General features: G+C 39.7%; 3 protein-coding genes across 10 annotated transcripts in view; all 3 read left to right on the forward strand.

Moving 5' to 3' along the window:
- Positions 1-8,472: 8,472 nt before the first annotated feature.
- Positions 8,473-21,766, forward strand: IL12B (interleukin 12B). Of its 2 annotated transcripts, XM_005446650.4 has the most exons (8): positions 8,473-9,132; positions 11,547-11,628; positions 13,562-13,843; positions 14,998-15,115; positions 16,144-16,337; positions 17,165-17,310; positions 18,640-18,761; positions 20,145-21,766. In XM_005446650.4, the coding sequence occupies exons 2-8, from the start codon at positions 11,547-11,549 to the stop codon at positions 20,146-20,148; spliced, it is 948 nt and encodes a 315-aa protein (XP_005446707.1). In that variant the 5' UTR covers positions 8,473-9,132; the 3' UTR covers positions 20,149-21,766. The 2 variants fall into 2 exon arrangements, with proteins under 2 accessions (XP_005446707.1, XP_055574179.1); XM_055718204.1 differs by lacking the exon at positions 20,145-21,766 and having other exon boundaries at positions 18,640-18,765.
- A 6,974-nt stretch (positions 21,767-28,740) lies between these two features.
- LOC102046791 (ovomucoid-like) lies at positions 28,741-33,567 on the forward strand. The gene is made up of 4 exons (XM_005446649.3): positions 28,741-28,795; positions 30,932-30,951; positions 32,796-32,923; positions 33,377-33,567. Exons 1-4 carry the CDS (start codon positions 28,741-28,743, stop codon positions 33,420-33,422), a joined length of 249 nt encoding a protein of 82 aa, XP_005446706.1. The 3' UTR covers positions 33,423-33,567.
- Positions 33,568-47,732: 14,165 nt separating this feature from the next.
- Positions 47,733-71,223, forward strand: part of FBXO38 (F-box protein 38) — a 25,647-nt gene continuing 2,156 nt past the window's right edge. The window contains exons 1-20 of one of the 7 annotated variants that reach the window (XM_055718193.1): positions 47,733-47,828; positions 50,504-50,689; positions 51,562-51,695; positions 52,829-52,992; positions 53,389-53,554; positions 53,905-54,042; positions 54,345-54,482; positions 54,903-54,996; positions 55,417-55,547; positions 55,868-56,038; positions 56,290-56,432; positions 57,314-57,536; positions 58,217-58,336; positions 59,420-59,599; positions 61,942-62,661; positions 65,737-65,837; positions 67,544-67,646; positions 68,700-68,866; positions 69,981-70,126; positions 70,962-71,065. In XM_055718193.1, the coding sequence (XP_055574168.1) occupies positions 50,562-50,689; positions 51,562-51,695; positions 52,829-52,992; positions 53,389-53,554; positions 53,905-54,042; positions 54,345-54,482; positions 54,903-54,996; positions 55,417-55,547; positions 55,868-56,038; positions 56,290-56,432; positions 57,314-57,536; positions 58,217-58,336; positions 59,420-59,599; positions 61,942-62,661; positions 65,737-65,837; positions 67,544-67,646; positions 68,700-68,866; positions 69,981-70,126; positions 70,962-71,065 (3,271 nt within the window). In that variant the 5' untranslated portion in view covers positions 47,733-47,828; positions 50,504-50,561. Of the gene's footprint in view, positions 47,829-48,990; positions 49,102-50,503; positions 50,690-51,561; positions 51,696-51,953; positions 52,163-52,828; positions 52,993-53,388; positions 53,555-53,904; positions 54,043-54,344; positions 54,483-54,902; positions 54,997-55,416; positions 55,548-55,867; positions 56,039-56,289; positions 56,433-57,313; positions 57,537-58,216; positions 58,337-59,419; positions 59,600-61,941; positions 62,662-65,736; positions 65,838-67,543; positions 67,647-68,699; positions 68,867-69,980; positions 70,127-70,961; positions 71,066-71,223 lie in introns of those variants that run through there. The other 6 variants (XM_005446646.4, XR_008733508.1, XM_027815939.2 and 3 more) reach the window with 6 other exon arrangements.

Genomic DNA, 71,223 nt, shown 5'->3' on the forward strand with positions numbered 1-71,223 from the left:
TGGTTTCCCTAGTGGTTTCCTGCATGATTAACAATATGAAACTAACTGCACATTAGTTTGCATATTAGTTTGCATATTAGTTTGCTATCCTAGAAGTTCCATGATAGATGACTCAAGTGGATATTGAAAACCTGGGTTTCATATTTCTTCAAATTTTCCAGTGGAATTTCAAATGTCTCTTAAGAATTTTAGACTACTGTGGTGAACTCATTCTTTTTGAAAGCTTGTTTGTAAGTATCTTGGAACAGTTTGCAAACCTCTGTTGCACAGAATATCTTTAAAAAAAACCCCTAACACATGCATTTATTCCCTAAATAAGCCAGAGGATAAACGTAGCCCTCCTGATCCACTCTTTGAGAAGGCAGGCAGCACACTTCAGGCCTGATCAGGATCCATTTAAAAACTGGAAGTTTTTCCTATGCCCAAGTCCAGTTGTTCACCCTGGTCAGATTCAGAGAAGACTGAAATAAGTTTTCCTGTCTAAGCATTGTAGCTTTTGTACCCAAGAGTTTTTTTCCTGAACACTGGTGCAAAAGCTGTTTGCACACGTCTACACTGAAACACCCATTATTATTAGAGGGAGAAGGATTAAGTTGGTACAGTTTTCTCCTGAAACATGGAACATTCCTTTTTCCACTGTCTAAACTCTGTATAAATTTGCATTAATACAAATTTGCCTTCTATCAGGAATAGAAAATAAAAGCCAAAAAAGGCTTTTCCTTCAGCTTTCTTTTTAGAGCGTGCTGCAAAGTTCCAGAAACTGCTCAGGTTACCTGAATTTTTGCAGTTAATTAACATTAAAGTTATGTGAAGTTTTGAAGTATACATTTTTAATTAGACCTAGACTAGTACCAAGCAACCTTGTTATTTCTCTAATTATAGTGTTAATAACTCTCAGAATTTTACAGGAACTCATCTTTTCTTAACATGACAGTTAATTTTAAGGCTTAGATTTACATGATAATGCACGAGACTGAATTCTCGGGTTATATTTTTTACTAAAATCAGCTTCTAGCTACTGTGGTTGCAAAGAACAGCTGATGAACTTATTTTGGCTCTACCCTGAATCCTAAATACAATACCAGCACAAGATAGAAAATGTTTAAAAAATAATTCCCTGGAGTAGGTAGTATCTGGTGACTGTGGAAGGCCAACAGGGCTGTAGCCCTTCCTGGGCACACTTGTTCTAAACGTTATCTGGTACACAGCAGCAGGGAGGATTCACCAGTCCAGAGTCCCTCACTTTTCCCCATTCTGCTGTGATTGCTAGAAGCCATCACATGTCAAATCTCCTGAATTTTTAGCACTTAGGGTTGGTAATACTGTAGTCCCACTTATTACAACATGGCTTCAGCAAAGCTAACATTCACAAAAGTTACAGAAGCAAATGTCATATCACGAAGCAACCACTGGAGTCATTTCAGAAATTTCCTTTGACTTTCAGAAGTTGAGGGATGCTTTGGTAGTTCATTTGTGAAACATCTTTGCTTTCCAAATAGGCCTTGTATGACCTCATTCATTAACAGTCATAGGAGGTGCTAAAGCTCTTATTACATAATGTAAAATATATTTTCACCACCTTCAGGAACCTGGAATTTTCTGACAGGTAAAACATGATGCAACAGATTGCCCAGATTGTGATTAGGCACTGAATCTTACTACCAACTCCTTGTATCCCTTATAAGATGGGGTCCCATTCTCAGTGTGAGTCTCTAGGTTTTAGCATAAAATAAAGATATACACATTAATAATTACATAGCAAAACAGTAAGTTGTCACAACTTCCCTTTTCTTCCAGGTATATCCCTGAGTACTTTAACTTATATCCATCTTCCCTTTCAAAAGAGCAATAAAAGCAGATAACAGACGTATTTTTCATAATTATTACACTGTGTACCGCCATACATGCACTAAGAGTATAGTTGAAATTCTGTCGATACACTGGGACGTGAGCTTGCTCTGCCGGCATCCTGAGCTTGATCAGAAGTTGCATGGCACTAGTTAGCACAGTGCCAAGCCTGAACTACGTGCCCTCTTAGGAAAGGTGCAAATCCCCTTGTGAAATACCATGTAAATGTAGACTTAATCAATGGAACTACTAGCAGGAGTAATTTCTCTGCTCTACTTTGCCCTCCTCTCATTAATGCCGTGGTAACAGGCAGGTACCTGAGCAATGTGCACATATATAGCACAGATTGTTTTCACCGGAGGAGGAAGTGTGTGCACATCAGACAGGCAAGAAGGAGGGTTTGTTTGTTCTTTATAGGCACATTACCAGCAGGGTAAAAAAAAAAAAATAAATAAAAAAAAATTGCATTTGGAGCAGAAGGCAGTGATGTTTTCTGACTTCCTGGAACATTTAATTCAGAAGCATTGGGCCATTTCTGGAGAAAGAAAGACCTGTTTTCTTCCCTTCTTCTCCGCTGAAGAAGTTTACCTAGCATTTCATACTATTAAAAAGGGTGAGAATTTTTAACCGCTATCATCCTCCTAACACTCCAGGTGTTGTTTTGGATTTCCTCAGCCCAGCTCTGGTCAACTTTAAAAGAATGGCCACCAAAGTCCCGGATAAAGCTGGAAACTTATGCGAGCTTTTGCAATATGCTACCAAAAGGCTGGAGTGGTTCAAAATGTCTTTAAGTGCTTTTGACAATTTTCCCTTTCCCCCCCAGAATGGGAGGAAATGAATAGCACCTTTTTCCCCCAGCTCTTCCCTTCACCAAAGCTGCAGATCTCTTAGCACGGCCTACGTTAGATGCTGCAAAAGCAGCAGTCCTTCGTCCAGCGTGTTCTCCATAAGGCCCTTGGGTACTGCATGCGGCCATAGGGATGCATGTATCAAGTTCATACTGCATTAAAGGAGGACAGTGCCTCATGTTGCCAACATCTCGTTTGTTTCACCTCTGAGACATTAAAGGCACGTCGAGACTGCAAATCCAAATGCCGAAGTGAATTCTTATCGTTGCTGAAACAGAAAGATTAAAAAAAGGTAAACTGTCCTTCAAATACTGTGCTATTAAGTGATAGGTGAGTGGTTAAAAATAGAATATTCCATATAATTCCACAAAAAATGCAACATAATGACTCCTGAAACATAAAAGATCTGCAAATGGTGTTTTTATAACACCTCTCTCTCTGAGGCATGCTTAACCTTTGCAATTCTTTTCTGCTCTGCTTCTATTTTACTTAGTCACTCACTGAACACTTCAAGCGCACGTGTTAAAAACATGACACTAGCTGTACAAGACTGACGTGTGTCACAAAGTTGATTCTCACCTATCAATAAATACCTTTTGTAATGATATCTAATCAAACAGCTGTATTTCATATGAGAAAGTCTATTAATGTCTGAGAAAAGTATTTTAAGAATTTTAGATGATTAATACAATTCCAAAACCTGAGAGTAATTTCTCAATAACTTCTCTAACTGAATGTTAGCACAGACGTTATTTCTTCTCTTCAGTGTCATGCTATAGTTTTCCACTTTATCTTTCTCCTGCATTGGTCTTTCTTCAGCTGTGGCCAAGGAATAACTATAAGAGCAGTATGAGTGCATCAAAGCATTTTCCAGACCATACAATAGATGCTTTCTACTAATTGTCCACACTGAAATGATTTTCCTACAATTACCTGATCCTAACACCGACCAAGAAGTCTTATGTATTAACTGGCTTTTAGCAAAGAAAATACAGACTTCTCCAGGGCTATTCCTACAGCTTAGAGCACTGTGATGGACTACATTTGTTGTTGTCTCCTTTGTCACCTTCAAGTTTATGTAGGAAGACTACTGTTGTTTTTGCTGGATTTGTTGATCCCAGTCCAACAGTGTGATTCTGGTTTTTAAAAGACTGCCTGATCCCATCACACAAACATTGCTAACAGTCGCTGGCTCTAAACACTGTGACCAAACTACCCACCTACCTACCTACCGACCTTTCCCTGTCATGTCTTCAGTCTGCTGAAATTCCCATCAGTGTAATATGAATCACAAGTATGTCGTCAGGTTGTCTGCACAGATACTCAGCTACTGAATTTGTTGCCCAAGCATTTTATCCTTGCCTATTACTAACTTATTGTCAATACCTGAAAAAATGCTATATGCAATTTTAGAATTGCAAAAAAATCAAGTATCCAGCTTCTTTTCTATAGAAGTTGCCTGCCAAACAAAATAATGCTGCTTGAATTTAAGTCAGTAAGTTACTACTGGCTTTTTCCCTTTACTTTCAGTTTGATATGTTATTTCCCCCACCCCCAGCACTATATCCTGGACTAAGTAATGGTGACAGTGGATTTCAAATAGTTGCAACATCGCCCTCAAGAAGTTGGTGAACTTCGCGTAAAGTGAGTGACCTGCATCTAGATCCTCCAGCTGAGCGTAGTAGGGTTGTATCAGATTTATCAAATGTAAACCACCAATTTATGATGGAAACAGCAGGCTGATGTAATAGGAAGCATTGCACTGCACTGCATCGCATTGCACTGAGAAAAAGGCAATGAGCCATCTTCACATGCATGCTCTGGGAGAGGAACTTTTGTGCTTCCCAAGTTAAGTATCTCTGGTATCTCTGTAGTTCCACATTGAATGTTACAGAGGTACCAGTTTCTTTTGTATCTCTGCCCCATATTTTCTGAGTGATTGTGAAGATTTCCCAAAGCATATCATAGACTTGGGTACCCAAATCCCAGTGACTCTCTGACATAGTTTACTGTAGTAAATGTGATTTGGTTCTTAAAACATTTTTGAAATGTCATGCCTCTTTTTGCTTTTTATATCCTTATGCAGGATAGTACTCTCTCCTTCCTTGCATTCTTTCTTTTACTTCTAATATTGTCTCTAAATACAGGCTGTATGTATAACAGGGTCTATGTAGAGACACCCAATGCGCTATGAGGTACGCTGACTGGGCAGATGTGGATTTACTGGGGGAGAAGGGAGTAGGACTAAAAGACGAAACCCCCTTCTTTGCACTTCTCTAATTTAGCACCAGCTAGTGCTCTGCGTCTACATGCATTTTATATCCACATTCAGCTCTATGCTGAACAACAGTTAGCTGGAATCTGAAAGCTGAGGAGCTACATTAGCACAATACTGGCCGATTAATTAGGCCAGGTCACAGTAATAGTACTGCACAATTCTGGAGGTAGTCGATGCCCTACCAGCACAGAGCGCAAATGAGGTAAATCTTTTACTGTCCCCTCCATCTAAGGAGAGATACCCAAAGTCCCTCTCTTGGGTGGCTGCTATAGTTGTATCATAACGCAAATGAATCACTGTTGTATAAAGCTTAGATTTTTTAAATTTTTTGATAGAAGTGGGATGTATTTTTTCCCGCCTCTACTGTTTTGCGTTTCTCTCAAGGTTTGGTCTTGGTTCAGTGATTCCACATAGTAGCTTGTGATGGTAATTTTTTAGGAAAGTTAATTGATATGCTAATATTACACAGTATTTCCTGATGAAATAATATAAATCACTGTTTAGTTAATTATATATAAAGAACGGTGCTCCCTTCTCACTGCTACTACATTAATAATAACATTAATAAAACTTGATCTTTGGAATTAATCTCCAAAACAATTTCCATGCATAAGTAGCCAGATGTTGAAGGAAATTCCATATAAAGGAATCATACTGATTATACACTTTATATAAATCTTCCTTTTACTAAGGTTACACAGTTTTTTTTCCTGGATTATGGTGAAATAACTGTGTCATTCCACAAAGCAAAAATTATCTGTCCTTCAAAAGAGGGGAAAACTGTTTTCAAATGGGCAATTCTGCCAAAAAAAATGTTTCCATTGCATTAGGAGAAAGCAAAACATGGACATAGAGTTTCCACCATTCTCTTTCAGTGTCATAGGGGAAGTAGGATAAAATGATGGGAGAGAAGCTGCTCTCCAAATTTCCCCTTAAGAATATATGAGCTCATAATGGAAAACCAGAGTGTCATCAAAAGATGTTTTCACAATCTTTATGTTTTAATATTTAAAAATTCCTCTGATGGATCATAGCGAACTATCCCATCATGGAAGTTCCACACAGATGTGTCTGTGCTCCATAGCTGGCATGTAGCATTCTTGACTTGGTACTGTATTGCTCCATTTATCCTGTAACAAGAACTAAGCTGAGGCAATTATGTAGGCTTTATGCACATGTGTGCAAGCATACACTTTGAAAATGTGTGTTTACTTATATTAATCATTAACTATTCATGTTTCAGAACTAAGCAGGTATTCAAAGACTACATCAAGTTGGACAGATGCTTAAGCTATGCATTAGCGACCTTACAGTCAAAAAAGAAAAGCCACATTATGTGGTTGACATCAGCAAACAGGCAAGCTAAAATGGGTTGAGGAAGATGTAGGCAACACGTATGTAAAGTTACTTGTGCCCATATTTATCTGCTCAGCGACTGGATGCAGCTCTCAAGTTTTCTTGGTCATTGCTGGCTTGCTGTTAAACTGGTGTGTTATCTCAGAAGCGAATTTCAGAAATCTGAAATTGTCTTCAATGGGAACAAATTGTTGCCTAACCTTGATTCAGCCCAGGCTCTTTCTCATTTGTGAAAGGAGAGCTGCCCCCAGTGCTTCCCGAGGGCTGCAGCTGGAACAGGGTGGGCTGCAGGAGGGAAGGGCTGTCACTGTGCCCCGAGGCTTCCTCCCTGCCCTTGCTACGAGGTTTCTCCTGGGAGGAGAAGCAGCTGCATGGGAATGTGGTACACAGCCCAGCCTCCTCCTGACATACGTTTCAAAGGTAGTGAGGGGCTGGGATCAGAAGGAGACAATTTTGTCACCTGGAAGAATTTGGATACCTTTCACTTGCCTGTGCCCCAGCTGCTCCTGCCACACCTTTCCCAAAGGGCTTTCTCAGGCTGCCGTCCTCCTTCTGAACAGTGGAACAATGGCACAAGTGTCAGTGTCCTCATGCCCCCCCCCTTGGCAAAGTGGCCTGGGTAGGAGCTGTTAAGACAGGAGCGTGAATATACACAGTGTATGTCAGTGGGGGACCCAAAACTGCCTGAGAAGACATTTGTCCCAAATGATCATGTAAGAGAGGAAGACGAGCATCAGCCATATGCAAAGATGGCACATGTGCTTGTAACCCACACGTCCTCCCAACGTGTCTGTGTAAGACCGTCTGTATGTGTAGAAGGGGGAGATTAGAGCTCTTTGGGATAAATGCAGGGTAGAGATGTACAGGTGTTAATTACCATTTTGGAAGTGTCTAGTACTCTGGCTTATCTGTTTTATTATTGATACGGAATTCTCAGATGAATAGTTCACTGGTTGCTCATCAATTCTGTGTCAGAAATAAATCAATAAACCACTCTGATACAGATTCAGTACACAGTATGCGAAGGGGGCAGTTTTTCTCTGTGACAGAGGCGCCGTTTCAAACCAGCTTCGGAAAGCTGCGCTCACAGCCTGCAGCCCTCTCGCTCTGCTCTTACCCAGCTCTGGCCACCAGCTCCAGCAACGGGCAGCCTGGGCTGGTGTGTGACATACAGGCTGGGCACGCTGGCCTCAGCAGGGAGGTCGTTAGGCCCATTGGAGAATGCAATACTCTAATTTTGTGTTTTGCCACACGGGAAGGAGTTAAAGCTCAGCTGCCAAAGGTGTCTGTGATCCTACTCAAGCCGTGTTTCTTTAAAGAGGATGGCTAAGGAGAGAAAAGGATTCCATGGCAATCCTGTACATCTGTGTGAAGCTTTCAGCACCGTTTATCCAGAATCCTGAAACTACCCCCTTTCAAATTAGAGCATGACACCCTGTCTGCTGTTTGCCCCCCAGATGGGTGACAATAAACAGGAACCCCATGCACTGGGAACTGCTGGGGGTCATAATAAGTTTATCTCTGCTAATTTGGGTTGTTCCTCCTTTTTTTTTTCCCAGGTTCTTGCTGTATTTGGGGGCACCAAATACGCAACATATTGCAGATGTTTGTGTTTCATCTGTGTGAAGGACTTCTGACAGACCATTGACTGTAAACATATTGCAGATGTTTGTGTTTCATCTGTGTGAAGGACTTCTGACAGACCATTGACTGTAGCAGGAGGGACAGACACCGTCTTTTCATTGCTGGATTACTACATTATCGCTTTGATCCCTGGGCTATGGGAATACTCCTGTCACTAGAGAGCACACAGGATACAATTGTGTCTCTTTATGAATTCCTAAAGTATGTCTAGGTTGAATTTCAAACCATATATATATTTTTTTTTTTGCTTTTATAAGTAATGTATTTTTTCTTGCTTAAAACTTTTCAGTCGTCTTATTCAGGTTTGGAACAGGGCTAGAAGAACAATTCAGTTTTGGTTTGCCTGACAAATAAAGTGAATTGTTTTCTATCATTTCACAAATAATAAAAAAATCAACAGAAACATTCTCCTCATTTTCAAAGCATATGTTATATATGGGGCTTTGCTTATGCTTGAGTACAGGTCTAAAAGGAACATCAGTTTATAAAGAAAAAACAATAGCTTGTATTTAAAAGCTGCAACATAAAATAATGCGACAATCTCAGGTTTTTATCTCTTAAGACAGAACTAATTGTTCATTTTTTGTTTGTCCTAAGTCTCCATTTTTAGAATAAATATAATTCTAAAACAGCAGCTAAAAATTAATTTCCCCTTTGCTTTACTTCTGATTGATGTGGTAGCTGGGATTTTATTTCATGTAATTATTGCTTTCGTGCTTACCAGGTAGAAGTAGATTTAGTTTATTTAACTTTCTCTTTCTGTCTTCATAATGTATTTCCCATCAGACAGTTTTGGTAGTTTATTTAGTCTGTATTTACTCTTCCCCAGATGATGAAGAGGCAGTATGAGAGAGACAGAAAATCAGGCAGGAAAGGAAATGCCTCTGGCATAGCATAAAGGTCATAGTACAATCTCATAATCTCATTTCCTCTTTAAAGTTTACCTGGGAGTCCCAAACTTTTTTTTTTTTGCTTTAGCTCTGCCACTATGTAAAAAAGGAACTCAAGCCACGTGTTGCAATTCTGTGGTATTGCGGTAAAACGGAGCATCCCTTTCCTTTAGCAGTTTAGATTTATAAGCGAGCCAGCACTTTGCTTCCTTCAGATCACAAAACCAACCTGCCTGGCAACTTCAGCCAACAGGCACCGCAGCAAAAGGTGAGAATTCCTTTCTTCTCTAATACTGGGGCAACACATCTGGTACTAGCTTCTTCAGATGAAACCAGTGAAAGCTTAAAACTATTTATTTAAAAGGGTATTTAAATAGTTGTTGTGACATTTTTCTCAGGACAGTATTTATATCCTTACGTGCCTGAAGTTAGGCACATAATGTATATATGTTTATAGCTCAGAATTGTTATCTAACTAACAGAACAGCTAATGTTATAAAGTAATAATCTTTTGTATCTTACCAATATTCATGTTGCTGGGGTGTGTGCATCAACAAATAGATGTTGGTGGTCAGTCTGTTCTGTTTTAAAAAACACACACCACCATTGGCTTGGCCCTGCCTTGAGCTGGGACTGGTCCAGGTGACATCCAGAGGTCCTTTCTGGCATAAACTGTAACTATTCTGTGAGTCTTCATGAAGGAATCTGTGCTGATTTACAGAAGCTTGTGCTCCAGATCACAGGGGACATATGATATTGCCATACCCTCCTCCCCTATGAAGTGCTTAGGCAAGTGCACTAACTAGTGATGTTCAGAAACTGAGTTTATTTCGGATTAATTTTTCACTAAAATTTTGAGATGGGGAGAGGGGGTGTTCCCCACCACCACCTCAAAAATTGAATAGTTTTCCATGAAAATTGTTAACTTTTTTCACCAAAAACCTGAACCGTGAAGCTTTTCCCTAAAACCAGAAGGAACTTTTTGGTTTCCAAGGTTTCAATTTTGATGAAAGGTTAGTACAAAAAAGAAGGCATGTTTTACACCCTTCTCCAAGTTTCAGTTGATATTTCAGATGCTGGTTTTATGAAGCTTAGTGATGAATGGCCACGTTACAATGAAAGAAATCAGCATCTTGATTTCTGCAAAATGTGTTTTTCTTTCACAAATTACAGATAATCCTGCTTGCAGTAGAAAATCATTAGGAGCTAAGAGTATTTGCCTTTTAATGAAGCAATATACTGCTGATAGGCTGCCTGATAGTATCTGGCATTTCACAGGCCTGTGCCTGCCTCTAAGTACAGATGCAGACACTCTCTGGATACTACACTAGTAGCTTTGGCTCCCATCAATAGCTGCTGTGCGGTGTACAAAATCAGAGGGCACGTTTTCTTGGCCTCAGTCCAGAGAGAGCTGACTTCTGATCAAGGTTTGCTAATAACAGCAGGAGCTACCAGTGAGTAACAGATTTGATGCACATACTCTCCCTCCATAAAACCAAATAAAAATGTTTCATAGCACATGAGGAGAAATCAGGAGCACTACTCGACTTTCCTTGGAAAAAAAGAAACTGTTTGGGAGGAAAAAAAAAAAACGCAAACCACTCAATTTTGTGTTTTTCATGTGCATTCAGATTCCCACTGTAGTCAGAACAGACTTTGAAAGATACATTCACCAATCTCTTTTTCTAAGTCATGTTCCTATTAATTTGGCTTAATCTCCAGTTGAAAAAGGTCTGAAAATGTATCTAAATAACTGTCGTTAATGTTTTTTATGCAGCTGGTAGTTACTACAGCATTTGGCAACTATGTTTTGTGTTTCGTGGGAGCTCTAGCTGTATTTTGAATTCAGGACAAATATACATTTATATATTGTATATACAGCTATATACTTATATATTCTCAAGGGAGATATATGTGTATGTATCAAATGAACACAGCAACAATGGTACACATATCCAGCCATGTCTGCAAATATAGCTGTGGCACTGATTCCAATAGGATTTTTGCCTGAAATCGCCTACACAATTAATTAGACTATGCAGCCTCGGGTAGATACTAGAACTAGTACCAGTTAGACATGTGTCAATACTGATGCCAGCTTTACACTGTGTTATTGACACTGCTGTCGCTTGTTCTCACAGAGATGGTGAAGACTGCAGTCCAGCAAAACACTTCAGCAGGTCCTTAACTTTATTCACAATGCTTTGTTTTAATAGGACTACTGACATGCTTAAACCAAGGAACATACTTTTAAGCTTTGTATGAATATGAATGGAATTTAAATTCCATTGATCCTTTAGTCCAATGCCTTGTTCATGCAGCTAGCCTCACTGGCACCAGCAAGACTCTTCTTGTGTGAGGAATATTTAACTGAGGGTCCTGGGAATGCTTCTGAGCTCCTGATCATAAGACCTATGCACGTAACAATTTCCTCTAAGTTCCATGATTTCTTCTCTAAACTGGTTTGCAGTGTGAATAACAAGCGGATCAAAATCTTGGCTTGAGCAATAGTACAAACCTGATATTCAACTTTTGTGTACTCTAAGAGTTCTTAGAATGGGACAATATTTCTTAGTTCACTGGAACTGACTCTATCTTATTATCCTGTCCAACCCTGAGCTCAATTTCAGTACACACTCAACAATCCTCAATGAAGTTTAGTAATTTATTTTTTCTCTACAGATGTCTCATCTACCATTTGCCTTACTTTCATTATTCTCCTTCGCTGCCCTTCTGGAAGCACAGTGGAAACTGAGGGAAAACGGTAAGCAGTCTTCATGTACTGAGACCCGCAGCTGACTGTAGGACACAAGGGTATTTCAGAATTATACTTGTTTCCACAAGCACAGAATTTGTTAACTATAGTATCCTAGGCCAAGGTTCTTCCCATTTGCTTGTGAATAACTAGCCGACTAATTGGTATTAATGGAAGAAATATTTTAAAGTCCTAAAATGTCAAACAACAGCCATTCTGAATATTTACATTAGAAACTGTCTTATTTCCTATTCCCTGTTCTCTTGTTTCAAAAGTTTTAGTCATGCAATCTAGAAGCAGAGATATTACCTTGTGACTTAGGCAACAGCCCACAAACAAGTGAGGAATTGTCAAAAACGGTATTTCACAGTAAAGCCTAAAACCTAGAAATAGTTTATCTCTGTTTTCTGGTTAATAACATAAATGTAAATACATTTGTGAAAATATAGTGTCAGTAATAAACGAACAAATCTTTTGAATAACTTACCAGAAAACAGGACTAAATTCAGATAATCAAATTTGCTGTTCTTATTCACCCAGTGTAGCTCCATAACCCAGGCTGTCTTCAGTGTGATTATCCAAAAAGAAGGACCCTAATCAACATGAGAAAAGCATTGTCAATCTGATTGTGTTTTCCTTGTAACAAGTAATTCAATTACTTTTCCCCGTAACTTTACATTAAAAAATTATTGATCTTGTAGGTTTCCTAGGCAATGTTATGGTGCTGAAAACTGCAAATATGTTTTTCAGGATTGGGAATAATCTTTGTGTTTGAAGTCTGTAAGATTTACCTTGCTTGTGCTTCAAATACCCAGAGGCAGTTTGGGAAGCTTGTTGCTTGTTTTCTGCCATTTTAGATTCAGCATTTGACATGTACTTCTTAGAGTTTCTTCTTTGCGGTAAAGTCCTAAAGCTTTCATTCTGGTAGTGAAGTGCTCTGGTGGAAAGGTCTTAGATCTCACTGGAACTCTGATTTCCTGAGCTGGGTGCTTGCTGTGGTGCTGACTGAGAAACAAATTTTTTGCCATGTAGAAGCCTCTGGGGGCACTGAACATGGCTGGGGAGCCTGTGACAACAGCAGTGTATCTAAGCCACGACAAATATGAGAACTGTTGCCACACAGGAGCGTAAGTGAAGTTCTTCAGCCAACCACTGCAAAGAGACAAAAGACAGTTTACTTAACAGAATCGTTCCAAGTTACTTTGTTATGTGGCGTTACTTCAAATTTGGAAAAACCGGCAGGGCACTTCAGAGTTACAAGCTGGCATTTAGGAGACCACATCTCCCTGTTGCAGCCCGCTTAGCTCTGCTGTAGCTCAGCGATCCCCAGTCCCTTTGTAGTTGCTCCATGGGGACCAGGGTGATGGGAGTACAGACTGTTCCCTCTAGAAAATGGAAAGCAGCACCAGCTACAGGCAAATACAAACCACATACTCAGAGCTGCCCTCCTCCCCATCACTCACCTTTAATGATCTCAGGATTCACCATCATAGACCTTTGCTGCTGAAGAGGGCAAAGCATCATAGCTTTGCACCATAGCAAAGCACCATAGTACGGAGTGGTTTTACATGCCATTTTGTGAGCAAAGGCCACCAGCCACGTACAGGAGGAATACCTGGGCTTAGGGTGCACTTGAATCCTCACCTTTAAAGCAAAGGTATCTGCCTTCTTTCCATGGTTGTGAACCACTGTAAGATTCTCTGAGAACATGGGAAAAAAGCCACGTCGTCCCTATTGATCAGCAGGTTCTAGATGCACTGTAAATTTCTAAGTCAAACATCTTCTTGTAGTAAAGATTTCCAGGTGATGATGAGGCACTGGCAAGAAAGCCAGAGATTTGTTAGCAGTTTTCCCAGAGAGTAAAGCTGGAAAAAAGGGCTCAGTTCAAGCCTCACACTTAAGTATGAGGAGCTGCTAACACGTCTTTCTCTGCAATGTCCAGTGTATGTCATTGAATCAGAGTGGAATGATGAGACACCAGCTAAAAGAGTGAAGCTCACCTGCAATACCTCTGATGAAGCACTGCCAGTTTACTGGAAAAAGGACACCGAACTGAGGGGAACTGGAAAGACTCTGATTGCTGAAGTGAAAGAGTTCCCAGATGCTGGCAACTACACCTGTCTGACAGCTGATACCCATGAAATCATCAGCTATGATTTCTTCCTCATAACTAAAGTAGACTCCAATGGGCAAATGATAAGGTCGATTCTGAAAAGCTTTAAAGGTAGGGTCATAAGATGATGTGATGTATCTTGCTCAGCTTTCTGCACCAGAGCTTTGTGAGGGCCAGAGGGCTCTGGAGAAATGCATGAGAAATACCCACGTTAAAATAGGTCCCCCTCAAACGCTTTACTGACAGTGAAGGGCAAATGATTCCTTCTGTGGGTTTGCATAGGGTGCAGCTGATGAGCAGCGTAGGAACTGGTTGCTGTGGGCTGAATGTGGGACTCCCTAGACCTATAGGATGGAGTGGTGGTAGGAACAATTAGATCCAGGATAACATCAAGATCACACCACTGCTTTTCTGGTGGGGGAGCAATAGAGTGGCTTTGCCTCCATCTCACAGATCCAGCACTCAGGAGAGGGTTTGCAAAGCCAGGGCTACGTGATTTGACAGAACCAGGAACCAACCTAGATTTTGAGTGCTGTCATTTGGGCTTCTCCATTTCTGATTAACCCACTGGGACAAGCCTGTGTTGTTTAGCATTTTCTGCATGAACCTCGCTCATGCAGTCCCTCACTGTAGTGCCAAGAACTTAGGCATCTCCAAGGCTTTTTCCCTGGCTCCTGAATGCACATATCAGGTCCAGTAGGCTGGTCTGCCAGTTGGCTACATCCAGGGTACAACACAGAGTTGCAGATCTGCAGTGCTGGGCAGCAGAAACAAACCACACACCTACAATGAGGCCTCATTCATTTCTCACGCTGGAAACATTCCCCATCAAGGGCCCCGGTGTGTGAAGCCATGGGATTATCCACTGCGTGCGCCCTTGCGGGCTGGGGAACAAACAGCGAGTTTGCCAACTGAATAGCTGCAACCTTTCCTTGTGAAAGGAACAATGGGTTTATCTATAAACATCTCTTTACTGACAGCTATCCAGCAGCTTGGGTATGCTCTAGCTCCTGCCGATAGCCATGTAGATGTGGTTGATGTGGCGCCACGTAAACCAGCCTTCAGCCACTAACTGTGGTTATATGGCTTTTTAGCTGCAGGTTGGCCGCCCCAGGGGCAGCATGCGACTGCATCTGCCTACGTGCCCACCCCCTGTCAAAGCAGATGGGAGTCTGTAGAATTACTGTTTCATCTCTGCTTTGACCATTTTGGCAAAAAGAGTAAATAAATCATGTTTTCTTTCTTTTTTTTTTTTTTCCATCTAGAGCCAAACAGGACATTTTTAAAATGTGAAGCAAAGAACTACTCTGGAATTTTCATATGTTCATGGATGACAGAAAATGAGAGTCCAAATGTGAAGTTCACAATCAGAAATCTAAAAGGGTAAAAGCTTGTACTTTCCTTAACAACCTCATAGTAAGGCTGGAAGAGCCCTCGTGTTACTGTGTGTAGGAGATTCTGGATTTTAGGCTATTGAGGGCACGTAGAAGGCAAGGAATCCTATTTCCAAAGCCTGAACTTCTGCAAAATGTTTAGAGACATCACTGGGACTAACTTAACTAATAAGCGTATGGAAGTTGCTCAGAAATTAATAAATACTTGAAAATGGAGCAACCCCCAGTGGATGTTACAGCTGCTACAGTACAGCCACAGAATAACTTAAGCAATAACAAAAACAGTTCGTGCAGGGGAGACAGAGGAAGTTGAGCCAAAAGCAGAAACAATCATAGCACTGAGTCCCTTCATAGCAGATCCAGTGGAATTAAGGGAGTGGGAGGCTGCACCCACTGCAGAAGCCACATGTCCACTCACAAGTCTCTGTTGAGGAACACTGCAGAAACCTGCGAGGGAAATATGTGAGGGGAACCTTGTGGGGATTTCCTACCTCCCACTACTCTGGGGGGTTTCTCCAAAACATGGAGTGCTGCAGCAAAGGTCACTTCAGTTTGTTAAAGAAGAAACAACTGCAAAGCGTTTTATTTTGCTGAATGCAAAAATAGAACCAGATTCAGGTAGTACTTTACAGATAGCTTTTATTATTTATTTCCCATTGGATACATTTTAGCCTTTCCTTGTTTCTTCCAGCAAGGTTTTGGAAAGGGCTAAGGAACAAAGTAAGATACTAGAGCTTGTCATGGGGCAGTGGTAATAGAAATGAGACATCCCGTTTTAGGTTTAAACACTAATTCCTTCTGCAAAGGCAGGGGAGCTTGTGTGATTTTACATTAATATGTAATACAGCACCGAAAACGTAAGAACTACCACTGAACTGTTCCTGCAGCTGATGAAGCGCAGCTGTAAAATAATACAGGCAACATCAAAATATTACCTTACCAACTACGTTTTCATTGTGGCAACAAATTCTCAGAACAAACCAGCATTTCCAGTACTTTTCTCTGTTCTGTATTCAGCTCTCAAGGAGACATAACCTGCAGCAGCCCTGTAGCTCACAGTGATAATTCCGTGACTGAATACACAGCCCAGTGCCAGAAAGAAAACTACTGTCCATTTGCTGAAGAGCACCAGCCAATTGAGATGTTCCTGGAGGTTATTGATGAGGTGGAATATGAGAACTACACTAGCAGCTTCTTCATCAGAGATATCAGTGAGTAGACCAGGAACCATGATTAATTCTTAGCGTTATTCTCACTGCTGATAGTGGAACTAACAACAGTATCTGATCAAACCAAGCTTGGGAATCCCTGCCCTATTCTACTGTAAATCTGTATCAAGCCCCAGTTACAGGAACAGGGGAAAACAAATCATAGCAGCAGTCCGGAAAAGGATGAGGAAGTGAAGAATCAACATCTCCCTAGCTTGTGACCTCCAACCCTCTCACCCCCACACCTCCCAGAAGTTTCTGTAGCATTCTCTATTAGATGGACATGGTTTGGAAGGGGTATGTGAGAGAAATCAGAGAATAACTAATAACCCATCAGGCTCTTCTCTGAGAACAGCAGATTTACTCAGATAATGATTAACACCATGTATGCTTCCCTCCTGATGCATTCTTACAGATGGGCATTGAGGGCAGATGAATAGAAAATGACAGGAAATAAGAGGACCAGTTGTGACCATGATGCCACAGGGCACAGAAAAATGAAGCAGCATCCTAAAGAAACAGATGTTTTGCTAAATACCCTAACAGTCAGCTGGGATATCCCTCTGTGTCCAACAGAGCCCTCTGCAACCTTCCAGGAAAAAAAAATAAATAAATAAATAAAAAAAAAAGGATCTTACCCAGAGAGACTCTGGGAGTGTTCTTGATTTTCAGTAAGAAGCAATCAAGGCAGTTCTTACACATCATGTCTACTCTCTTAATGTCAGGGAGGCTCCCAAAGCTGATTTCTATAAAATGATCAACAGTAATACACCAACACCTGCTATTATGCTGCTAATGTGAATTAATTACTTCTACATTTTCTCTTGCAGTAAAACCTGACCCACCCCAATGTCAGTATGTGGCCACAAATGGAACAGTGACCTGGACATATCCCAGAACATGGAGCACACCGAAGTCCTACTTCCCTTTGACTTTCAGGGTCCAAGTTGAAAGTACAGAGAAACACAAAACCCAGGTGGAGATACAACATTTGAAACACAATTTTCTTGCTTGAAAAGACAGTACAAATAATATAAGCTAACTATGCAAGAATCATGAACTAAAATAAAATTTTAAAAAAGGGTGCTGAGACCCAAATGTGGCAAGGTTCTGTCTTGGCAGAAAAAGATCTCCTTCCCAGTTCTATGAGCAGTAAGATCCAAGCAACACACTCTGGGGTGGATGCAACACTGATCTAACTGGGGAGATAAAATCGTGCCCAGCATTGTACAGCTGCGCTAGTGTGAAAGAAGTGTTTACTAACTCATTAGTAGGCTGTGTGGGTCCTAATGTGGGAAAATCCCAATTTCCAAATCAAGAAATCTAGGATCTGTTGCACTGTTTCCCTTGTATGTTGTTTGTACCTGCGTAGCTCAGGCCTTCTTTATAGGTGAATTGGCAAATAAGGAATCGGTGACTCATTTGGTAGCATTTCTGTGGAAAATGGTGAAGACTACAGTCTTCGCCACTCACTTCTCAGTTATTAGTTAATTGCTAACTAAACATTTCTACTCTGTATTAGCTTTAAATCACAAAATGGTTTTGCTTCTTTTGGTAATGCTAATGGATACACTAAAGGGTACACGACAGCAGTGTGGTGATTTGCCTAGGCTGGCAAAGAAATCAACAGCAGACATGGAAAGAAATACACAAACCAGCTGACCGCAGTGCAGGTCCTTAACTACAGTGCTGCTCCTCCCTGGTTCAGCAATTAGAAAAGTAAAAAAATGTAATGATCATTCCAGTTTGTCGACTGATTAAACCGAAGACACTAGAGGATGTCTTTTTCTACGCGAAAAAAAAATTAGCAAGCCTGTACCAGCAGATGGGGCCATGCCCCTGGTGCTGATTCCTTGATTTTGGTAGAGTTGTCTCGTACAATCCCTTAGGTAGAGAAACTGGTGAGTCTATGGAGTGCTTCTTGTATCAGCCGCAACTCCTCGGTGGGAATTTCAACGATACTGAAAAGCAGCAACTTCTGTCTTTTAGGGTTCCTGCTCTGGGGGAAGAAGAAAGCAGAGAAAAACCCAGATAAACAAATAAACCCTTTGCTTTAATGACGGTTTCAGTTTGGGGTTTGGAACACATTACAACACTAATTTCAGTGGGAACTGGGCTTTTTAGTTCTCACAAGTCCTGATGACTTTGGTATCTGTGGGTGAAGATACTGCTTTTGAAACAACAGACTACTAGTGGGCTTTGGACTACATGTGCTTATTGCAGTCTGTCTGGCCCTTCATGGTATGTTCTGCTTGACTTTTACAATCTGCTGATGGAGCTGTGCCCCGTTCTTCGTTCTTCGTAGGTGTATGATACTGATGAGCAGTCTATTCAGATTCCAGTGACTGGGCCAAAAGACAAGATCTCCGTCCAGGCCAGGGATCGCTATTACAACTCATCCTGGAGTGAGTGGTCTGCACTTTGCAGGTAAGACTTAAAGAACCTTTTTCTGGAGGAGCAGGGATGATTCCTTACTTAGGAGAGTAAGGAGTCTGTGAAATTTTGCTTCTTAAATATTCATTTATTTCACCTTTCATCATAACAATTTTTTGTCTCCTAAACATTTTTTCATGAAGTCAAGTACTTTTTTTTGAAGGGCTATAGCTGGGCAGGTGCCTGACTCTCATCAATTGAAGCTGAATCCCTAATCCCCATCAGACTTGGGACCATGGGAACTTCTGAGCCTTGCATTATGTGGTCCTGAGTCCTTCAGAGAAACTGAGTGCTGGCATTTCATTAGATGGCTCAGACCAGCAAAGCTTTATTGAGAAGTGAACTAAAAATCTAGGTCTGAGGAAAAAACACATAAATGTATTGGGCTGTCTAAACAATGATTCTCTTTAAAAATAATACTTGAGGAAACAATTAGAAACCATTTAAATCAGAGATGAAACAATGGATATAGGTCCATGGACATGGGCAGGTTTCTACCTAACTAGGCAATTATAAAATATTCTTTAAGAAATAGATGAGCAGTTGGCCATTGCCAGTGTAACTCATGCTGATTTTTATCCTTTCTGTTCATTAATAGCTTATGAGTCAATGTTAGGCATCTAAATACAGCAGACAATCCATATACAGCCAAGTTTTTCCAGAAAATGAGAAAGGGAGTGAGAGAGAGGATGTATTTGCTATTAGAAAGAAAAGCTATTAGCAGCTTCTGCTAGTCCTAGGAATGGCTGTTTTCCTATTCTATGAATTGATTAGGGTTCTCTGACAGCTCTAGATTACTCTCAGCCTAGCTATCCAGGTCAGAACGTATTTTTAAATATGGAAATAGCCTCCTTCAGATCAACACCAAAAAGAATTACGCAGATTATTTTTTTATCTTCTTCCTCTCTTCTGTTTTGTAATTTTGAGGTGGGTGGTTTTTTTCAATTAGATGTGGATGCAAATCTCTCTGACCTCCAAGCTTCCAGAGCCACACTGTTGAAAAGGTGTAAACTTTTATTTGAAACACTTGAAACACCTGAAACGAGATCACAACTGCTCTGTGAATCCAGTCCTCATTGGTACAGGGGCATCTATAGATACCACTGGGAACTGAAGGAATTTTTTTGAAGGGCTATAGCTGGGCAGGTGCCTGACCCTCATCAGTTGAAGCTGAATCCCTAATCCCCATCAGACTTGGGACCATGGGAACTTCTGAGCCTTGCATTATGTGGTCCTGAGTCCTTCAGAGAAACTGAGTGCTGGCATTTCATTAGATGGCTCAGACCAGCAAAGCTTTATTGAGAAGTGAACTAAAAATCTAGGTCTGAGGGAAATAAAGATAATTTTTATGTATATTTTCTTTCTCTTATTTTACAGATAGCCAGTAAGAGATTCTAGCAGAATGGCACAAAGCTCCTAAAGAAAGACAAGAATGAATTAGCGCAAGAACATAAGCATAATTAGAAGAAAAATCTGCATTTGAGTTATTAATAAGCCATACCATATCTTTCTTGCAATAGATTAATATTGTCCTGCTGCTGGCAGCTCTTTTAAGCTCCCCAGTTGAGTAACAACTTTAGCATACATCATGTTATATTAACATGTAGAGTATTTTGATATCTTACTGTCAGCTGTTATTGTAGGTTCTGCACGTTAATTATTTATTTATTTATTTATTTATTATTATTTATTTACTCGACATGACTTGCAATGCCAGATGATGGCAGTTGCTATTCAAACGGTTTCATATGTTAATTTATTTGGAAAGTAACTTGCTGAAAGAACTGGTTTAGTATTCCATTATTTAACTATTAAATTATTTAATTATTTATTTTTATTTATTTTGTTGACATGTGTCAGCATATAAAGCCTTGGCTGCATGTATCATGTATCAGGGCCATCCTCATCATCCAATCTGATGGCAGATGTTTTAGTAAAAGAAGGAATTGCAAGTTCAGAGTCCTAGAAATGTTAGCTGCTGCATTTTGTCAGCTTTCTGTGCCTACATCATGTTGATGCCCAGCTGGTGAACACTGCAAATGAGAGACCAGCCACTCTCAAAGCCCCACACTTGCGGCTGAAGCCAGGCTGCAGTGGAAGCAATGGGATAGCTGGCACAGAGGCAGCTTTGAGGTGCTGTGGTTGAAACAGTACTGTTGCCACCTCTCAGAAGGGAAATGGGAGCCGGTAGCTGAATAGAACACCTCCTAAGCAAAGCTCCCTTTCTTTCATACTTGTGATCGTTGGAGGCTTTATTCAGTCACTTTATTCAGTGACCCATGTGTAGCCAGCACATCCCTTGCAGTGGAGATTTCTGACAATAAAATTCATTCAGACCTGTCGTGCCACAGGCAAACCCACAGGGCACAAGTAGTCAGGAATCTGCAACTGAAACCAAGGCAGCTTAAATTACGTAAGTTTAATTGCAGTATATCTGATATTTCAGAAAGCAATTGTTTACTGGGTTTATGTGGATGTTAAGCATCTAATTAAAATTAGAGTTTTAGAACACAGATTTTTATATTTCATTTTGAAAGTATTTCCCTACTACTGCAACATGTGCTAGGTGTCTTCACAGAACCATAGGTAGGAAAAACACCCTCAGGTCCTGGTTCTAAATTGCTTACAGTGTAAGTCCCCAGGTCTGGAAAAAAGCAAAAGCATGTGTTGAAGCCTGTATGTTTTTGTCAAACCACCTAAATCCTGACTTTCAGGAGGGCAAAATAAAACATTAAAATATCTTTGAGGATTTAGGCCTCAAAGGATTTAATCCCCGATACAGAACCACTGAAATTAAAGAAAGACTTCCATTGTGACCATGCTTCCTTTTTTCCAGTCTTAGCAAAGGGTGGTTAATTTAAGATACTTAAACATTGAAATGTGGGAAGTATCAGATATTACAGAAAACTTGATAATCTAGCTACAAGTGCTGTTAGTATTTATTAATATTAAATGTACTCATTTCTGCTATAAATGCAATTCACTGTGCTTGTTTTACAAAGGAGCTTACAATAAATACATCTGAAAACAAGAACATTGGGTTTACTTGTGATGTTTTAAGAAGAATGGTTAATATCACTCTTCGCTTTCCTACCAGAATATTAAACGCTACCTGTGAGGCACTGTTTGTAAGAAGAGGCATTATTACTGATTAATTTTACCAAATTCATGGCCTGTAAAACTGTACAGGACAACGCAGAAAAGTGAAGTCTGTTAGTCAGCATTCTCTTCTAAAGCTTCTTCTGCAGGCGGAGTGATTGTGTCATTCGCAGTCTCGCTGAAGTTCACTGGCCTTTGTGGTCGGGAGGTTTCCAACTGAAACCAGGCTGACATGTAGCTTGAGGTCTTTGAGGTTTCTCTCTAATACCGTTGGTACCGTGTTCAGAATTAGTAGGACCTTCCTGTTCTCCAGATATCTGGGCTGAAACCCTGGCACCGTTGAAACCAAACATTGAAACCTCTCATTAACTTCGTTTCAGCCTAGTTTTCACTCTCAGAAATACTCAGGCTAAATTTACAAGTATCCTGACGGAGATTGTTTTGATCTATTACCTTTAGAGGAACATGCCTTTCTGCCGTGATCCCTTAAGGTGAGTTAAACTTTCCTACATGAAGCTTTTCTGGCATAGATCATGAGGTAATGAGGAGTGGGTAGTAAAGAAAGTCACCAACATTTCAGCCAGTTTTTCACCCAGCGTACAGTGCACCCATCCCAGCCAGGAGCAGCCAGTTTCTCCAGGAGATGCTGTGGGAGATGGTGTCAAAGGCTTTACTAAGGTCCAGGTAGACAACACCCACAGCCTTTCCCTCATCCGTTACATCAACTTAATTGTAAAACAGCTGCTCTGTAAGATATAAAGTTCACTTCAACCCTTGATTATCTATTTCCTGGACCTTATATGGGTCCAAGTGCCTCTGAATATCTGCTCTAGAAATTGTCAGACTCTCCCATCCCCGAGGAACTCTCTAGATAGCATAAAAAGGTGTTAATGTCACAGTGGAAATATTCACTATGGTGGCTCCATACACTGGAGAAAATTTCCCAACATACTCCATCTAGCCAAGAAAATAATAGTTGATGTGTCAGTTAATCCTTGTACTTCTCTTTCTTAATTCCTCATCTCGCTGCACTGCAAATAATTTGGAAACCTTATAAACGTCATAATGTATAGACTAAATCAGGCTGCACAATGTACAAAATTGCCCCCAAAAAACTTTAGATTGCAAAATCAAAGCTTCTGAAATGAAATGATAGAACAGAGTTTATTCCTGAGGCCCCATGGTATAAGTCATTAATCTTATCGACACGCAATAGGTTTTCTGCTGGACCTCTGTCTTGCGCAGTGACCCAGCCTTCTCTGGGAAGGGGCAGCTCCTCCGGCTTTCTATTCATACTCGTCATTCAACACGTGGCTTTAGGTTTTGCCGACTGCACCTCCCTAAATCTGCACTGAACAGAGACCGATTCCAGGGCTTTTTGTGAGTGCTCCTCATCTTAAAGAATGCTTTACACATAGTTGGTGTACTTAATGACACACTGATAGATTGCAGCAGGAGCTTGCTATCCTCTTAAGTGCTTCAGCCATTACAGCTGGGTAAGTACTTGCTAAAGGGGAAAAAAGGCTTGTGACTAGTTCGGGGTTCTGTGAGAGAACACAGATTTCAGGTCCAAATGCTTCACATCCACCCTTCCTTCCATGTTGACCTTCCTCCTGTCTCTCTTGTTCATAAGTTGTAGCTTCTCTTTTATAAAAGTTGTAATATTTTTAATAGAGGCAAAACCAATACATGTCTTCTAACCTTGTTCTGAGACATGAAAATAAACTTAAAAGAAACCTTTCCTCAAATATGTCAGTCTGATTTACTTCAGTGTAACAGAACTTCAGAGTCCTAAACACCTGGAAAGGTGTTTCCACAAAATAGAAGGCAATTTAAAGTAAGTCATATTCAATGCTTGCTGTCCAATTCATTCAGTGATGAGAGTTAAGCTGTTCATGCCTGCTTTGCGTGTATCTGTGAAGAATCAAGTCATTCAGAAACATCAATGGTATGACATTAAGTAACTCAAAGGATTCACAAGCTAGTTGCACAATAGTAGGTATCACAGCCTTGTAATTGATCTTCAAGAGATCAGAAAATACAAATAAAAATAATAAAAATCAGCTCCAGCCTTTGCAGAAAGTCATGGTGTTGGGTTTTTTTAGTTTCTACAATAACGTATGAAACCTTCAGCTGGGATCTGTCCCAGCTTGACACCTGCAATTTTAAAGAAAGGCTCCTTTGATCTTTCTTAAGGTGTGGAAAATAAGAAATTCACCTTCCTTCAGGCAGATACCCAAATGTTTTGACACAGTTTGATGCCTTAAGAAATACATCACTTGGTTCTCAAATCTTCCATTGAGCAAGACTTTAAAAGTCTGATACAGTAATTGCACATGGGTGGACAACCGTAACCACCCACACACAATAAGATTGAAGGAGCCCGTGTACTGTGTTGTGTATAAACATGCACTGGAATCACTAAGAGGTCTGAATTCCCACTCGTGACCATATCAGTATCTGTCTTGGCTTGTACATTTTTCCCAGGTGCACATGGTGTGAGACTGTATTTTTCCTATTCCATGTGCCATTTTTTCAGCACTGTTGATGTCCTCAATGCGAGGCATTCCATCATATGAATGGGAACAAGCTACTGCGCATCAGTGCTTTCTGGAAAGCAGCCAGATAACATCCTCCCCTGCAGAATAAAGCAGGCACTTAACTAATGACGTGCTGCAGCAGAATATTTGGCATCACATTTGTGCTCCATTTGGGACTCCAAAAATAAAAGCAATATATCAATAATTGTGACAAACGTTCCCACTCTCAGAAAAATATGCACTAATATTTTATCAGATGTAACAGGCCCATTAAAGTGAATAAACATTTGTTCACCAAGTAATTGCTTTTTCTTCTTCAAAGTAACAACTTGGAGAGGTAAGAAGTTAGGAAAAGACAAGATATCATGATAAAAGTGGAAAACTACCAGAGACCCACAATTAACGTACCTGTGTTCAGACAGTACCTCCCAGCTCAATGGAAACCAGCATAAGTTTGCTGATGAGGCCAAAATTTCCCTCACAATTTTTCAATCCAAACAGATTATGTACCATAAATTTCAGAATTAGTTTTAGATATGGTGAAGAGGCCTTACACAGCTCTGGAAAGTAGGTATTACTAAACAGATCTGAACACTTGTTTGCCAACAAGCAACATTTTTTGCAAGTAGCTAAAATAAATCCAATGTGCTAGTCTATTGCCTGTGTCTGCTTTGTCATATCTAGAAATGTTAACTTATAAGGACAAATATAATGTGCCTCAAAGTCCCCAAGCAGCTGACTGCCAGCAACAGCTGGCGTTCACCTACGAGAATCACAGAGTCAGTTCAGGTTCGAATGGACCACTGGAGGTCACCTGGTCCCCCACATCCCCACCCCGCTACCAGACCATGGCCAGTTTAGAACAAAACCATTTTTTAATATATCAAATGATCTCTCTGGGCAAGTTGTTCCAATGCCTGACTACTTTCATTGCAAAATTTGTTTTCTTCACATTTAACTGGAATTTCTCTTGCTGCAATTTACGCTATTCTCTCTCACCTCAAAGGAGAGTCTGGCTCTTGTCTTCTCTGTACATCCCTCTAAAGTAACCAAAGACAACAATGAGGCTTTGCCTTCTCTCTTCAGAATTAAAAAAAAAACAAAACAACAACAACAACAAAAAAACTAAATCCCAACTCAAAAAGACCGAACAAACCACTTCTTTCAGTCTTTCCTCACATGACATGTACTTCATCCCTCTAAACATCTTGGTGGTCCTTCACTGGATTTGATCCGGTATTTCAGTGTGCTGGGGGACTCAGAACTGGACACAGAACTCCAGATGCAGCCTCACAAGTGCTGAACAAGTGGAAAACAATGGTTTATTTTTTTTACTTGATAATTACATCCTTACTAATACAGCCCAGTATGCAGAACTGGACTTGTACACTGTAGGGGCAAACCATTGACTCATGTTCAACTTGTCCAGTAACAGAAGAACTGCTCCCAGTCTGCTGCTGAATGTTCTCAAAGACAGCACTCTGACCTAGATGAGCCTTTGGCCTACCTGAAGATGACAAGTCTCAGGTTGTCAGACCAGCTCTGTATGAAGACTACCAGGGCAAACAGCAAGTCTCTGCAAGTTTGGACAGAAAGATGCCTCAGATGAAGCATTTTTTTTAAGTCAAAGTGACTGTTTTCTCCAGGTGGCTAATGTGAATTCTGCCCATTCTTAAAGCAAGACATATAGGTTCAGAGGTACTTCTATATCCTTTTAAACTGGAGTTGCAATAAATGCTTTGTGGCATTCCTTTTTACCAAATTTCATTTTGAGATTTTGCATACGAGTATTACCTCACTGCAGAAAGTAAAACAGACTGTTGCCTTCTGTGTATGGCATTTTTCTTCTCAAAGCTTCACAACAGCTTTGATACTTCGAAATGCAAAAACCTCCAGAATTTCAGCTGACCCCCTGCTGTGCCCTGCTTGTAGTGTAGCTGCTGTTTGCAGACCCTACACTATGTCACAGCTTCTCATCAGAACCACATACCCCCTATCCGAGTGGTCTGGGTAAGCCCTACAAAGCTTAAGGTCCACTGCTCAGAAAATGAATCTTTGATTCAAAAGCCCTAATCGAAACGCGTAAATATTACCACAAAGAAAACATTCACATCATGACTTTCCTGCTGTGTGGCGTAGAATAAGTATCAAGAGTCCTTTCAATAGCAGAGTAATTTTCAAATGCTACGAAAAATCTGATCCAAAATCTGCTTCCCTCACTAGCTTCCCCTCTAAAAAACATAATAATAAAAAAATCTCTGTTCCTTTCTACAATAGTCGCCAGAAAAAATTTCCTACATCAACTCACAAATTGCAAAAAGATGTTTATATTCTTCTGCTAGAGGGCTGGGATGGATACTGAGGTTGCATCAGACAGTACACGCTGCAGCACTGTATTAGGCAAGTGAGCATAAGCAAAGTGGCAAATTTCCTCATACCAGTGTCAAGGAACCTGCGTGTTCTGTCAAGTTCCAGCTTTACAGTTTCAAGAGATCCTCAAGACTCTTGTTTGCTCAAAACTATTCAGACTAGGAGTACCTTCTGGGTTGGTTTGGGTTTTGCTCTTCTTGCCTAGTGTCGGTAATTGTCCATCAACCAACCGACATGTCCTGAATATCGCCCGTGAGTTTATACACACTCTGTGCCAGGCTCTTCAGAAAAGTTTTGGACTTTACAAAACAAAAATTTCACTGACATCCCAAAGCAGCAGAATCCAGACCAACCACAATTTAAACATGGCCTGTCTTTTGTGATCTCCACCTCACAGGAATATGCACAGATGTCCAAGTTAAGAACAAAGCAAAATTTAAAATGAAATCTCTGAAGTAAGGGTATTATTGAAAAGGTAACCTACAGGCCTGCAGCTCAAACCACATCTTTACCTATGCTGGAACAGGAGTTTGATGGCATTTTCCCCCTCCATTAAGTGATGAGAAATTAATCATTTATTCATTACCTATATTCTAAGGACAAGATGATGCATATCCCTCTTGGGATGAGTTAGTGGGGCCCAAGGACTACTTGACCTATTACAGCCTTTTCTGTAAGAACTTTCAGTCCTTCTTCTCTTAGTGAAATCATCATATATGACCCTAACTCCTGCACAGGGAGAAAGCCACCGGCTATCTTGCAAAGTAGGGAAGGTGATCACTGAAATACTGTGAATTGTAATGGTGTGCAGGGATCTTTCATATTGAGACAGTTTGCATATCTACATTGCAAATCACTAAAGAGAAGGGAATTTTGGAAGGATGGGCTAAAAGAAAACTATAGGCTCAACACACCACATTACCTTGAACTTTATGAAAAATTAAGACCCGTTTCCCATTGTAACCGTGCTCCTGGTCTCTATTATAAAAGCCAGGAAATGGTGCTTATTGATTGTCACTAACACACTTGTGTGCTGGATTTGTTTAAAGAATCCCCCATGCTACGACACCTATTGTCTGGAAATAGCAACAAAGGAGAAGATGGGCAAGCAGAGGAACCTTCTCCATATCTCCATGACAGCAAACCAGGCAGTCAGTCAGCAAGATGCACAATGGCTGTGAACTCAGCACTTCTCTTTCCTAGGCAGTGCAACGCAGTATCTTTGCTCCTTCTGTCACAACGCGTTGTTTCTGATCTGGTGTAACTTTAAAGGCTGAACAACACTGAAAGACTGGGAGATCTTCTGGGCTGTGGGTGAAGGTGGTGGTATTCACACGAAACACAGACTTTTCCGAGCAGTAACCACTACCACAGAGCAGTCTGAAAGGGCTCCGTGCATAGTCACATCAACCAGCATCACCTCTAACCACAGCTAGGGACAAGAGTCTCCAAAATTTCCAGAGAATGAAACATTTCAGCTCAGTTGAATCTTTTGGTTGAATCTTTTGGAACACACCCAGCAAGAATTACTTTTTCCCTGGGAATTATGTTTAGCTCTAAGGGTCACTATGGCAATAACAGAACAGCAACAAGTAACCACCTTACTGAGTCACTCCTTGAACTCGCTAATGGAGACAGAATAGCTAATTAGGCAAGGGGCTTAGCCAAAGCATAATGCATCTCCTTTATCAACACAATCCACGCTGTGACACTCATCTTTCCCTGTACTTATGACCTTCATATTGTACAGAAGACATTCTTACCGACACTACCCATGGGCAACACCTTCTTCTAATTACCTTCTCTACAAGGGGGATTTCATCATCAGGGTTCCTGCTCTTTGTGTGTGCATATATATATATATATCTGCTCTCACAGATGCATGAATAGACATTTAAGCTAAGTATACTGGAATACTTAGAGCACAGATTGGCTGTGAAACAGTTCAAGAACCCACGTGTGCCATGAAGATAACAGGCGCCTTTGTGCTCCTCATCCTGGCAGATCTTTGCTTATCAAGTGAGTAACCTTTTTTACCTCCTGATATATTATAGTTCTCATGTTCAAACACTGCAAGATTCTTACTGGGATAGTAAGCAATGGCTTCTGGACTTGGGTGGCAGAAAGCAAGTGAAATTTTATGCTTGTGCACTATGTAGCAAGCAATATTGCACCACTTTTACAGTTGCCAGCTTGAATAGATGAAACCTATTCCTTGACAGTGGTGTGAATCAGAGCTGCATCCTGCATCGTAATTAAAAAATGAACTGTAAAGCCTCAGAACTAAAGCAGGTTTTTACCTATTTTTTTTTCTTCCATCTGAGCAGGGAGCTTGGACTGATGAGGTCCTTCTCCTGCCAATCTGACCAAGCAGAAGATGGTTGATTATGCACAGGCCACATAATATGGCTGGGAATAACCTCTTTATGATGTTAATTTGCCAGGGTGGAGAGACTTTTGAGGTGCAGGTTGCTCTATGGTAAAATAGGGAGCTGGGAGGAATTTCTTGGACCTTCACTTGGCAATTTTGGTTTTAACAAAACATGAAATAATAATAATAAAAATATATAGAAAATAAGAACATTTAGAGTGACAGAAAGAAGAGAGCCCAAATCTTCTTTGCTAGTAGTATAGCAATTCAATAGAATTATGAATATAATATGAATATGAATAAAGAAGCAAACAAATGAAAATGTAAATACCAAAATTAAGAAACAAAATAATCTTTTTCCATTTTTAATAGCTCTGAAAAGTTTGCTTTCAAAATTGTCTCAAAATCAAAATTCTTATGAAAAATAAAATGGCATGCTTTCGATGGAAGCTGTTCTTTCAGTGTTTCATTAACTGCAGAAAAATACATATTGCTTTCATAAGAATTCCAGCAAATCCCTTCCTTGAACTTTGTAGTTTACCTTGTCTGCATTAAAACTTTATTGATCAATACTTTTTGAGCTAAATTTTTTTTTTTTTTTTTGCATTCACTGTCAAATACATAATGGCTACTAGAAGATTACCAAAGAAAAAATAACATCTTAATGCTTTTGTGGAAGTGGGTTAAATCTGATCCAATTCCAGAATAATGAAAACTCAAGTCAAACTTCTGGTGACATAGACTGAAACTTGACATGGAGCATTACTTATGCTAGTTTTCTTTACCTTGGACAACTTTATTTGATGACATGATGTAAGCAGCTCCATGAAAGGAAGTTTCAGTGGAAAGCTTAATGGCTTTAAAGATCAAAAAAAAAGCTACATTTATTCAGAAAGAGGAGTGCTAGAGGGGTATTGCTACCATATGTTTTCTTCCTGCTCCTTCTGTGCAGAAACGTCTGCTTGATAACTTTTATCTCTTGGAAGCCACGGAATGATGATTATAGGACTGGAGAACAACAAAATACATTCCTAAAGAAAGTAACAAATGTGTCACCACAATGGACACATGCCAATTTTACTTGATTACTTTCAGAGAGGCGTAATTATCATTATTTTGAAGGAGCTTTTTGAAGCCCCACCTGAGAACTGGGTTCCATTATATTAGATGCCATATGTGTACAAAACAGAAGGCAATCCTTCTGCCAAATAGTTTAGAATCCATATCAGCCTGCAAGGGAAAACACTTTTAAAAGCAGTATTATGATCCAAATTGCATTATCATTATTATATATATTTAATATCATATTTTAATGAAGATATTATCCTCATTATTGACAGAAAATCAAAGTATAAGGAGACCACACGATACGCTTAGAGGCACATACAATTGTTTTTATAAACTTGGGAATTAAAACTCAGTCATGCTCAACTAGTTCATCCTAAACAGACTGGCTATTGAACATAATAATGACTCCTGGGTCTTCAATCTTTTTCTGTTGAAAATGGGAACAGTAGCTTCCATTCCCTCCCACAACAAAGGCTGTTCTAGTTGCTGACACAGATTTCTAAGGTAAACAATACAACAAGGTCCACTTGTTTAATAGGTTCTGACACCTGTATCTTATTAAACACTGAAAAATGATGTCAGCATTTACTTTCAAGGAGGTAAGAGACTTGGTGTTGCTGGAAGAGCTGGTACTAATGAAATAACCCCAGTTGCAAATTGAATGCTCATCAACAGTGTTTTTTATTTTATCTTTTGTGATTCTGTTTATGTTGCAGATGCTGCCGAAGAGACTGAAGTGAGTAATTTTCTCATATATTTCTGGATAAAAATACATAGTTTGTAACAACATGAGGTCAGAAAAACACTTACAAAATGTTAATTAAATGCTGCCAAAGTATTGAGATTTAAGAGAGAAATCCCTGAGTTTGTGATAAGTGGTTTCCATACAGTTGCCCTGAAAACTTCCAGATACTTTTACCTGTACTACATTCTGGGCAAGAAATTGGGCAAGGCCAAATTTAAAGTCAGAGAAATCAAGAATTTTTTTTTTAATATTTACATGGTGATGTCATTAGAAGGCTTTCTTGTGCATTTTAGAACCTAAATCTTGTACCTAGGATTTTAATTACTCTCTGACTATGCTGGAGCATGCATCTCGGGGTCAGCCTCTGAAAGAAATGAGGCACCAGCCAACAAAAATCCTTACTCAGATTAGCAGACAAGCCATTTGGGAGTCCAGTGGACAGTAACAGGGAGGGGAAATTCACACACGCACAGAGCTGGCCCCATACCAGCCCGACGTATACAGCCTCTGATGCCTAAAACTGCACCGAGATCTACACACTTTTTCGGGAAGAGCTTCTTCCACTCTTCCCACCAAACTACATGTCTTCCTTATTTTAGCAGCTGGACCAAATGAAGGAAAAACTTAGGTGAACTAACATCCCATATGCTTTTTTTTATTATGGGACGCTGCATTTAAGCCCATAATACCCAAAAGAGTGATTGGCTAATGACACTTTTTGCCAGTGGAGATCTCTCAGTCTGTGCTGAGCCATGGCACAGGCTGACACACACAGCTCCTGACTTCACTCACCTGCAGGCTCTGGGCAATGACTGGCATAAAATCAATCACAGTCTGTAATAAATTCCAGTGTTTGGCTGAAGTAATACTTCTGTCCTTCACTAGAATTGGAATGAAGCGGGGAAAAATCCGGCCATAACAAGGGAACATCAAGCTAGGTTCTGTTTTAAATATATACATTTGTAATACATATTTTGGCTAGATCTTCAGAAAGGAAAAGCTCCAGCCATAGTGTCCCTCCAAAGACTAATATGATTCAGTTGTCACTAGACTAGCAGCAAAAAGAGCTGAACTAACTTTAGTTACAACAGCACCTATAAGGACTTTCCTAGCAAGCAAACCCAAGGCTTTTGAGGATGACAAGCAGCACATTAAATAGAATATGTGCACTGCACAAGGAACTCCTTGCTTGTCAAGTACCAGGAATGAAAATCACTTGATAGGAGAAGACTGAGCTACAAAACCAGGACAGGAGCACCTGCAGTCACTTCTTTTATTAGCTCGTACTCCCATTTACATATAGAAGTCTGTAATACCCCACTGTCAGATGAGGGCCTTCCAACAATTTTTTTCATGCTAATACTTAAATGGGACTTAATTCCGCTCGGGCAGAACCTTTCACCAGTATAAAAAAAGCATCAAGAGCTGATACTTGTGCAATATAGAGACAGAAACCCTTCACAACCTTGAGAACTAATCTCACCTGAACTTACTGACAATTGCAATCAGGTAGAAAAAAATATTGACTCAACTTTTCTGTAGATGGAAAAAGGGCTGCGTATTTTCCAGTGACTGTATTCTTATTCAGATAGACAGCAAAGTCCCTAAAGGTGCTCAGTACCTGACATGGGTAGCATTACGCACATCACTATTAGAAGGAACGTTTCTTTTTTGAGGCTTAGGCTCAGCTAATATAGATGGTGGAGCCTCACTGACTGTGCTGTTCTGGAACAGGTGACAAGCTTGTCCAAAAATTTCATATATTCATTATTTCTGTAGGTGAATGGAGAATGTGAGAAAGATGGTTTCAAAGGAAAATGATACTGTGTTTGCAGGTAGACTGCAGTGAATACAAGAGGTTAGAGAGAGGAAAACCTATTTACTGTGAAAGACTCTATCAACCTTTTTGTGGCTCTGACGGGAAAACATATAACAACAAATGCTCTTTCTGCAAAGCAGTCCTGTAAGTACAATGCTATGTAATTACTCCTGAATAAGCTAAAATCTGACATTAGCTGTTATCTGCTATTTCCATTCCACCTAAGTGTTACCATTTTTATAGACTAATTGCTTCTCCCAGCAATAAGGTACAATTGATCTAAACAAATCACCTTGATATTTGTGTGAGCAAGTTCCTATTCTAGCAGCAACTAGAAGACAGTGAAGAATCCGATAAGCAACACAGGGCTAACAAGGCACCTGGACCCAAATCAGGTTATGTAAGAATTCAAATGTACTGCAGATACCTTGCTTTTTATGGATAAAATATATTTTTTTAAAAAGAAAAATGATCAGTGCCGCCTTCTCTGTTTATAGTGTCTTCTCTGTTAGCAAGTCATTAGCTGAGGACTTCAGAGAGATTTTAGTGCACATTGCTAAGCTTACTGTCTGCAATGCCTATGTCCTTCCTTTGCAGGAGAAGCCGAGGTGCCTTACACATGAAGCAAGCAGGGGCATGCTGAATGAATTCTGCATAACAGAGAAGAGTGCTGAGAACAGCTTTACACTGCCTTATCACGATCTCTTAATTTAATTTCATTTATCCTGCCTGTTTTGACAATGGTGAAAAAAGCACAAAGTAGGCTTTTCAGCTGTGCTCTGTCATTTGCTGCTTCCCTCTGCTCCAGGGCGTTGGGATTGACACTTCTGTCCCCCCTGCAAAACACTTCCTTGGGCGTCTCAGTAGCATTCCTGGTTCTGTAGCAAGTTGGTTTTCACGAGTCCTTCATCATGTATTTTCCTCCACAGTTAAATTTCAAATCTTCTGTAAATGCCACCTGATCTTAGTGAATGCAACAGTATAGGTAATGACTCCGTTGTCCTTGTTGAACTGTTTTCTTTCATTTATCCAGAAACTTTTGCAGATATTTTATTTTCAAAACTTTCAGCTTTCGTAGGCAATGTTTTGTAGCTATGCATTAAACGCTTGTTTTTCTTCTAACTTTGTACAATTCTAATTAACATAAGTTGTCTAGCTACTTAGTCTGCATGTTTATAAAAATAAACGTTGACTCTTTTTTTGTTGTCCATGGTGACCTTTCTAGACAATTTTTATTGCATCCACGATTCACAAATGAGATATTTCCCAAGTTACAGAAAATAATCATAGAGCAGAAGTTATGGCCAGAGGTAAACACCCAAAGCCTGGAAGACAAATGTTGTCTTCCACTAGATGGCCTCATGTTACTGGAATTTACCCAGTAAATTTTTTTTTTTTTTTTCCTTCAAATGAAACAAATCTGGTAAATCGTAAAATGGTATAAGCTTCATAGCAGTGTTTCTGTTAAATCCTGTCATTTCAATGTGATCATCAATGCCTCTGTTCACTTCTGATAAAATGGCAGCTTTCAGACCTGAAGAAATTTCTGTTCTGCTCTTACATCCTTACTATCTTCTTATTATCTTCATTATTAATCTAGTTTATGCCTTTTACATTTGAATAGTCAGTCAAAAGAATACGTATTCTTAGAATTAAAATGTATGAATGACCGACTTTAGTGGCCTTACACAGGAAGAAAATTTTGGAACTGGAATGTGGGTATCACTTCTGATCATTTCTGTCTGGTACTCTAGTTGGGCTGGAGTAAGACACACGCTTAAAAAGAATGGAAAATGGGGGAAGAAGCTCATGTCCCTGCCTTTGAGGGCAAGACTCCAAAAAGCTTAGCCATTCCAATGCTGGCTGAATGTAGCTGTAGCATCAGGCAGACTCCATTCTTTACTGGAAGGACCAAAAGGGTTTGTTTGTCCACAGAGTTAGTATGTGCTCTTTCTCCTGGCAAAGCTGAGAACATCACCCTCGTTCCCTGCAGAGGAGAAGAGACTGTTGCATTTTATGTGATACTGATCCACAACTAAAGAGAGAGTCTTTCACAGGTTACTTTTTTACCAAGAAATTAAACAGTGCCAGGAAACAGCTGTGCGCACTGGAACACCATCATCTTTACTTTGAAATTGTTGGCATGGCCCTGGCATGATCCTATCCTGTCTTGGATTGAAATTCTTCCCAACAGTTCTCAGGCACATCTTGGGAGTCTAGGGACCATTCCCGAATAGGAAACTGGATGAAGGTACCCTGTTTTGGAAGCTAAAATAATTTCATAGCAGAGACGTGACTAGAGTCAACGTGCTGGCCTCTGGATGAGAGAAGCTCTGTTTAATTTGCTAGCACACACTGATGTAACCCTAGTCTCTAGTTTGATTTATAATGTGAACTAGCTGAACTATTCTTGTGCTAACTGTCTATTAAACTCAGTACATCTGGAACATCTGGCAGAATGATAAAGCTGAAAACAACAAAAAAATAAAAGAAAAATCAAGGATTAATGAAATGCTAGATCAAGCATGTAAATGGAGCATTATTTTCCAACCAAGAAAACATCATAAAAAGTAAATGCTCTGCATTTCTATGTCAAATAACACTAAATAATGAGTGCATTTAACAAAGGACTTCTTTTTCCTAACTGTACAGTTCCCTGGTGCATTGCATTTCTGGGCAAAATAGCAGTAGCTACTGAATGTTATATAAATCTTGGCCAGATGGATTTCTTAACATTATTATGTGCTGTTCCCAGTCATTGGTGTGTCCCATGAAACCACAGATAGTAGAACAGGACCCTAGGGACTGTTTGTGGGGTGGGGTGGTGTTTACTCCCCACTGCAGGAGGCTTTGGACTCATTTGCAAGGGACAGTGGTTCTCTTAGTACATCAAAAACCTACTCAACACTCCAGATCATTCAAAGGCCACTGAAACTGATGGGAGGCTACTTGTGACCTTGGCTTTAACTCTTATCTTTCAGGAAGGAGAAAATGGGCATGTTTTCTAGGTGATGCATAAGCAGAAGATACTCACTTTGATGTTCTATTGAGGTTATCAGTTTAAAACAGTATTGGCCAAGTGCCAGGATAACATTGGAAACTTAAACATTGAGACTAATGAAGATGGATGAAGAGTTTCCGCATAGACCACAGCCCCCTTCTCTTTGTAACTGAAGTCAGGATTAATTAGTGTCCTCATGTTTCAAAGGCCTGACTACTGTTCTGAATGCGAGATCACACAGTTATGTGAGGAACATAAAGCTCCTAGAGCCAGGAGTGTGGTCACTCTCTTCGTGGCACCTCCCAGACTGTGTTTCTGCTTGGTGTATTTCTCTCAGTAGACTCAGACTTTATGTATGGTGTGGGTGGGGAGAAGTGGTGGAGGGGCTCATCTTCAGGGGCCATGTTCTTCATGAAACAGAAAAAGCGGAGTTCATTAAAAGCAAGCTATATTTCCCTATGATTCCAACTTACCAATGTTATTCAAAAAAAGCTGTCAGAACAAATCTCATTTACATTCTTCTTGCTTGCATTTTGTTAACAAAGGCCATTTCCATGAAAACAAATGCTCATTTCATAGTTTAAAAAAAAAAAAAAAAGAGAGAACCTCAACTGAGGTTCACGTATCATGCATATTTCTTTATTTAGTCCCTCCATGACTAATATTTTCTGATTATGGGAAGTTTACATTGCTATGACCAATGTTCTGATGGATACATTTAAAATAATTTTTTCATGACACTGTGCCAACTGCTGAAGCAAGTTATCAGAATGACACATTTTCAAATGTAATTTGTATTCATGGTTGCTTTGGAAAGCAGAGATTCTTTCTACATTAGTGAAGAATGGATGCAACGAGTCACAGGTGATGAAACTTGCCACGTTCAAGCATTTTCAGATGGTGGCAGTGACAGCACCACAGACAGATGGGTGAATATCAAGCAGAACCAATGGACCATGTTTTAAAATGATACAGGAATCTCCAAAACAGAAATCAACACATATAGAGTTTAATGCTGCATAAGATCTCTTGAATTTTGTTCACCTCTTCTACTCCAATAGCCTCCACCTCGACCCCTAAAAGAGAAAGGGAAGACAAAAGGTAGACAGACAATACTGGAGATTAATATAAAAATGCTGAGAAGCAATGGAATTAAGTCAAAGAGGATTATTTTTTATGGAAGGTAAAATACTTTATCACAACACGGGAAGCTAAAGGTGAAATATAACAAATACTACAAATCTTAGGAAAAATGAGAGGAAACCTTCAGGAGAAAAAAACTCAGGGAAGATTATAAAACAAGAACCTGCAGAGCACTTGTCCATTCCTTCTCCTTGTTATCTCTTCAGGTTTATCTTAATGCACAAATCAGAGCAATATAACCTTTGCCAATTTCTAAGGACACATCTGTTATCTGAAAAAATCTGTAGTGAAACACACATTGAACATACTGCCTGCTTTCTTTTCCCATGATTGCTTGGAGGAAGAGACTCCATGTATTCAGCTAAACCATGTACCCAAGAATCGTGCAAGCTGATGGAAACACTAATAAAGGGTTAGGTGCAGATGTCATCTTTTTCTCTTCTGTATGAAATACAAAGGCTGGAATTGTAGAGGAATTATAGAGGACTGTATGAAAAATTTATTTGTAAAAAGATTGTAATGATTGTTAAAAACATAAGGTATGAAATGTAAAAAAAAAAGGGGGGGGAAGTGTAGAGGGATGAAGCTGGGTTAATTATCATTGATAATATACAGTTGTGGGCTGGCTTCAGGGCGGTGGTTTGGGCGATGTAGATGAGGTGCAGCTGTGGCTGGTTCTGTTAAGGGGTTGGGCAGCCAACGAAGAGAGGCAGCTGAGGGAGAAGCAGAGAGAAGAGAGGAGAGAGTGTGCCCTGGGTGAGGAGAAGGCAGCAGAGGGGCTGTATGAAGGGTATGCTGGTATGAGATGGTAAAAGACCTTGTTGCAGCTTGATAGTCTGGAGAGTGCTGCGACACTTGGTGCCCTGGGTGAGGCCCTTCAGATTATGAGACTGTGTAATGATAGTTTGGAGAGTGCTGTGACAGGCTGGGAATTCTTATAACTGTAACACAAAGTCACATGGGCTTTTTTAGTGGTTTATATGGTTGCCTTGCCATCTTTTTCAACCCAGTGTGAACTTCTGCGAATAAATGATGGAGAACACCAGAATGGTGGCATATATTATGAAAATACTGATATAAACTGACATCAGAGGCTTTCTTCCATTTTTTCTCTGGCCAAAGATAGGGCCATCACATACCATTGGAATATTTCCTAAAAAATCTTTGAGAGTCTAGTAAAGTTGCCATGTCTTGAAGTTGCAGGCAAGACATCTGACTAGGAAAGCATTACAATAAAAAAACCTCCATTGGGTCACCAGACTATTCAGGTACTTCCAAAGCATTTTGATTTTCTTCTTGAGCTAGACTGCTCACATTAGTACCTCCAGCATTAATTAGATATGTTGCTAGTAAAGAAACAATTTGTAAAGCTATGCTAAGGTAATAAGAAACTGTTCATTAGAGCCACAAGTGCTTGTGACCTCTAGCACAAGGACAGCAAGACTTAAGGGCTGTGTGCATGGTCTGGTGAAAGAGGCTAGTCAGATGGCTCTGACTATTATCTTTTGGATTGGGACACGTATAAAGCATGAGGGTGTCAGCGGGTACGGCAACTAAAGGTAAATGAGTGGCAAAAAAAAATCTGCCAGTATGAAATGTTACTGCTTGTCAGCTCAAGATCTTTACTGTTAAAAGAGACAAGCTGAGAAAAGCAAGGAACCTAATTCTCTTAGTATGGAATGAGGGGAATTAATGGAGGACATTGGCAGAAAATTCTTCTGTCTGTCCTAGGATGTAGACTAAAGCCACCACTATCATGAATTCTGTTTATCTGGAAACCAGGTCCCAGCAATTAGGCAGTAGGAATGCAAATGAGCAAGGTAATATTGTAGAAGATTCTCATAGCTCAAAGGCTCACAGGTCTGCACAGTTAACCTAAAAAGGTCCTCACAACAGGTCCTCTCGCCCTGAATGCGTCTTGACTGAGAAAGATCAAAATATCAAAATGAGAAAACAAAGCCAAACTCTGACGTTTCATCATGATGTCAGAAAATCAAGCAGACAATTTGGGGATATTTTCTGCTTTCTATCTTGCCTTGTTATAGCCTAAGGATAGTCACATCATCTGCTTTAGTATGTTGAGATATTTAATTGATCGTGTCTGTGGATGAAACTTAAGACACTGTTTCCTATGCAGCCAATGCATATCCACAAAGGTGATTCAAAGCCCTTTAAGTTAGAGATCTAAAACAATCCCCCACAGATCCCTGGGACTTACTTTGTTTCTGATAATTTCTGATATGAAAGAGTAGATGAGAGCTGCTGGAGAGCAATATTTTCCAACATGGAGTGTTCATGCTTTTTATCATCTCCTGCTAGCATCATATGCTGGCCCACAGCAGCAGATAACACTGAGACACATAGCAGCTTTTGCCACATACCAGAGCAAAGAACATGATTTGCAAATTGCTGTAAACAACATCTGAAGAAAATGCTGAAGTGGCTGGACAATCTGGACAGTCTAGTTTGTGTGATGGAGCAATGGCATAGAAATATGGGGAAGGAAGAAAGTACATAGCTTGAGTGAGCTGATGAAACATGCTCAGATCCTGCTTGCTAGAAAATAAAATTGAGGCAGCAAGATATTGACACTGAATAGAAGAGTAGAACGATCTCCTTGCACTCACTGAGGGTTAGAGTTTTCAAAACTATGCACTGAAAAGGTACTCGTATATCATTGATGTATCTAAATATGTGTGGAAGAGAAGGAAGGGTTTTCACAGTAAGGTCTTACAACATTTTCTTTTTCACTTCTGTGACAAGAGGTAGTGAAATACAGGCCTGAAAATCAGATAGGCTGGATTCCTGAAAAAGAAAATGCCAGTCCTATAATAAAGCTACATCATTTGTTCATAAAGCCCACACTGTATTTTCTGATATCGTTGTTACTGTTATTTTCCGGTACTGTTGTTACTGTCATTGTTCTAGCATGTAAGTACAACAAATGAAGAGCACTGCTGCTCCGTGTGCTCAATATAAGAGACCAACCCTGACCCTAAGACCTCAGAGATTGACCTGGAAAGCAAACTGTTGTGAGGGAAGGTGGCCACTTTGATCAAAGGTTCTTATATATCAGAGATATATAGGTGAGCCAGAACTGACATCCAGGTTTCCTGACTCCTACACTAGCATTACTTTCTTAAAGACATCAGGGGCACCATAAAAAGTTGCCAGCTGTGCTCTACAGCTGCTATTTCATAAATCATTCTTTAGATCAGACCAGAATCCCATGTCTCTGGATTGAAGGTAATACCAGGTGACTGACTGGTGAAGTATAATGCAATATAATTCACATTCAGCTGGCTTCATTGTAGTGTATCAGTGCTTGGTCATCCTGGAGAACTGCATTTTATCCATGCTCTAAACCCAGTGTGATACTGCTCAGACTGTTTACACTAAATAGCTCGAAGGTTATCTCATGCTTGTTGGGTGTTTCTAGTTACTACAGTTATTTTTCTGAATCTTTTAATAATAGTAAGTATTTGGAAAAAAAACAGGTCCTTACTGTCTCAACTTAGAGAATGTAAGCAGAAGACATTTTGAACTATTTGATCATAAGACTGTAATTTGTGGCTGCAAAGAGAACTGGTAAAAAAAAAGTGTCACCACCAAAATACCAGTGATGTTTTCAAAACTTGGCACTCTTTATTTCAGCCATTTGTTGAGGAGGACACATCTTAAAAGTTTAAATTTTTATTGAATTTTAATTTACATGGCAATCCCTTGCTTTGGAACATTCTTCAGCTGGCTCCAATATAAAAAAACAGATGGGAGAGGATCAAAATCAAGCCTTGAGCTAAAGGAATGGTTAAACAACCAGGATATGGTGCTAAATTACCTCTGATCCCATTAGTATGTAAGCTTAGCAAAAGACAGAAAAAAGGAACTTTTCCTACCAGGTTTGACGCCTTTAACAGTAAAGGAGACTGAAATTGCTATGACATTACTTCTGCACAAAACATGCAGACTCCCACATGCTCTGTTTAAACAGATATGTTGCCCTCTCTCCCCAAAGTTTTAAAAATTACAATGCAGAACATCAGAGTACCAAAGCTGTGTACTTCCGTGATGTGCAACAGTCAACACACATAATATGTATTCAGCAAGGAGCAGGAAAAGAAACCGGTAACTGAGGAAACATTTTTTTTTTAAGAAAAAATGGTTATAGGATTCTACATATTCACTTAAAAGAGAGAGGGTCCTCTTCTGAGTTTAACAAGCCACATGGAGAAAATTATGTATCTGTCATGAAAAACAAAACAAACAAAAAGTCATGATGACCGCAAGAAATGGGAGAGACAGGCTTGCCTAGGAACCTTTCCCCAAAAGGCTATTCCAACCATTCTCTGTGCCATGAAGCTCATTAGTTCTGTTCTGTTCAGGCTTTCATACTTCATCTATCACTATGACAACTCTAATAATTGTCTTACTTTTCTTTCTCCAATCCAACGGAGGCCACCACCAGTGTAAAACAGAACAGACTAATACTAAAGTGAATTGAAATTAAATGAACGCTGATATTCTTCAGAGAATGTTATTCAAACTTACCACCTGGTAATAACCACCTGTGCTGGATTTGGCTGGGATAGAGTTATATTTGTTCACAGCCGTTAGTATGGGGCTGGTTCTGGATTTTTGCTGAAAACAGCCTTGATAATTCAGGGATGTTTTAGTTACTGCTAAGCAGTTCTTACACAAGAGTCAAAGCCCTTGCTGCCTCCCCTACCACCGCACCAGCGAGGAGGCTGGTGTGCACAAGAATTTGGGAGGGGACACAGCTGGGACAGCTGATCCCAACTGACCAGAGGGATATTCCACACCATATGACATCATGCTCAATGTATAAAGCTGGTGGAAGAAGGAAAGAAGGGACATTCCAAGTGATGGCGTTTGTCTTCCCAAGTAACCATGGTGTGTGATGGGAGTCCTGCTTTCCTGGAGATGGCTGAACACCTGCCTGCCCATGGGAGATAGTGTGTGAATTCCTTGCTTTTCTTTGCTTGAGTGTGCAGCTTTTGCTTTACCTATTAAACTGTATCTCAACCCACAAGTTCTCACTTTTCCGATTCTCTCCCCACCCCACTAGGTAGGAGTGAGTGAGCGGTGTTGTGATGCTTAGTTTCTCTGGGGTTAAACCATGACACCATCCTTACTTGTGATAATATACCTGATGACTTTAGGTTTTTGGACTAAAGTCTGAACAGATTCCATATATAGAATTTTGGTTGCTTTTCCCCCTTTTCTTCAGTTTCAAGTATTATAGATTTCCTTGCAAAAATCACTAAAGAAGCAAAAAATCCCCTCTGTTTTGCAGAAGATAAAGAGACCATAATCAAAACAACTACAGTCTGATAACAGTTGGGTTCTGGGATTCAGTTCCTCGAGGAACTGGGAAACTGAGGCAGTAACAATCTTCCTCAGGAATTACTCAGAAGGAGACATGATCAAATTCAGATAGCAATCCAAACTGTGCATCTATCTGTCCTTGGACAACTCATAAGCATGCAGCAAGGTTTTCAACTTCTATATTAAAGAATATAAATGCTTTGACAGTTTGGACAGTTTCTAGTAATGTAAAGCTTTGTATGCAAGTAATATACACTATTAATTACATGCGTTAACTCATCAACTGTCCATAAAGGGATATTTTTCCAATTTGTGGGTCATGAGGTGTATTAAACTATTGACACAAGCAAATACATGGAGATAGACATTTAAAATCTGAAAAACTGAAAAGATCTAAAAAGTGTTCTTTCCCTTCTTAACTGGGCTTTAAAATTCCAGCATGATATGGTCACAGGGATCACTAATTATGAAGCTTTCCCCCTGTTAGGCCTAGATATTTTCAGATACAGCAGGAAATCAGAATACATCAGCTACAAGCATGACAGCTCTAGTATCACATTCACAAAAGTTAATGATTCCTCAAAGAACAGCAGCCTCTCCTGACAGAGAAGTATGGCACATAAACCTTACGCTAATTTGTCCAAGCTGTGACCGTCTTCCTTCAGACCTCCCAGAAGCAGCACCTGAAGGTAGAGGAATGTGGGCATGGGGAAGGCTGTTCTCTCATCCATACCACTGAGGTGCCACCTCCTGGGAGAAGCACAGCACATCTGCAGCTGCTGGCCTCCCCCCAGCACAGCTCTGCCCTTTCTGAGCACAGCTGGAAAGACGATTTCATGTTACACAGAGCATAACAAAAGAAGGATGGGTTTGTTTCTGCTTCTGTATCCACTCTCGTGGCTGGTTTCCATTGAACAAGTCGATCACTGGAAGGACTGAAGCTGCATTCACTTCCATAGACTACACTTCAGTGCAACTTTACAGGAGGGCTTGAGGATTTTGGTAAGGAAGGAGTCACCCCCTCCTGAACAGGGAATGACAAAACAAGGAAGTTCCCTCCCTGTTGGGAAGTGTTGCATTATAGCTCACTGTGGCCCCAGCTCTCATCTGTCCCTGCCATGAGTAATACCCAGTGTAACTCCAGTCCTGAAGGCTCTCAGTTCCCTACCCCAATCCTAACCCTACCTAACCTGAAGCAGGGGCTGTGAAATTCTTTCCACCTCCCACGTCCAAATATACATTTAACTATAGCTCCCCTCTGAGTCCAATGCTTCCCGTAGCTTTCCTATCTGAGCAGGAAAAGAGATCAGAACCCCAAGGGAGGACACAGTTTCCTTTGTTCCCTTTGCAAATCTGTGAAATCACAAGGCCATCACCCCTGTACCTATTGCCTTTCACCCCATGCCTGCCTGAGGGAAAAGTGCAGACACTGAGACGCTATACTATTTGATTTTTTTGTTATATATCTTACTAGGTATTTATTGTATTTCTGGAAGCTGGTTTTTATTTTTAAATTCTGTCTTGCAGCACAGCCTCTTAGGGCTGTTGTTTTAACAGCCTCCACACCCTCTTGAAGGAGAGGAGAGGTGCATTTGGTGACTGTTAGCAGACCACACCTCGCAATGCCACCAGCACATTCTGCCACAAAGGACTCTGTAATCCTCCCACAAAACTGAGAAAAACTGATAGCCCTTGTCACTTGGGTGAAATTGAACAGCCAGTAGTTTATATGAATTTCTAAGCAACGCCTGCATGTTTTCAAGCAACCAAAGCACACTACATGGCTATTCTGAACGTGCTCGCTGGATAGCTGAACTGCCTTTTTCTCACTGGAGGAAACCACAATAGTTTCCATCAGCCAGGTCAACAGAAGACAGCCCTGGGTGGCTGATATTCAGGGAAGACCAGTGCAACCAGAACACCTTGGCAGCAGATGGACTTCCCATTTATGAAACTGTAAATATAATTCAGAAGGGTCCAAGTGCCACTAGAGAGGTAGTTTCTCCTGTGAATGAACTTACTTCAAGTTCACAGCACCAAGTTTTACAAATGCATGCATCATTTTTTCCATAAATCCTTCCATAATTAAAGAATTAGTGGGAAGTTGATTTCACGACTTCATTAACCTCAAGGACTTGCCAAGAGCACTATGCATCTGGTAACTTTTTAGTATTGCAAACAGGTATGTAATTGTCCAAGTTTAGACCACCTTCCCTAAAGGCAGGAGACATGTAATCCCAGAATCCTCTATATTTAAATTATGTCTCATGGCTGGTGCAGATACGAGTTGTAATATTTGTAACATACGGTGCCATTTCAGTGAAACAGTTGGACAAATTAGCAATAAGAAGTAAATATTTTTACAGTATCAGTGCTATGCTAATCCCAAAGTTTTTATAAAATGTTACTGAGCTTTTTCAGGGTGAAGAGGGACATGTGCGTATCAGAAAATAGAACTACTTTCCAAGTTTAACTGTGTTTAAAAAAAAGTATTTCTATGTAAAGAAGACACAAAAATGTAAGGCTAGATATTTAAACCTGGTGAAAATAGTACTGACATGTAAGAGGAACCCTGTATGTCAGAATCCCTGTGATTCACTTTTATCAGGTATCAGCTGTGGAGAGAACAGCTTCTAAGTACTGATTCAGTGATGCGGATGAGACACGTTAGGTGCCAATTTCTTACAAATACAGAGAGAAAGACTGTTCCTGGAAGAAAACAGTGATATGTTGTTTTTTAGGGTGTGTTAAGGTATTTTATTTTATTTTATTTTGTTTTGTTTTTAAGAGTTACATTGCTGGGGTAGGACTAGGTAGAAGAAAAGTGATACATAAATTGTTGATGAGGAGTTATAGTAAATGTGTTGGGTTTAGAAGATTTTCTCAGCGTGAGGTTTCTGCTTGGAGCTAGGTGGGTATTTAGTAAGTTGTTCCTGTAGAAGCTTTTAAGTTCTGAAACATTGATGGGTTTTTGCTAGCTGCTACATATGTAGTTAGTGCCTAATTCTGTCATCAGCTAGGATGGAGAGCATTCATTTTCTCAGAAGATTAAAGCTTAGAAACACATCTTTGGCAGACTAGAAAGTATTGAGAGTCTGTAGGTTGTAGACTTTTTTTTTTTTTCTTTCAAGCATAAAGGAATGCATTAACTTCCTCAAGTCTCTTATATTTGATTCAATAATACTTGTCTCACAGAAATAAGATTACTAAACCTCCCTAAAATGTGAACCTCTGGCACGTATGGCCAAATAGCTTCCACCAGCAATAAATGAGAGGTCTCAACACCCTGGATAAAAGCAAGTAAAGCCAATGCTCTACTGTTAGTTTAAGAAACACTGGTCTCTTTGTAGACTTCAGTAGCTTGCTATATGTAATGCAGCGTGCTATTTAATCTCAAATTTGATCAAGAACAGTATCGGTATTCAGGATCTCTGGTTTTTAATTGTTTTGCTTTGGGGTTTTAGTTTAGATATCCTTGAGTGCCTCAAACTCTAAACTTTCTCATATGTAGTAGTGGAGACAGAAAGAGCCATCAAACTACCATCAAGGATCCATGTATAACTGATCTATGTGAGAAGTTACTGGGTTTCTGTTAAGAGAAAAAAGAGGGTGGTTTTGGTTTCTGCCATCTATCTTGTAACCACCTAACCATTAACATACTTTGACTGTTTATATGTAAGTTTAAATGACAGTTAAACCAAACTGCCCTGCCCAAATCCCTTAATTCAATTTAGTCTCTTGTGTCCTGTTTGCAATTGCGTCTCCTCTGTTCTCTTTGCATGCCTTTGGCGGGGCGGGGGAGGGGGGCACCGACAAGCATCACTAGACTTGAATCCTGCTATTGAATGAATTACTATTTCTCTTGTTTTCTCTTCTCTCGTTTTATTTTCAGAGGAGGCCTCACTTGCCTACTTCCCCCATATTTTGGGGTCTAAATTTTTTTGGATGCTGCTGTTGACACATCTAAAATCCACACTGATTCTCAAGAACAGGGTCTAACCCTGTTTTGCACAGCTGTTACCAACTGTTCTAGGTTCAGTAATAGCATTGGTGGTACCAGTTCCTCTCCTTTAGCAATCCATCTTAAATTCAGACTATCCTGCATGTATTTATTTTACTGGGTCATTCTTTTCCTGCTGTATGTTGCTTTCTGCTTTTTTTTTTTTTTTTTGCTTTTTTTTTTTTTCTCTGTACTGAAAGAATCTTACAGGAATTAAATGTGCCAGGTTCTGGGTAGATTGTATGAGGTATTAGCCACCAGATATTTCTGCTGTCTTTGCTGTTGGTAGCAGCAATGATGTGACAAGTTAGCTGAGAGATGAAGAGAAACAAGCTTTGGACAGAGCAGTTATTTGATTTTGCATTCATGAGAATTGCTTCTAGTAGTCCAGAGGAAAAGCTAAACAGGAACATTTCCTGAAGCTGTTTAACAGCTGAGGTTAAATAAGAGGAACATCAGGCTAAGCGTGAATACTACTGTATGCATTTGCTGTGTGATCCTTCAAAAGAGGTGGTCTCAACATGGGTTTTCCTAATAGCTTATCTGTGACTCACTCTGCTCATTCTGCAAAGTCAAACTAACAACTTATTTTGTTACTTCGTATTTCACTACAGTATGTTGTGGATCATTCTGGGATGATTGTTAGACCAGTAACTGTCTTTGCATGTTGGCCTTCACAAAAAATAAGCCACAAATAGCCTGCTCAGTAATAAATGGGCTTTGTTACTCAGTTCCTTGGGGTTTGCATGAAATGTGCCTCCAAGGTATTTGGTAAACTGTGATTTCTACTGGGATTAATCCAAATGCACTGATTAAGAGATGGCCTAAATACAGGCCCACAAAATGCTGCAAACACACTTCAGCAACGGCAGCTAGCAAGATTCTTGCCTCTGCAGATAATGTATCACTATCACCTATCAGTTCATACAGAACTGTGGGTTGGGATATAATTGCTGTAAATTACATTCCTCTCCATATGCGTGCAAAGCAATCTCAAGAGAGTCACAGTGGCCTGTGAGTTGTTTCAACCCACAACACCTCAGGGTTACGCTGCCATGTATGTGTGGTTGCTGCTGTTGTGCTAGAACTCCCCACCAATCTTTCAGGGTTTCCTCAGTTCCTTCTCTTTCCAATCACCCAGTTTATGTCCCTGTATCTCAGCTGGCATTTAACATGCTCAGGGGCCTGGCCTGAAGATCTCCGCCCTGTCACCGGGCCTGCAGGCACACGTCCTGCCGCTATCGCGGGGCAAGGCCAGACCTGGCCGGGGCCCTTTCCGCGGGCTGCGAGGGGGCGGCCGCGGCGCCACCGACATGGCGGCCCCCTGGGCGACACACTCAAGATGGCGGAGGCGACGCCGCACCCAAGATGTCGGCAGTAAGGCCCCGCCCCTCGCTACCCTCAAGATGGCGGCGGGGCGTCCCGGCTCCCGCCCCCGGCCTGCGCCGGAAGTGGGGCCGGAAGTGCGGCGGCGCTGGCGGAAGGGGACGCGCAGGAAGCGGCTGCCGGGGTTAACCCTCCACCCGCGGCCACAACAACAGGGCGGCGCTGAGGGGCAGGTAAGGAGCTACGGGCCGGCAACGGAGGCCTGAGCCGGCGGCGGTACGGCGGGGCTCGGTGAGCCAAAGGCTGTCGCCCCCCGTGTTCTCTCGGCAGGTGGGCCCGGAGCGGCAGTGAGCTGCCGCTGTTCCCCTTGCCGGCTGGGGCTGTCGTTGTCCAGCACCGGGGCCTCGGGGCGGCCCGGCCTGGGGCTGGTGAGGGCCGTTCCCCGGAGTGACAGGCCCTTAGGAAAACTGTCCTCCCTGCTGCTGCGGCGGAGAGGGGGGAGCCCTGAAGATGCCGCGTTAGGGGCGGCTGCCGACACCGCCCCCCCGCTGAGGAAACAGCGGCGTGTGGGCTGGCTGCAGCGAGGAGGGCTGTGGGGAAACCTGCTTTTATATCGCTTATCTAAGCAAAAAATAAACGTGCGCTTCCCGTCCCCCCCGCCCCCCCAACCCCACATCTTCTCACCATAAGGAAACACCCCTCTTAAATTAGCACTTACCAGGCCGTGCCTAGCTGTTCTCTGCACTTCCCTGTAAAGCTGTCCTTTCTGCGGGGGGTGCGGGTCTCCCCGTGGCTTTGTAAGTTTTTTAAGTTCAGTGTAGTAGTTTCTAATCGAGGAGATACCATTTTGAGCCGTTGTTTCATACAAAGACTCTTGGGGAGCAAAAATCAGCTTTGTTAAATGCCTGAAGGTTTTTGGTTGGTCTGGGTTTTTTCTTTTGTGATTGTTTTGGGGTTTTTTTTTTTCTTTAAATGGGTCAGCTTCCTTGTGTAGAATGAGATTTTAAAGCTGCGTGCTTTAGCTCAAAATAGTATCAAGAAGAGTATGTATCTTACAGAAACTGCTGCCTCATAAGAGACATTTTCCCCTTTACTTAATGGCAGGAGACAAACTACACTGCAGTCGAAACTCAGAGGGCAGGTTGTGTGCATTGCATTTAAATCTTACAGGATTTTTTCAGACTTTCCCCCTATATGCTGGCCTGTTTGTTAATATCTTTTTCTCTTACCTTACATCACAGTCCTTTTAATGCTGTCCTTTAAATACTGCTGTATTGTACTCCATCATGTGTCTGCATCTATCTAGAAATTCTTACGTTGTATTCTGCCTGCTGTTCAAGTTGAGTCATCAGGTGACATTCACTGGGAATCCATGTAATACTTGTTTTCATTCAGATCCAGTATCTGAGTAGTTTGAAGTGAATTTTGGCCTTCATGAAGTTGAACAACATTACAATGCAGTATTACGAACATACTAAACCCTTCTACTGTGCACCAAAAAGAAAGGTAATATGGGTATGGGCAACAAACTTGGTGCCTGTAGCTTTGGCTGGAGAAGTCCCTGCTAATCCAAAGGAGCAGAGATATGTTTCATGCTAGTCACAGGCAGAAGGTGCCAATTTAGTTATTTTAATATCACCATTTTAAATAAAATCAATTATGACAACATACAGTTGTTAATTTGAGATGCATAAGAAAATGTGTGAAGGCACGTGTTTTTCAACAATTAGATCACAGTGAAACTATCAATATGTCAGATTTTGTGCCAGCATATAAATAATTTGTGTTGGAGAATGCAAAATTTTTCTTTTTGATTTCCATGAAGTACTTTGTTTTCCTTCTCAGTTGCCATATCCACATAATGTGAAGCAAACACATTTACATGACAGTGAATGCTGTAACAGATGCACCTCTAATGAGTTTTCCAAAATCTGCCTTTTTTTTTTTCTTTCTTAAAGTTGTTTCTCCTTATCCACCAAATTTTGGTATTCAGCCTGTTAAACAGGTTTACTGAGTTAATGTTGCTTTACCCTACTTACCAGAAAGCATTCCTCAGCTAAATAGCAGTAGTGAAGATGTTTCTCATGCTGTTCGTCTGTATGAGGTCTTAACTCAGTTCTTCTAATGTTGACATTGTTTGTATATTTTTTGAGTTGTTATTTGTTATTTCTTGTAATCAATTTGTATGTTTTTAAATGAAACATACATTGTTATTGCAGTCCTTCTGTGCCTGTATGTGTGCTGCAGGAACAATATAGACACAAACACAATTCAACAAAGTGAAAGAGGAGAGGGTATCCTGCATATTGCTGCTGAGGCAAGGTCTTTCAGTTTTGCTGTGGCTTTGATCTTTAACTAAGCAACCTAAATATTTTATTTGGTATTCTAACCTCTAAGAAGAGCTAGTTCGAGGACCTTTAATAGGGCATTTTTGGGGAATGACCAGTAGGAGGCCATTTTTTTCTAAAAGAAGACTTAATTTTCTGCTAGACAGAGGCTTTGGACTTTCTTTTTCACTGGAACATGTCTAGTTGGCATTTGCTTTGTAACTTCTGTGATGTCTGCACAGCTTTCCTGTGATTTATGTTGATCACAGGATGGTATCTTTGAAGACATCTTATTCATGCAAAAGAATTGATCTCTGATTAAACCTATGGTGATTTTCCTCTCTGTCAATTTCCTTTAGCTTAAAGGGATTTTGTAGTTTATCTAATAATCATCAAGTTATGTCTGAGATCTTATGTGTTAGGCAGACTATTAACTTGTTGGAATAATTTTTCTCTTCTTAGTTAACTTAATTTAGCTCTATTGGGGCTTGTCTTTATTGGCAGATTTTGCTGGTTTTTTTGGGGTAAACAAGGCTTAACTGGTGTGTCCCCCTCTACTCTCTGTCACTTTTCTCTTTCAGTTGCCCTGAATTTGCACAGCATTGTGAACGTTTCCTTTCATCAGAAATCATTGCAAATATGGGTCCCCGGCGGAAAAATGTAAAACCATGCTCAGTGAACAGGGAAGGCTCTGAGTCTACCAAAGCTGATGAGCCAAAAGATTACATGAACCAACTCTCTCATGAAGTGCTGTGCCACATCTTTAGGTGAGCAGCTTGTCAGAAATCAGTTTGGTTTTTATTATTACATTGTTTTCAACTTTTCCCCAATCTTACCTGCATTGATGTCACATATTCAGAAAGTGTAGATGTACCATGAGTGAACAGGTGGATATGAACTGGATTAAAAAGGGGTGATAAATGTTTTTTTCAGTCCTAGAATTCATTTGGATACTTTGAAAATTAATTTGTGTGAATATCATGAATGGTGGAATGAGAAGAAATAAGGGATTTAATTCCTTTCACCAGTGTGTGGTAACAAGTGTTTAAATACTGATTTCAGTGCAGAAATGTGTCTCACATAGCATGCAGTTGAGGTGCATGTTTTGAAATTGTTGCATCTGCTGCATAGTATGCAGAAGGGAACCTGGTTGAACATATAATCTTCCCTACAGCACAGTCCTTCTCCAGGATGTTCACTCATGCCTATTATATTCAAAACATAATGCCTTACCAACAAGTTCTTTAAAAACAGTAGCATTCCAAAATGTCTGCAAATTGAGCATGCTAGTGTGTACTAGAAAATGAAAGTACCTTTAATTAAACCATGTAGAAAGAAACTATTGTGAGAAATAGTTTGGTCAGTATTTATTAGAGGACTAAAGTATCTCTCCATTTTAATATTGTATTTCTACCTTAAATATCCTATATTCAGTGTCAGAAATCGGTGAGTCGTTCTGCTTAGCAAAATTTCACACTGTTATTAGAGTATGGCCTGAAAATTCTGTTTGAGTTAATGTTATTAGGTGTTAGAAGTATATGAATTCATGTAGTCGTGCTTGGGATGTTCTTTAGTTTGGAAAAAGTCAAGAAGGATCCACCTTTGATAAATCAGAGGGGTGTTTTTTCCTCTCCCAAAGGTACCTTCCCTTGCAGGATATTATGTGCATGGAATGCCTGTCCCGGAAGCTGAAGGAAGCTGTTACTCTTTATCTGCGAGTAGTGAAGGTTGTGGATCTGTGTGCAGGCCGTTGGTGGGAGTACATGCCCACTGGTGAGTAGTGCACTCAAGATATGGCATTAAAGTGGTATTGAGCAGATCTGTCTGTACTATCCTGGTATTTATAATGACATATTCAGGTTAAATTTCCAAAGCAGTAAAAGGAGTTAGATGTTTAATTCCTTTTGACTTTTGTGAGATTTGGGTGGCTTCCTTGAGTATGTGGTTTGGAAAATTTATCTGTGTCTGTGTGTATATATATTTTGGATACTACTGTAGCAGAAATGGGGATTCCTTTGTAGCAATCTGTAAATACAATCTGTGTTTGTCTGATTATTGTAAGGGAGTTTATCCAAGGGTTAATCCAAGAAGAGGCTGTTTGCATGCAGGCAGGAAAAAATACAATGGAATGAGAGAGCAACTCATCTACCAACACTTAATGTAAGAATAAATAAGTTTTGATGTCACACCTCAAGCCATCTTCAGATCAATAGATAAATTTGGCAACCTAGGTCAACCCTGTGAGTATTAGGATTTCTGTTGGATTTAAATTACACTGCTGGGATTTGTTGGGGGAGAGAGCTACAATGAGTGAATTCTAAAAGTCAGATGATCTGCAAAGTTGGATTTAGTAGGGCTGATACGAGGTAGATGGTTAGGCCTAGCCTGAGATAGGTGTAAATACAGAATACAGGTAACTTACTAGTTTAAAGTACTTTTTATATGTTGTCTTATGTTAGAATAAAATAATCCTTTGCTTTAAGAAATTGTCGTCTTTGAGAACTTTGAGCTGGTATGAATAGCGATGAACTGCATACGACTGATCCAGCTGGGCATTTCTGAGCCATGTAGTTGATAAATGGAATTCCAGGAAAGACAGAGACAGGAAGCCTGACAGTCTGCAGAGGTGCGTCATCTGAGAAGGGAGAAAGTATAGTTAACCCTGTAGCCATGCAACTACGCTGAAGGAAACCTATAGAAAGCCTTCAAAATTCAAGGCAGAAGAGAGTATGTAGGTCATGGTTTCTAGAATCTCTAAGTAGAAGACAAGCTATTGCTTCACTGAGTACATCTTCCAACACTGTAGAATTTATATTACCGTACAAAAAGAACAACTTATTTGGCTTTCCCTTTACAGATAGGTGTCTGCTGTCACACAAATACCAAATCTCTTGTTGTCATCTTAGGTTTCACTGATTCCAGTTTCCTAACGCTGCTGAGGAAGATGCCAGACATTGAACAACTTTATGGTCTTCATCCCAGGTACCTTGAAAGGCGCAGAGTTCGTGGCCATGAAGCTTTCAGCATTCCTGGAGTTTTAGAGGCTTTGCAAGCCTGCCCAAATCTTCTGGTGAGTGGTTAGACTCAAGAAAGAACATCCTTTGGCAGCTGAGATGATGCATGTTAACAGAGCAGAAGAAATGTGGCAGGGACTCATTGCTTACAGGGCTTCATGTTCAGACCTGGGCTGCATATTCAGATCTGGCTGTACAGAATAGCAGTTAATTGTGACATATTTGCATATGAGTACTATTTTAGTTTCACCAGTGGGAATCACATGTGCTCTGAAGTTCAGAAATGAATTAAAATTCTGATCCCTCTGTTAAAAAGACAAGTCTTTCTACAAATTAAAAGTGAAATAACACATTGCATCATGTATAGTGTGTTATTGAGACGTTTATGTGGTTAAGAGGATATTGTTGCTTGAACTGGTGTTAGAGCATCTGCTTTGCTTCCTTTTATCCAGGGTGTTGAGACCTCTCATTTAGAGCTGGTGGAAGCTATTTGGACGTACATGCCACAAGTTCACATTTTAGGGAAGTTTCGTAATCGTAATGGTGCTTTTCCAATTCCTCCCGAGAACAAGCTGAAAATTCCTATAGGAGCTAAAATTCAGACTTTGCACTTAGTAGGTGAGTGTGGTAATGGTGAAGTAATTGGCTTAAACACAGGTGAATTTAAAGGCTTTGAAACTCTGCAAGGTTGTAATTCTTTTTAAGAGAGGGAATTTGGAATGTGGCATTTTTGAAATACTAGTTGCTATATATATGTTAGCAGTTCCAAAAAGCAAATTCTAAAAAAATTGCATTGACAAACTGAGGTGAGGAACTTGTGTTTTATAATGGTTACAGCTTTTCTCACATGCCACATAGCAAAGAAAAGATTTCCGTTTAAAAGCCAGAATGTTAATCCAAAGAAATTTATCCTAGGGTTTATAGTTTAAAGCTTGCTTAAAATGTTTGTTTTGTTTGTGTATTGTTAGGGGTGAATGTCCCTGAGATTCCTTGTATCCCAATGCTGAGGCACCTTTATTTGAAGTGGGTGAGACTCACCAAACCACAGCCTTTTAAAGATTTCCTTTGTATCAGCTTACGTGCTTTTGTCATGAGGAACTGTGCCGGTAAGAAGGATTCATATATAGAGGGGATGGTTTAGCATGTAGGAAATCTAATTCTGTTAAAGCTCAATAGGCAACAAATGGGAATGGAAATCTTGAAATAGAAAATTCTGAAATGAGTCTTTGTTTTATTGATGGTGTTGGGTAAAAATGTACACCTCTCCTGTACGTTATTTGGTGCTACATGGTTCTATTGACTTCCTGATCTAGATGGATGTATGTGAACATTTTAAAATTCTTTTAACATGAGATATTTGCTGTTAAGTGAACAACCTTCTTTGTCTGTATTGGTTTGTTCTATGTAGGACCCACAAATTCTCTGAAGTATGTTCCCCTAGTGACGGGCCTGGCTTCTGCTCGAAATTTGGAGCATTTGGAACTGGTTCGTGTTCCATTTCTTGGAGGACTTATCCAGCATGTAGTAGAAGATAGCTGGAGATCAGGTATGAAACTTCTTATCCCTCAGACTTCAAGTGAACAAAGAAATAAATAAAAATATTGGCAAATAACTGGAGACGTGAAGCTTAGCTAGTCTGTAGCGTATCCTTTCTTGATCATTATTTTAAAGGTATCAAGTTTGGAACTATGGTTATGGTGCTAAATATAGCTCTGTTCTGAGAATTGTTTTGACCTTTTAACTGTAATTAACTCTTGACTGATAAGCTAACCTTTCAGTTGCATTTGTTGGTGAGTAGAACTAGCAGAATTGGAGGGAGTTGGGTGCAAATAAGTGTTTTATTGATTTTCTAAAAAAAGATGCATTTTGCTAATTCAGTTGTCAAGACAATACTGTTGGAAATTTATAAGTCTTAAGGTTGTGATCTGTGATGGAATTGTGAAAGAATGTTTTTTTTATTTATCAGGTGGTTTTAGGAATTTGCACACTATAGTTCTGGGAGCTTGCAAGAATGCACTTGAAGTGGATCTTGGCTACCTCATCATAACAGCTGCACGAAGGTATGTCCTTCAGATCTTTCTTTTCTTCCTTTTCCTTTTTCAAAATAAGCGTGTTAGTAATGAAGTCCAAGAATGTGAAGAAGCAGAACAGCCTTCAAAATTTTAAGGAATATACATTTAAACTTTGTAACAGGAGTGTTCTGCAGTTAAAGTAACTGGTGTTATGTCTGTTCCTGCATCACTTTGTGTCATAAGCTGCCGCCTTAGACCTATATCTGAACAGTGTGGTCCTGTTAGTCTCACAACTATATTGATATGCAACTGCCAAATACTGCTATAAAGATACAACAAATATCGTCTTAATCCTGCCATTGTTGAAAGAATATTTTCATTTTATTGTGAAAGAGCAACTTGAGTAGTTTCTATGGCAATTGTGTTTTGGCATGCCTTTTAATAGTAACAATTCTTAATTGCATTCAGGTTGCATGAAGTGCGGATCCAGCCTTCCTTGACCAAAGACGGTGTTTTTTCTGCTTTGAAGATGGCTGAACTGGAATTTCCACAGTTTGAAACTCTTCATCTAGGATATGTTGATGAGTTTTTACTACAGTGTATGACATCTTTTATATACATAAATAATTTGCAAAATATAAGTGTTAAACAAGTTTCTGTGTTTTCAGTCATGTTCTAAGAGTGATTAAAAATAATATTAATGTACCCATATTGAGGCTGGTGACCTCATACTGCCAAATATGTTTTTCTTCACTCCCTGAAAGTCTTACTGAAGTTGTGAAAGTCTCTGCTTTATTAAGCTGAAGTAATAATCTGATCCATTTTGTAAAATTGGACTAAAATAGGGAGTTAGACAATCATGCTATAAAAGGCACATTTCTGAAATTTACTGCTGAGTTTGCTACGATCTTTTTCATAGGTAAAATGACGAATGGAGACTTGGTGAAGTATGGCTTGGCTGATGTGGTTGAAAATCCAGGAATTATTACCGATATTGGTATGAAAGCTGTAAATGAAGTTTTTTCTTGCATCAAATATCTGGTCATTTACAACTGCCCACATCTACATAACCCAAATAATTGGATCACAGGTATTGCACACCTTTGAAATTTTAGAGATATTATATGAATTGCTGTGATATTAAAAGAGAATTTTTCTGCTTGTAGTACCATTTGTTCTATTTCTTAGTAAGTACAGTAGATGATGCTTGGTTTGGAACCATAATGATGCTGCTAACAGTCAGAATGGAGGTACAGAAAATGCCTGCTCTCAAATTTGAAAAGGATATAATGAAAAGTGAGACAGGAATCCTTCAGGAAATGCATCTCTTCTTTTCCATAGATCATTCAAGGTGGACCCGACTGGTTGACCTCACCCTGGTGCGATGCCATGCAATAAAGCTAGATTCTTTTAGTCAGTTCATTGAGTTATTGCCAAGCTTAGAATTTATTTCTCTGGACCAGATGTTCCGTGAACCTCCTAAGGTGAGTCTTTCAGGGAATGGTTTTACTTTTTGTTGTTGCCAGCTCATTGGAAATATGGTGAGCTCCACCTGTTAGGCATTCTTTTAGAAGTTGTAATTAATTAAATAGCTTGGTAAGTAAAGGACTTTGGTTTGCAGTTGCTATTATCATATGTTAGGGAGAATGCTACTTTTTCCGCAGATTGGAGCAGTGGCAAGGTATGATCTTGTATGAATATGTGACCAGGAAATAAGACTCATATTGATTCTGTGTTTCTGTTGAAGTCTCTGCTGCTACTTCATTTTGCGTCTGCTTTCTATATGATATTTCTCATGCTGAGAGTTGGTTTACAATGCTAAGGGTTTTTTATGATTTTTGTAGTGGGGGAAATGGGAGTGCTGTTCACCTGTTGGAGTGCTTTCAAAGCTTAGGAATTTTATTTCTTCATGTTGTCCCCTCTCCCACACTTGTAACACAAATCATTTTAACAGCTGTTGTAACATAAAACTGCCTATGTAAAAAAACTGCTTTCTTTGATCATTAATTCTATCTTGAGGCTACTGTGTTCTGGGAAGACCATGTAATCTGCTATTTGTGTTGCTCTAATATGATCTCATAGCAAATGAAATGCAACTCAATAATGTAAGGCTATTTGCTTTGTGGAGTTCCCTTTCATTAGGCGTTTAGCGGAGTGTAAGTTTTCTTGGTTGCCATACTTAAGATGGGGCTCTGCAGTGTGTAGCATGAGGAATTATTAGGGACAACTTCCACATTCTTCATGTGCATATTGTCCTGCTATCCCAGGTACTAATGACAGAATGCTTTTTCTGTTGGCGTTGGGATATGTTATTGATAAAATGTGTCTGTATTTTCAAATCTTAATAGTTGCTCTTTGTCTTCAGGGTTGTGCTCGTGTGGGCCTAAGTGCAGGCACAGGAATTGGCGTCTCATCTGCTCTAGTCAGCAATCAGAACTCTAACAATGACAATGACAACAACAATAACCACCAGAATAACAATAATCCAAACATCCACCACAACAATCACCAACACCCAAATGACCAGAATGAGGAGAATGACCTGCGGCAAGATGGTCAAGCTGAAGAGCAGCAGATTGCAGCTGAGGGTAATCTCCGACCTTCGGGAACCTTTGTAGGGAGGGATTTTATTTGCGTTGGCACTTAGGTAGGGTCCTAGGGGAGATATATGTTGAAAGCTTGTTACTCTTTCAGTTCCTGTTATGTAACCAATCTTTTCTGAAGGCTGTTTGCACATTCTCTGATACCTGTGTGATACAAGCTATCTGTGTATTGTATCTAGTAGCTGTTACAGGCACCTTACAGTTCAATGATACATGTTAGTATGGATGTTAGCTATGTGGAGTTTCATGTGATACTCCTCTGTGAAAGTGTCAAGTGTTTTGTAGGCTGCTCTGGTCAGAGCTGGGAGTACATCAGTGTCAGATGGTATATTTTTAAACTTCTCCAGCAAAGGCAGATGTCTCTTGGAGGGAATGAACGTGTAAATCCTAGTTATGCTGCTCACTGCAGTAGAATAAGACTTCTGAGAAGATGTGGAAAATCTGGGAGAAGAAACCCCCAGAGCTTAGGCTGGTGGCTTGGCTAAAGAGATGTAAAACAAATCTGTAAGAGACTTGTGCAACCTAGTGACTCACTGAAGAAATCAAGGCAGCTATTACTACTTAATGATTCTCTGACTCTCTGTGGGTACCAGTTGAATTCCTTCTGTGCTTAGGGGCTCTGTTCCTTCTGTTTCCTCTTTTTGACCTCATCTTAATCTTTTCAGCACTGAATGAGATGGAGGAGGTGGCACAGGAAGAAGGGGTGGCCGCTGGGCAGGGCCAGAATGAGCTCCCAGGTCATAGCCAGGCTGTTGTTCCTATGGAGGTGGACGAAGAGCAAGCAGGTAACTGTTTGTTGAAAGAAATTACCTTTGGGTATCCCCTTCTTGAGGGGTTAAATTTTTCAGTATAAGTCTGGTTTTGGATGATTTCCTTCAGCTGTGTTCTCTAGTGTGTGTGGAATAATGATGCTAGCACAGCTTATTGCTGTGAAGAAATTTGTTGTTTTAAATTCTGTTTTAGAGTTCTGAGTTTTCTTCTACATACGGAGTAAAATACCTTGATTGTAAAGCCTTATTTTTGAGCCCAGTATAATAAAAGACTCAAAGGGCCTGAATGAGCTTGTCATGTTTCCTGTTGGTGTTAATGGCCTCACTTCTTTCACTGCAACATACGGATTCTTTTTTGCCTTTTTTTTTTTTTCAAGCCAGAAAAACTTGTTCCAGTGTTAATTTGTATTAGTGACATCATTAGTGACACACATTAGTCACATAAGGCAGTCTTTGCTGGACAAAGTAATTTTCTACTAAATATACCAACATCATGAAGTAACATACATCTGTGCTGGATCTGTTCACTTTTTCAAGATAACTCCTGAAAACATTATTTAACTTCATGTTTATTTCTTATGTTATTCACAGGCATATATGTCATTGTGATTGGCTATCGTTAGTAGCCAAGAGAGGTTACTAACAAAGCACACTTATACAGAAGCTTGATAATTCATGCTTCTCCTTCCTGCTTCCAGTGGTGGGATTTAGAAGGATAATTGCAGATCTTCTGACTGACATTTCTGTCTTTGTGTTGGAGGTTTCAGGGACTGCTTAGAATATATAGTTGTGCAGTTACTCATCCTATGGTGGAAGAATCTTTAAGCTGTTCTGAAGCAGAAAAAAGATTACAGAAAACCTCTGTCTTGTTTTACATTGTGATACTCTTCCCCTTCCAAACTAGAATGCTTTAATGCTGAAATGCAGTGTTTTGCCCTTCTTGTATTTGCATTTTAATGAGGGAGCCACAGAATGGGTGGCCAAATTGAATCAAATTAATCTCCTGTAGTTTTTTGAAGCAGGTCTAAAAGTTCTTCAGCCCTTTAATCTGTGCTTGGCTTATTTTTACATGAACTGTTGGCATTCTACTGTTTTTAGGGCCAAGTGGCATTCAGCCTGTTGTAAAAGCAGCGCCTATTACTGTCCATGATTCAGACAGTGAGGATGAGGAAGAAAACATGGGGACTTCAAGAGCCTGCATCTCTAACACCATTGCACAGAATTACTCAGATGGAGAAGAAAAAAACAGAGATCCAGTGGAAACGAGAGAACCTTCAGGTGTGGAACAGATGTGTCCCTAGGCGCTGTTAAGCAAAACTTATTCTCAAGCTTCAGTCTTTCAGTCTTGTTCAGGTTTATTTCTAGCTTTGTAATATGCATGCTTGTTCGTTTGCCCCCTACTCTTTTCTTCCTGTTATAAATCTAGAATGAAGGTGTAAGGACATATCTTTCTGAGCTTAAATCACATAGTCGCTGTACAGAAATGTAGAAATAGTGGTGCTGCGCTGCTTTGCATGCAGAAACCTGCAGCTTCTCTTTTGAATTTCCAAGTGCACAGAATTTATCATGTCTGTGAAGCCAAATTTGCAGCTATGTTGTCTATATGATTGTCATGGTTTAACCCCGCAGCCACCCACTCACTTCCCCCTCACCCAGAGGGGTGGGGGGGAGAGTTGGAAAGGAATGTAAAACTAGAGGGTTGAGATAAAAACAATTTAATAATTGAAATAGAATAAATGAAAGAACAATAATAACAATGATGACAATAACAGTTATAATGAAAAGGGGAAGAGAAAGAATAAAACCCAGAGAGAAAGCGAGAAAGACACGTGGTGCACAATGTGTCTGCTCACCACCCATTCACCGATGCCCCGCCAGTCCCTAAGCCACGATCTGCCCATCCCAGCCAACCCTCCAGGTATAGATACCAGGCATGCCATCCCATGGTGTGGAATACCGCTTTGGCCAGTTTGGGTCAGCTGGCCTGGAGCTGTCCCCCCTCCCCATTCATTGTGCCCCTCCAGCCTTTTCCCTACCAAGGCCTGAGCAACTGAGAAGTCTCGCATCAAAACCAAAACACAGCACTGTACTAGCTCTTAAGAAGATAATTAACTCCATCCTAGATGAAACCAGCATAATGTTTCATCTGTCAAACGGTTGCTGCTGAAACAAAATGTGACCTTTGGGGCAAATGCATGAGAGTTGCAGCTGTCTTTTGGTTTATGGGCTCCCTGTGGGAGTGTCCTGAAGGAGACTCTTTAAGATCAACTTTACTTTGGTGAGAGGTTTGGAGGTTAGTTAGAATTCTCAGGGTGATGTTCAGTATGGTCACTTTCTCTTCTGAACAACACTTACTATTACAGCATGTGTATATGTGTGTGTATGTATTATTAGTAGTATCAGGTTATGTGTTACTACAACTCAGAGTTAAAGGCCTAGAACTTCATGGTAGTATGACAACTACAGAGAGACATAGAAAAGGACATTTCCTGTCTTTTGAGTTTACAGCTACAAGCTGCACATCTGTGGCATGAAGTCAGAGTCCTGGGTCCAGTGCCATGTGATGTACAGTCTTTCCAGAAACAGAGATGATGTGGTATTCCCTGTAGTTTGTATTCTAAGTGAAGTAGTTCTATACATACACAGGAAAGGAGGAAGTTGAATTGTAATCTACAAGTAATTGATAGATGAAGTGCCTACAGTATTAAGCTTTAATGAATATTTAGCTAAGCAGTTAACATAAAAATCCTGCATTGTGAAGAACTGAGAAACTGGTCTGGTACTGGTTTAATTTCTGCAAAACCTGGGACATATCAAAGCTGTAATAGATTAAGTATCTTCCTGTTGTAACTAGCATAGTCTGTACACATCAGTCCCCCTGTCATTTTAGTACATTTCAACAGGGCTGGTAGTTTCAACTTGGAAATCTGTAGAGTGCAGTGCTTGTAGTGTAGATGTTAGTTCTGGTTTGAGGGTTGAAATAACCTGTGTTTGGAGACAATTTGCATAAACTTCTGTAGTGCGAGTAATGTTTTTTCGGGCTTGATTTAGTATAATTAGCTGAGAGGATTAAGACATTAGACATTAAATTCCAATTGTGATTTGTACACTATTTGCTAGATTTTTTTTATTCATCTGTAAACTGAAAGTACTGTTGCCGATGTACACTTTTCCTACCCAGGAGGGGGAGCTAAGGATTGCTGTTGAAAGCATAAGCTTTTGTCCTACCTATGTTACTACTTTGTCAGATTTATTCCTCATATTTGAGAAAACAGAAGTCTGTTATTCATGTGGTTTTCATCTTTTTGTGCTTTGGCCTTTTTAACCAGTTAGCTGCTTTGTGAAAATATTAGCCTCTCTGGCAAATATCTGTCTCATTTACTGACAAATACCACAGCATATCACTGCAAAAATAGCTGCAAGACATTACAGAGATTCAGGAACTGCTAGAAATCTTATTAATTCCCATAACATGTGAATAGCAGCATGGTCTTGACAAGATTTGTCATTAGCCTCTGGGCTGCCTTCTGTTTTAAGTAATCTCTAACAGAGTAGTACTAAGCATTTATTTAAGCTGTGTATTGGTTGTCTCATTGTTCTCTCTTGCTTAACTCTTGCAGTGAGCGGTAAAGGCAAGACACCACTGCGGAAGAGATGCAGTGCCAACCAAGTGGGACAGACAAAGCAGTTCCGTACTGAGGAAAGCAGCTGTGAAAAAGGTTGTCAAGTAACAAGCGAGCAGATTAAAGCAGACATGAAAGCAGCAAGTGACATGCCTGAAAGGAACAAAAGCAAAGATTCTTACCCAGGTTGCAGTAATGCTACAGGATCAACGGGAACATCCAGCTCCTGCAGTGCTGTTTCTCCTAGCCCTGACTCTGCACAGACAGCTAATAGCCACTCTGCTGGCAACAGTCCAGCAATTGGAGATGAATCCAGGCAGTGTGTCTGCTCGCCTTGTAAAAGTGAAGGTTCCAGTGAGAGAGAGACTGAGGAGAGCTCTGTTTGTTCTAGGTGTTCCTGCTACAAGCCACAGAACACACAACAGAGGACTAGTGGGTGTTGCGATGGGGAATGCCCATCCACGAGTGGAGCCTGCAGGAATGGACCAAACAGCGCTGGGTCAGATTTTGCACTTAGGACTCTGCCAAACTGTGGGCCTTCGGGAGAGACAGGTGATGAGAGGACTAGTGGGAGTGCCTGTGGGCCTGCCAGTGAGGAGGAGAGCACAGGCTCGCAGCGAAGGAGCTGTGAGATTGAGTATAAAGAAGAGTATCCTCGCCGACCACTAACAAGAGCTAGAAGCAAGCTGTCCCATGTCCCTCTGGTGTCAGAGTCAGGTATGACTTATGTGCATATATTAATTACTGAGTAACCTACTGTGCTGGCATGAGACAGTATTGAAAAACTGCAACACCCACAGATAATACTGAAGTTAAACGTGAAGTTATTGGTCAATAATTTTAAACTAAGTGATCAAAGGGTCATAATATTGATGGAACAGAAATGCCTGACTTCGCTGCCACAGCTAGGTAAAATAACCAATCTCTCTGAAAGAGTGCCAGTTACTTTTTTTTTTTTCTCCATGCAAGTATTTCTGTATGTGTTATCCATACATACTAAACGGTGTTTGATTTACTCATCTGAAAACCAAATGCAACTTCTTTTGACAGCTTCTGTCTTCCTGTGAAGGCTGTTATTCATTGAAACATAAGACTGTCTCCCCCATTAAAATTCTCCCTTTAAAAGGAAGAAGACAGCAGGTATGCTCAGATCTTATCAAGAAGGCAAAAGTTAATAACTGATACTTTATCAACCAATAAAGCAAGGCATAATTACAATTGAGCCAAGCTTGTGCACCTGCATATTGGATTCTACTTCCAAGTGTATAAGGCATGGTGATCAAACTTGTTGAAAATTGTCTTTTTATTAGTTTCATGCTTCACATCATGTAAAACAAACAAAACAATAAAATAAAATAAAAACAAAATTCTGAAGGGCTGGAATGAAGCCATAAATTTTGGGGGAAATTTGAAAGGGGAACTTGCCATTTCCTCGAAGTATACTTTCCAAAATAATGATTTTAGTTGGACATAGCACACTTTATAATTATCTCATATATCCAGGATTCTTTGCTGGGAATGTCTGGCAAGTAAAGTGAAACCAAAAAATGAAATATGCTGGTTACAGAGCTGCATTTGTTGGAGGCAGAAAAGATTAACAACAAATTCGTATCTCTTATACACGGAATGGTTCAAACATGGTGTCCTGGTGTCTTTCCAGTTTATCTTAATGTTCCCAAGTGTTAGCAAAACCAGAATCACCTAGGATATTGTAGTCAGATGTATCTCAGATTGGAGAAATGATCTTGGTGTTAAATGTCTGTTTTCTACTTTGCCCCATTGTGACTAGTAATTAGTTTACAAAAATCAAAAGAAAATACTCTCTATCCTCATCCATTACAAAAACATAAAGTGAAGTCAGTCAGATCTAAGTATTAAATTAGATTGTCTTTCTGAAAGATACCCTCTGCTTTCATATTTCAGTTGTTAGTCAGGAAAAAGATATGTTCTGCTTGTGGAAAAAAATGTCTGTATTTCTTATATTTAGCCTACACAAGCCAGAACTGTTTTCCCAACTTCATACGGTTAATGCGTATGTCTTTATGCACTTATTTTCCTCTTTGAAGCGTCAGATATTAGCTGATGCTTGAGGCAGAGTATGAGACTTCATGTGTCGTTTTTATCTTTTAAATCTGTGTTCAATGCGTAGGACAGTGAGGCGTCTTCTGCCTGGCTGTTACAGTGCTTTTCTTCACTAGGATGGGATATACAACGCGTTAGAGTATAACCTGAAAACTTTTTGTTACAGAGTTGAAAATGTTTTTTCTATAAATCGTCTAAAAATTTGCCTTGAATATGACTGGTTTCTCGTACTCTAGAATAAATGACAAAATGTCATTGTGGTTTTTGGCTTCTGTAACAATCCTATGTTTGATAGTGGAAGTATGGTGGTTTTTTTTTTCCTCCTAAATTATTTACTTATATTAAACAGTGTAACAAGTAAAATATTAAAGATAATGAAATTTTAAAAGCATTATCACCACAGACAGACCAGCTCGTTGAAGGACTACTCAAGTGTGTAATTCTGATTTTTACTTCAGCAAAAATGTAAGCCACAGTATTTCTTATAATAAAGAGGGTTTTTAAAACTTTCATTGTTTGCATTTGTGGTGAAGCAAGCTTTTCACATTTTAAAATGCATGTTATGTTAAACCTTCTGTAAAGATTTCTTGGCCTTGAGCTGTACCTTGAACAGTTCAACGCAAACTTGGAAAACTTTCCCTATAAATATAGCTAGGAAGTATTTTGCTATCTGTAAATACTCTAGGAAATGTCAAAAAAGTGTTACCTGGGGATGATGATCTGTGGGTGCCACAAGTTGAGTACTTAGACATTAAATCTTTAAACCTGTGGATCCCCTAAAGCCATAGCCTGAATTCTGGAGCTCAGAAGGCCCCTGAATGTCACATGTTAATTAATAGTTTACATGTATTGGTAGAATATGATGATGTTAAGTAGGAAAAGAGATGGTTTTTAATGTTAATGATACTATAGCATGGAAAAGTTCATAGGTCTCTAATATTTTGCACCTCTTATCTTGATTGTGAATCTTTGTGAACACGGCATGTGTTTTAACAAAAAAGTCAAAGGAAGCTTAATTTTAGTAAAATGTGTTGTTTTGATCTGCTAATCACAGAAAATTAATTCTAGGGTATTTTTTTTTCCCTTACTGTAGGAAGTAAAGGGTGGTCATCTATCATAATTTCTTCTCAAAGCTTCATCTTAAATCAAGCAGGAATTTTGTCACTGGTACATGAAATGGAGTAAGAAGCAGCTTGGGAATATCAGAGTATTTTATATCTGGACATCCTTTTTAATAGTAGGAAAAACTTAGTGTAGTGACAGTTATAAAGAGCAGACTTCCAAGCAATTTGAGATTATTTCTACTATTTAAAACATTAAAGCTATTTTGGTTCTTATATTTGTCAGGAATGCTCTGTTTGCTGCAGAGAACCAAGTGTATAACTTAACAAATCATCTTTAGTTCTTTTCTTGGCTTCACATTTTTCTGCGATACTGAAACTGTAGGTTCATCATTCCTATGTCTTTATCAAGAGCCCACCCCCCTGCCCCAAGTTATTTAGGTTACAGTTATATATTAGTTATGAATAATTCTGAGCAACAAACCTGGAAGTGGTTTTTGTGCAAGGAAGAGAGATACAGTTGTCTTCAAACCAAGCATGTATTTTGAGCTGCTTATATATCTTGTTAGATGTTTTCAGCTAGGGAATGCCTGTATTGTTATCCTGAAATGTAAACAGAGGAAAGATTTTTCTGGTTTTCTTTTTGCAGAGGTGGCTAAGCCAAAGCCACGGCAAACCACAAAGCGGAAAAGGACAGCTGACAAGTCCACAAGTACAAGTGACCCGGTTATTGAAGATGATCATGTTCAAGTAAGGTCTTTTTCTTCACTTGCTACAGGTTTATCAGCTGGAGATGCTCATGAACAATGATGTAATTATACAAGCTTGTCTTCCATGTAGAGCTAGACAAGTACTAACTGATCTGACTGATCTCTTTGGTCATAACCCTGTACGTGTTAGGTGCAGTGATACTCTAACTGGCCTGAGAAGAGCAAAGCATAAGCTAAAGCTAAACTTGGAAGTTTGTGACATGCTCATGGCTAATAGTGCTGCATGATGTCCTGCCTTCCCACAGTGTCCTCCTTGCTGTGCAGGGCGAAAAATTATTCTCTGGCATTTAGTTTTCAATGACAGCATAGGCTACTGCTGTTAAAAGAAGCATGGGATATATAATTACCTCTGGACATAGCAGCTCAGGTGTTACCTTGCAGGCTCGATGTTCTTTTAGTATGTAAGTAACATGAGTTAATTCTTCTCCGGTGAAGATTAGTCATGGGAGGAGCAATTGCAAGGTCTAGTTTTGCTGTATTGAGGCTGTTTACCCAAGGCTCATGTTCTAGCCACGCATGAGATTGCTTCAGAAGATGACTCTAAACATCTAACTTAAGCGTGTCTTCTGAGTTATGCTGTAGAGGAACCTGCCTGTGTTTATATTGCACAATCTCAGAAGAACTTGGCCTCACTGATTTAAGACAGTTATTGTGAATGTGTCCCATAATATTTTTTCTGGTTACTAGGATACATTACAGCTTTTGTAATTAGCATAAAAGCTATTTTGGGGTACATGATTTTTTTTTTTTCTTAAAACACACCATTTTGAAAAAACAGTATTGTGAGGTTTTAATCCTTTTTTTTTTTTAACTATCTGTGGCTACAGAAATAGCTTAAATTGCTGGAACTGAAAGAACCTGTTGCAGAATGCTTATATTTTCTCTTTATATGTGTTTACTTTCTTTTACTAGAACTCTTTAGTCGTCTTTGTGTAATTGGCCAGCTTCGTCCTTGGGCTGCTAAATTTTACTAGTTTTTTTAGTGAAAAACATTAGAAAATTCAGATAAAAACCCCAAAAGATCCTTTCTTACTACATTCTCCCTATGTCCATACTATTGGAAATTATTCTGCTTGAGCTTGATGTGTGCTTTATTCTTCTAACACTATAATGGACATAGAAGATTAAATAGGTTATGTATGTAATTTCGAACCTGCCACGTGAGGTTTTCCTCTGAGATAGCGTTGATAAAATACATTGGCATGGGAAGTTCAAACAATGATTCTCTGCCATACCATCTTTCTGTGTTTAAACAAGTGTCACTCTCCAGAATTGCTATTTTTTTTCATCATGGTTACAAAGTAGAAATGGAATAGTAGAGAATTTGAAGTTTCTGAGAGATGATGCTCAGGTTTTCTGATAGAGATTGTGCTTTCTGGTATGACTCCCCTTTTAATCTTGTGAAGATGTTCTTTGGCATGTTGTGACGTTGCTGATCAGCAGGAAGCCTTTTTTTTTTTTTTTTTTCTCATTGCTATCAGTAGCTTAGTCATTTCAAATAGAAGCTGTATTATATTGTTTAGTATCCAGTTAATATCCTTCTGTACAGAAGCTATATTATATTGATTAGTATCCGGTTACTATCCTTCTGTGTCTGGCAGCATCTTTTAAAATCCAGTGTATTTTAGTTTTTCTTTGTTTTTACTCTGTTATAGATTGATCATTTTTTAAAAAAAATTTCACCAGGTACTGACTTTGAAGTCCAAAAACCTCGTTGGAATCACCTTGACCAATTGTGGAATAACAGATTTGGTACTGAAAGACTGCCCCAAAATGATGTTCATACATGGTATGTAGTTAATGTCATGCATGCCTCCTCCATCTGGCATTATTAAAAATTTCTGAAAGAGTTAAATTCAGTCCACTGCTTATTTTGTTTTCATCAGCTGCTTTGCTACATGTCAGACTGATGCTTGGAACACTAAATAATAGTGCTTTTCAGTTTGAATGCTTCTTTCCTTATATGTTGTTAACAGGTTTAATAAAGATTAATATCTGAAACAACAGATGAAATTATATGACAGTTAGGAAGGTGAGAGGTTTATTGAAGAGTGATAATACAATAATTGGAGTTTGATGAAATGAGTTGGAGTACCCTGATTTTTTTCTTTGATTTCTTCCTGCTTCCATAGTTCATTCAGCTGACATAATGATACTTTCCTCCTTGATATGATAAAAATCTGTTTTAAATGATGGCACTTAAGCTGCATTAAATGCACATGCCAAGGTGTGTGACCAGTCCTGTATTGAAGCATTGGGTCACTTATTGTTTTCTGGAACATCTACACTGAACATCTTTTTTTTTCTGAAATTAGGTACCTCTACTTAGCTGAGGATTAAGACATTCTTTATTCCAGAATACTTCTCAGAACATACATTAATTTTGAACTAAATTTTGATTACATGAGCAGTGTTACTGGAAAGGAAATAGCTTTATTTCACATTGTGTGGCTTCACAATACTCTATATTTGATCAGATTTTTAAGTCAGTGGTTTTCAATTGTGGCAGTCCACAGACCATTTCAGGGGCCTATGCAAAAGGAAACAAAGGGAGAAAAAGGTTATTGTTAGATTAAAATTGACATAGCCTTTTGAAAGGACTCTTCTTACAAGTTCTCAAACTAGAAGTTTGATCTTAATGTGGAGGAAATAAACAACTTGTCTATTTCTTCAATATACTTAAGTTGCCAGCTATCCAAACTCCATCAGTAAATGTCTGTTACTACATTACTTGTTTGCCTTCTTTTGAAACAGTTGGCTTTGAAAATCTCTGACAGAAGGTTCCTAGGGACTTTTCAGTATTTTATTTCTTCTCTTAATAATTCTGCTTGCTGATTTATAGCTACAAGGTGCCGTGTATTGAAACACTTAAAAGTAGAAAATGCACCAGTTGTCAATCGGTTTGACTATGCCCAGTGCAAGAAGTTAAACATGGATCAGGTTCTGGATCAGATTCTAAGGATGCCACCAGAAAGAAACCGGATCATTTATCTTCGTCCAATGCAGCAGGTACACAACCAACTTACATTTAATCACAAACAGATCTGAAGTTCTGCCTGTATTCTTTTAGCACTCTTGACTTCATGTCTTTTAAATTAATACAAAAAATGTAAACGTTACAATAACATCTCTGAGAAACTTGCTTATTAAAACTTCAGCTTGTCAGGGCTTTTATTGCAGAATCTGGAACTTGGACGATACAGAATTTTAAGACTTAATGTTACCATCTCCAATATTCATTGTGTTAGAAGATATTGTAAAAAATCACGATGCATTTAATTCATTCCAAACTGAAGAACTAAAAATATCTGTAAGAATCTAGATGCTACTAAGTCAGCTTGTAATTATATATAAGCAGAAGTGTGACATAACCATAGGTATCTGAAATCTTGAACCCATGTCCTCCTAGATTTAGTAACAGCAGTTAGTGTTTTGAATACTGCTTTGCTGAAAGCTGCATCCTCTTTTGATGCTAAACAGTGTTGCAAGACAGTTGTGGTACTGGGAGCCACCCTTTCCCCAGACTACATGTAGGAGATGTAAGCACTGATATTTAGTGAGTTGTTGAGGTCGTTTGACAAGTAATTAAGAAGGCTTAATTTTAAGGTTCAGAATGTTTTTTTGACTTTCAGCAGAGCGTTCTGTATTAGACTGTGATGCTGCTTCTGTCATGCAAAGTAATGCTTTTTCTGGTTTGGTTTGCCTGACCAAATAGGGGAGGCTGATTTCATATAAAAGCCAGCTTTTCTTTGAAACCAAGCTATTGAAGGACAGTGGTAAGACAACTGCGGGGAAAAAAACCCCAAAAATAAACCCCAAAACACAATCCCTCCGCTAAGCCAGAGACAAATTCTGAGTAAATGAATGTAGTTTAGACCATTACGTAGTTTTATGAAAGTTTACTTACATACTGGAGTTGTGAAACCAGAAAACAGATGTTTCCCATCAAATTCCACTACCTGAGAATATTTGTTGGCAAAGCTGCGCTAAGGAAGTTTTACTCTGCTTAATCATGTATTTATGTATGCTGTTAAAATTTCATTTCACTGGACCCAGAATTTGGGGGATTTGGTAGGTGGTTTATTTCCCTTGTTTACAAGACTTTGTTTGCTGCCTTTCACAGGTTGACACGTTGACTCTTGAGCAAAAGATATTTAGTGGCCCTTATCCATACCACATTTGCATAATTCATGAATTCAGTAATCCACCTAATGTCCGCAATAAGGTGCGCATTCGGAGCTGGATGGACACTATAGCAAATATCAATCAGTGAGTACTTGCCCTTCAGTAACTTTACAGAAAAGGTGTTCAATCCTGATTTAGCAGCTACAGCTTCAGTCAAGCTGTAGACTTGCTATATTCTGTTAGTCAAATGAAAAAAAAAAAAAAAGGTTTGTTGACTAGGGAAGGTTGAATTTATAGTGCAATGTAGAATTTCAGTGTCAGGATCTAATACAAAATGTGGATTAAATAAACTTTCATAAGTATATGAAAAATACTGTTAGAATTCACCAGTTCTATTCCATCCAGCAGTAATGTGGTTAAACATTGAAGTAGTCAGAATGGCTGAGGAATATCTTCAAATCTGAAACCAAGTTTCTTTTATTACAAAAGGGAAAGACTGATCTATTCCAAGAAATAATGTTAGTTTCTGGGGAAGGTGATGTGCAATCAACATCAGCTTCTGACTGAGGAGCAAAAATTCCCTGCAGCAGAGAAGTGTATACAGTGGCTGTCATCCAGCTGTTTTAAACCAGTATTATTGTTGTCCTCATTTTTCACCAAAATGGCTAAGAGAACACATTAACTTTTGAAGTTTTGTTTAGTTGCAGCCACGTTGGATTGTTCCTTACAGATAGAAAGCTATGCTTGAAAGGTAGCTTAATTGGTTTCTCATCTAAACTGTACATATTCTCTCTGATTTACTCTCAGAATTGGAGGGATTGCATACTGAGTTTGTGTGAGGGTCTTAGAGGGTTGTTTCTCTGGGTTCAGGTTCGTTAAAGGAAAGGCAGTGTGGCAGGATTTCCCATTTGGTTTTTCTCCCTCACACTTTCACATTTCCTATCACTACTGTCTGTAATCTCTTCCTCCTCCTCTCTAGAGAGCTTATTAAATATGAGTTCTTCCCTGAAGCTACACGAACTGACGAAGACCTGAAGAAATACACTAAGTACCCTTGGGGACGAGATATTTACACTCTAGAAGGTGAGTGTTTATAGAGAGCTGAAAGCTGATGCTCAGTCTCTTGCTAAGATAAGTCACTTTGCATTAAGTTACAAGAGACATGAATAATAACTCTTGTGAGGCAAGCGGGGGATCTTCAGCACAGAGTGGGGGAACTGAAATGAGGAGGTGCTTTTCCT

Source organism: Falco cherrug, chromosome 8 (assembly GCF_023634085.1).
Source record: "Falco cherrug isolate bFalChe1 chromosome 8, bFalChe1.pri, whole genome shotgun sequence".
NCBI classification, from domain to species: domain Eukaryota; kingdom Metazoa; phylum Chordata; class Aves; order Falconiformes; family Falconidae; genus Falco; species Falco cherrug.

Bases quoted from the DNA above. Each gene is read 5' to 3' on its own strand.
- LOC102046791 (XM_005446649.3), top strand. From the start codon at position 28,741: ATGAAGATAACAGGCGCCTTTGTGCTCCTCATCCTGGCAGATCTTTGC. The intron at 28,796-30,931 runs GTGAGTAACCTT...TTTATGTTGCAG, and splicing joins GGCAGATCTTTGCTTATCAA to ATGCTGCCGAAGAGACTGAA. The intron at 32,924-33,376 runs GTAAGTACAATG...CTTCCTTTGCAG, and splicing joins TCTTTCTGCAAAGCAGTCCT to GAGAAGCCGAGGTGCCTTAC.
- IL12B (XM_005446650.4), top strand. From the start codon at position 11,547: ATGTCTCATCTACCATTTGCCTTACTTTCATTATTCTCCTTCGCTGCC. The intron at 11,629-13,561 runs GTAAGCAGTCTT...TGCAATGTCCAG, and splicing joins GTGGAAACTGAGGGAAAACG to TGTATGTCATTGAATCAGAG. The intron at 16,338-17,164 runs GTGAGTAGACCA...TTTCTCTTGCAG, and splicing joins CTTCTTCATCAGAGATATCA to TAAAACCTGACCCACCCCAA.